At 40.7% G+C, this 70,441-nt stretch overlaps 5 protein-coding genes, 1 long non-coding RNA gene and 2 other non-coding genes across 13 annotated transcripts; 2 read left to right on the forward strand and 6 right to left on the reverse strand.

Moving 5' to 3' along the window:
* Positions 1–8,094: 8,094 nt before the first annotated feature.
* On the reverse strand, positions 8,095–10,954 carry LOC144706818 (uncharacterized). Of its 2 annotated transcripts, none has more exons than XR_013582326.1 (3): positions 8,664–10,954; positions 8,477–8,575; positions 8,095–8,384 (listed from the first exon to the last, which is right to left on the reverse strand). It is a non-coding gene; the product is annotated as an uncharacterized LOC144706818 (long non-coding RNA). The 2 variants fall into 2 exon arrangements; XR_013582325.1 differs by having other exon boundaries at positions 8,477–8,572; positions 8,664–10,952.
* A 1,849-nt stretch (positions 10,955–12,803) lies between these two features.
* Positions 12,804–20,358, reverse strand: LOC144706886 (putative sphingolipid transporter spinster homolog 2). Its single transcript, XM_078579964.1, has 17 exons — positions 19,822–20,358; positions 19,278–19,409; positions 18,979–19,080; positions 18,119–18,223; positions 17,970–18,045; positions 17,504–17,578; positions 17,309–17,411; positions 17,124–17,192; positions 16,686–16,761; positions 16,427–16,527; positions 15,839–15,915; positions 15,287–15,400; positions 15,060–15,179; positions 14,227–14,355; positions 13,957–14,035; positions 13,761–13,863; positions 12,804–13,411 (listed from the first exon to the last, which is right to left on the reverse strand). Coding segments are annotated over exons 1-17 (1,515 nt in total). The 5' UTR covers positions 19,875–20,358; the 3' UTR covers positions 12,804–13,410.
* An 8,527-nt stretch (positions 20,359–28,885) lies between these two features.
* On the reverse strand, positions 28,886–32,141 carry LOC144706493 (POLLEN-EXPRESSED TRANSCRIPTION FACTOR 2). 4 transcript variants are annotated; one of them, XR_013582264.1, is made up of 3 exons: positions 30,650–32,141; positions 29,977–30,021; positions 28,886–29,405 (listed from the first exon to the last, which is right to left on the reverse strand). XR_013582264.1 is itself a non-coding variant. In XM_078579473.1 (2 exons), exon 1 carries the CDS (start codon positions 32,101–32,103, stop codon positions 30,655–30,657), a length of 1,449 nt encoding a protein of 482 aa, XP_078435599.1. In that variant the 5' UTR covers positions 32,104–32,141; the 3' UTR covers positions 28,887–29,416; positions 30,650–30,654. The 4 variants fall into 4 exon arrangements, 2 of the variants coding, with proteins under 2 accessions (XP_078435599.1, XP_078435598.1); XR_013582263.1 differs by having other exon boundaries at positions 28,886–29,416; XM_078579473.1 differs by lacking the exon at positions 29,977–30,021 and having other exon boundaries at positions 28,887–29,416.
* A 9,765-nt stretch (positions 32,142–41,906) lies between these two features.
* LOC144706750 (protein LONGIFOLIA 1-like) lies at positions 41,907–44,778 on the forward strand. Of its 2 annotated transcripts, none has more exons than XM_078579764.1 (4): positions 41,907–42,531; positions 42,603–43,132; positions 43,690–43,780; positions 43,844–44,778. In XM_078579764.1, the coding sequence occupies exons 1-4, from the start codon at positions 42,378–42,380 to the stop codon at positions 44,521–44,523; spliced, it is 1,455 nt and encodes a 484-aa protein (XP_078435890.1). In that variant the 5' UTR covers positions 41,907–42,377; the 3' UTR covers positions 44,524–44,778. The 2 variants fall into 2 exon arrangements, with proteins under 2 accessions (XP_078435890.1, XP_078435889.1); XM_078579763.1 differs by having other exon boundaries at positions 41,910–42,531; positions 43,687–43,780.
* Positions 44,779–48,541: 3,763 nt separating this feature from the next.
* Positions 48,542–51,057, forward strand: LOC144707039 (putative methylesterase 11, chloroplastic). The gene is made up of 5 exons (XM_078580157.1): positions 48,542–48,987; positions 49,386–49,622; positions 49,695–49,838; positions 49,914–50,045; positions 50,673–51,057. Exons 1-5 carry the CDS (start codon positions 48,673–48,675, stop codon positions 50,979–50,981), a joined length of 1,137 nt encoding a protein of 378 aa, XP_078436283.1. The 5' UTR covers positions 48,542–48,672; the 3' UTR covers positions 50,982–51,057.
* Positions 51,058–53,122: 2,065 nt separating this feature from the next.
* On the reverse strand, positions 53,123–55,176 carry LOC144706954 (ATPase E1). Its single transcript, XM_078580049.1, has 3 exons — positions 55,039–55,176; positions 54,688–54,951; positions 53,123–53,456 (listed from the first exon to the last, which is right to left on the reverse strand). The coding sequence occupies exons 1-3, from the start codon at positions 55,073–55,075 to the stop codon at positions 53,236–53,238; spliced, it is 522 nt and encodes a 173-aa protein (XP_078436175.1). The 5' UTR covers positions 55,076–55,176; the 3' UTR covers positions 53,123–53,235.
* A 21-nt stretch (positions 55,177–55,197) lies between these two features.
* Positions 55,198–55,269, reverse strand: TRNAD-GUC (transfer RNA aspartic acid (anticodon GUC)). Its single transcript has one exon. It is a non-coding gene; the product is annotated as a tRNA-Asp (tRNA).
* An 85-nt stretch (positions 55,270–55,354) lies between these two features.
* TRNAD-GUC (transfer RNA aspartic acid (anticodon GUC)) lies at positions 55,355–55,426 on the reverse strand. Its single transcript has one exon. It is a non-coding gene; the product is annotated as a tRNA-Asp (tRNA).
* Between the last annotated feature and the right edge of the window lie 15,015 nt (positions 55,427–70,441).

Below are 70,441 nucleotides of genomic sequence, written 5' to 3' on the forward strand. Positions count from 1 at the left end.
ACTACACAGTTGACTCCCAGCAGATAAACCCAAGCGAGCTACCTCCTCCAACCACAATAGTCCACCAGCACTCTTAATATGTATAGTCTTTGTCCCCTCCACCTTGTCACAAATGAAAAAACCATCAGGATTTAGAATGAGAGAGCAGCTAGTGTTGGACACTAACTTCTGGGGCGAAATAAGGTGTGTTTTGAGGGCAGGCACATATAGGATGTCTTTAAGAATACCCAAAGCATATATTCAAATATTTCCCAATGCCTGAGACATGTCGTGTGCAACCGCGAGCTGTGATGACTTTCCTGTTATCCACACTTTTTGTGATTGCAAGGTTTCATGAGACCTATCGCCCCCATATCATGGATTCATCTAGATGAAGGGAAGACAAAAGATGCAAAAGTGCTAAGAATGGTACCATACTCACCGAAGCAGACTAGTGAAGTAGAGGTGGAGCCAATCATGCTCTTGAATTGACCCAGTAATGTATTATGTTTTGTAACATTCTTGGTGTTTTCTTCGCGTACAGAAGAGCTATTTTCATTCATGTAGACCAATAACCAAGTTTCTTGTAGAGAATATAGAGTAGAATTGGCCTCAATGGTGGACAGACGCACTATGTGACAATGGCGGGCAAGTCTTGATGGAGCGTTACAGACAGGCATGCTTCCTTCTCTAGAGAAAGGAACCCTAGAGTAGTGCACCAAGCTATGATACTTTGTTGGACCTAGGAGAAGATCCCTCCCTAAAGGGGGGCTCTAGGGTTTGAGAAAAGAAGAAAACTTACATTTCTTTTTTATTACTAGCTTTTAAAAGCTTGTTAGAGTTTACGAGAGTCTATATTGGGCCAATTAGCATATGGCCCAATATACTTACGAAATAGGGTACAAAGGAAAACATAACATCAAGGATTTGTAATGTTTAACACAACACATTTAGGATTTTCCTCATCTCGTTGATGTCTCCCAATTTTTGCCACAATGGATTTTAGGTACATGCATATAGTTCGTGAACACCACTGCCAACCTCCTAGGGCCCAATCACTACAGGCATTCAATGATCTTATATGCTATACATCAATGGTTGAGCATCCTACTATTGGCAAGATTTTGATATGGTGTAATCAGCATAAAGTTGGCGCTTGAATGTACAAGTGTCTAGATTATTTTTTTGCGGATAACATTTCCATTCTGAGTGCTTTATTATACTTACTCTAATCACTCACCAATCCACATTCCAAATATGAGCTTTATAATCCCTGGGCCTTATTTCTAATTTCAAACCATATTTCTTAACAAAGAAGCTTTCCATAACTTCATGCATTAATCATTGGCACAAAGATATCTCTGCTTTGCCTATGGAGAGCTTCAGTTATCACATGAAGAATCTCAAACTCTGCTTGAAATGGTGTAAGAATCTTATATTCAGAACGACCAGACATAGGTACATGCTTTGAAGACTACCCTTGCTATAGTTGAGCACTAACGTAAAGACACATTGGACTCGCACATTTTGGGAGCAAAAAACTTATATCATTGAGCCTCTCAATAAGGCCATCCAAGGATAAGAGATATATGATATTTGAGATCATGGCTAGTGGCTTAAAAATGTGATAGAAATACTCAATTCTTAAATTCATATAAATTAATTTAGATCTAATTTGAATAGTCATAAATGCAATATATCAGAAGTATTTATGGCATGAATCGTGAGCTTCTAGAAGCTAATGCATGACCCAACTCCCTAAGAATATTTTTTCAAGATAGTGAAAATATAAGGAATTTCACAAATTGTAGGAAAATGTGCAAGTGGATGAATCAACATGCTAGAGAAGACAAGAATCTCCAAATCAAATGAACCCAAAATTAAATTTTCAAATTTTACAGGTTCAAAAGTCGTAAGCATCTGACTTTAGGCTATCAAGTTTTATTCCTAAAATCATGTATTATATCATCATATAAATAACAAGGGATTGACAAGATGTGAAATCCCAAGAGCTACTAGCAGAGAGAAAAAAAATAAGAATATGTTCATGAAAGTCCGTCAAGACATCAAATGGATTGACGAAGGGGAAGACTTCGCCAACCAACTTGAGTTCTAGTGTTGAGCCTGACATCATCCATTGTGAATTAGAACCATACTACATATAAATGGATAATAAGGGGGCAGTATCATAATGTTTTCTCTGCTTAATTTGATATTTTTTATTGAGATGTATCATATATGGTAATGAATATCTCAAGTCTCCAAGTTTTATGCAAGAACACGTTTCAAAAGAAACAGACTTAAAAAAAGAAATGATAAATTTATTAAAACATGAGTATTACATTGAAAATCTTAACTAATAATGATTACTTAGCATAGAACACCAACACGTTAGTAATATAAATAGAATAAAATGCATGCAAGAAACCTCACATTTGGGGAACCATCATGCCAAATATATAAAGCTACTACAACAAGAGAAATTTCAAATCCCTTGGGAAAGAGGGTCAGCTCCAAGAAAGCCATAACAAGGAAAATGAAGACATGAAAAGTTTCAATTCAGCATTCCTTGTGAAGTGATATCCCCAAAAAACAGATGACATTATTGTTGGGTTCTAGAGTCATTCATTTAGATGAACATAATGATTCATTGCAATGAAAGACTTATAACAGAATCGTAATGGCACCAAAAAAATCCTGAAAAAATCCTCGAGTGAGTCTAGCGGAGCTACTCATGTGTATAGCTTGTAGATGTATTCATTCGATCCTTAGTACATCGAATATCGTCCTTCGCCTTGATTAGTTTCTTTCAACTTTCATTGTCGTCCTTACATCATCTCAATTGCATCGGGTACGAATTAGAGCTCTGGGAAGAAGGAAAAAGAAGGGGAATGCCCTAAACAATTTTGGCATAGATTAATTTCTTTCAGAACATCCCCCCACTTAAACTAAGTAGATATTTTTCATTAAAATTCAAAAACTTTAAGTATATTTTAGATAAATTAACTATATTATCATATAGATTAAATGATGTCGCATCGATTTAATCTAATTGACAGGTTAAATCTCCAACTCATGAGGTGCTAAGCTACACCTCATGTTCTATAAGATACAAAGGAGTGTGTATCGATTCACTCATCGAACCTGAATGTTACTAGTTACCAGCTAAGTATAGTCCCCCATTGATACTCTTAAAATGACTTTAGGTATGGTCAACATGCAAACCCTAATTGGTCATCCGAGTTATTACTAATGCATTCAAAAATCATCGGAGAAGTCTTCTCTGATATTTTACTGCCTTAGCTAGTAACTTCATCGCATCATCTACCTTAAGTTGTCACCTCTTATACCGAGGATGTACACTCCCATCTGGACCACTCGATTATCTTTCTGAACTTCTTGATGCATCTCAACTAAGACTATTTAGAATTTCATGATTACATACTCGTAAGTCATAGTCAAAATACAACAGTTTGCCTATAAGACATTTTTGGCGTCTCAGGTCTAAGGACCACTTACACAAGCGTGGCATGAGTCAACCTGATTGACAGTTTGGTATAACACTTTTCTAGGATTCACAAACTCTTTTCACTAAAGACCACCCACTATCTATCATTATTGCATCCACACTAATAGATACGAGACCGACCATACTCATCATATGAGTGAGGATAGATAATGTTATTTTATCTGGATACTCCAATGTCATTCTCGAGTATCCTTTAAGTAGAAATATTTAGAACACATACTTAAAGACTATTGGTCTATGTATTTCAATATCATCATAATTCACTATGTTTGATCATTTCACTATGTTTGATCATGCATTCATAGACTTCATTACAAGCATCACACGTGCACTATAATGAATATGATTTAAAAATGAACATGGAACGAGATATGAAATGTGTGATTGAATTGATGACTACATATATTTTATCAAGTACAAGACAAACATATAAGTGAAGGAGGACTAGAGACAACCCCATCAAAGGAGGCACACCGATAAAGATAAGGGAAGATGAAGAGCAATCAAATTCACACAAATATAATTGAAATATTTCCCATCAAAAATACAACCAACCCCTTTCATCAATTACTTTAAGCATTATTATGAATGCTCATGTATTATATAAATATATTATGTCACAAAGGTGGAGAAAATCATCAGTGTATATAGTCATGCCTCAAACACTAACATTTGGCCAATCATACTTCATAGTGAAACTATCAAGAAACCAAGAATTGTATTTTTGTGGATAGGTAGCAGAAGATGGAGTTTCCAATGAGGATAGTGGTCATAAAGTCATTGCGAACTTCAAATATAGTAGAGTGAATGCTAAAAGCAGATTTCCTATTACCTCTACGTGTTGGGGATGGATAAGTGTCAACCTCTTTGACCAACTAATTCTCTTCCTCTATAGTAAGACAATATAAGTCTAGGGGTATTTTTCATACTGGAAATAAATATAATTACCTCAGAAATTTCAGTATTATGTCTGTGAGGTGAATGGGAGGCATTTCCCGGAATTGGATATTAGGAACCCAAATAAATTTACAGCAACTAAAAAAGTATAAATTTCTATACATCAAGTTGGTAGAAGGAAGGTTGACTGCACTTCGTGCTCCAAAACAGGTTTACCTCTCAAGAACTTGTTGCTTAGAGAGGATTTTTTATCATTGGGCACCACACATTCCAAAGGGCTTGGTAGCAAATCTCAACCATCTGATCAATTAAGAGGAATTCCCAGACTCTAGTTCAAAGTTAATCTCCATAAAATAAGTTTCGGATAACTAGGTAGAGGCTTTCACTTAAAATGGTGCTTGAATAAATCTTTTTGTAACTAGGACTCATTTATCTTGCAAAAAGATGAAGAGTCATCAACATAGTTTGATCATGTAGGTCTCTCCTTAGTAGAGAAAAATGTATTACAAGTGTTGGAAGTTATATGATTTAGATGACAAGACATTTAGTATGGGGCTTTGAATGCTTGTATGCTTGTATCACATTTTGAGATCGTGTACACCGTGAAGAAGAATTATATATAGAAAAATGGTGAAACTATTTCATAGGCAAAGACAGTAGGAAAATTTGCTGATGGTATTCAAAGAGTTGGTGATGCACATTGGAGATCTTTAGACTTATATAGAAGTGACATCATCATCCTCACAACTCATGGCAAGGCAGAGGTGTCACCTTGTGGATAGTAATTTCTCGAAGAGGTTAAAATGATTCATGATTAGGGATGGGTTCACATGGCATGTGAATTGTAGCATTAGCTGGTGGTGAAGGCATGAATGGCCTAGAAGGTGCGGGTTTGTTGTAAATGGATGACACGGCTTTTCTTCTCATTTTTTGTCAAACGCAGAATGGGCTTGAAGGTTTGGCCCAGATGGTGAATCTAGGTAGTCCATACAAATTTTAATGGGTAACTGGTCACAACAAAGATGGTTTGAACAATTAGTTCACACCAGGGTTTAGCTTGTGATCTTAGTGTTTGGGTTGTATTGAGGTTCATCTTACAAGGCTCATGGACACCAATTGGGCTATTTGTGCAACTTTATGAGCATACCGTTGCACATCTAAAATACCATCGGAATACAAATATATGGATTCTTCTTATGGACCATCCAACTCAACAATCATCAATGTCATCATTGAATTTCTTGGACAAAAACATGTTGACCACTTGTCCAGGGTAACCCAGGGATAAGGCATCCCAACAACATTCATATCATGCTTCACAAGAAACTTTATGACAAAAAAGGCTTCGAGCATGCCCTTCAATGATATTAAAGGACCCAATAAATCACGCACTCAACAGAGACACGAGCTTGATATGCCCGTGGCTATTTTCAAGAGGGACAAAGTACTATCAATATTTGGTATGACCCTTGACTTGGATATGACATAAGCCATCAACGCCCAATGGTAGAACAACCTTACCTGGATTCACACTCGATGGAAACTTCTCTTGTAGTCTCTCTAAGAATAATTTAAGAGAACATTTTCCTAAATAGTCTGGGCCAATCTAATTTGGTACCCAATGTTCCTCATCAAAGTATCATCCTTCTTGCAACTCTTCTTGAAAAATAAATGTTTGCATACAACTACATAATCAAGATAAGAGCCACCTTCTGTTATCATTGTCATTGTAGCCCCACCCAATGGGTGAAATTATGAAACATTTATTTTTCCATATTGAAATAGCCACAACATGCTAATTCTAACTCTTCTCGAATTGGTCACTTAGATTTTGGCCTACCATATCTATGCCACCACGAAAGTTCCAAGTGAGTCTGTGACTTGCTGTTGAGCACAAGTGGACACCCTTATATATGTATTTGTATATCATACTTACTATGAGAGATATGAAAGGGGTGAAATTCATTTAATTATGCATGACAATCCATGGACGCGCTCGAGATTATGCGCAGCCTTGCGGAGTGGCTGAGGAGAACCCATCATCTAGTTCCCCTGTAGCAGGATCCCACGCGATATGAATGAGGCCCTTAGATGAATTTCATATTAGGTCTTGGGACATCCCAGCCATTTTTCCTGAGACCATGACCATTGTGCAGCTTGTCTGATAGCGACCAGTTATGGTAATCACATCATGACATTTCCTAGGAGGCTCACATGAATTTGTTACCAGCTGCGTGAACAAGATGACTAACATGCTCGCCAATAATCAAACAGCTTCCCACATTCATACCCTTTTCTCCACAAAGAAAGACTTGTCTCCAGATGAGTGTAATCGGCATCGAATTAAGCACCTTGACATGCCAACCATCGGTGTATGCATCACACCCACATTCGACGGCCCACAACAGTGGTATATTGTTTGGGCACAACCGAGAATGTTGCCTCTCCAATCAATTATCCATCATGAATCAAAATGTAATCCAGTTGCATCCTGAATTGGGGCATTATACCAATTTTGTCCAGTACCATCATTTGATTGGTAGCCACTCTTGGATCGTCTATGATAAACCGCTCTGCCTGACACACGATTGGAAGGTGGTGACATCCAAAACTAGGACATTAACTGGTTTAACCATGGCCCTAGTTTTTTCTTTTGCATATTTCTTGGCTAAACTCTTCTTTCTACTCTTCACTTTTCCATATCACCTCGATGGCTCCCACTACCTCACTCTTCTAAGTCATATGCTTCTATGCACTAGCAACCCCTCACACCATAAGCACTGTTCACTTTCTTCATGTGTACAACCCTAGGGGCAGTGACCAGGCATGGGATCCCAAGGTTTCATTTTTAGTCAAATAAAAGAATGGAAAAAGAGAGCATGGGGGTAAATGGTTGCATAAAATTCAGGGCATGAAAGGAGAGGGATAGATCAAATCAAGAAACGCAAAAATATGAGAGGAAAATGACCCTTCACTTATGCACCAAGAAATACAGTAGGACAGAGTCTATTCACTGAGACGATTTCCAAGAATTTTGAGGAGCACAGTTCATAGGGCGGTAGAGGAACAATAGAAGGATAACCCACATGTTGTCGGATCCACCGCGTCCTTGTCGAAGAGCTCGCCGGATAGACTGTCCTTCCGCTGGATCTTGATGCTTATTTGCCATCTTATATATAATCTCATGAGGCCCCGCCCTATGAGGGCCTTGATAGAGCTTCTTTTCTGACATGTGGCACCCTCAAGCACTATTAAAAGAGGTTCGTATCAGAGAGAAAGGCAAGAAGAAAGAGAGGAGGCAAGCTCATCTATGGCTTGTGCTTATAGTGCAGGGACGCGGACGGGACGATATTTTGTCCCAGGACGAAAAAATCATCCCCTCCAAGGGAATGTAAAAAAATTGGGACGAAAATTCGTTCCTTGGACGTCTGGGCGGGATGGTTTTAATCCCGTGGAGCGAAAAAACCATCCCATCCGGAAGTCTCGGACGATGGATGGTCAGAGAAGGACGAAAAACCGTTGGATTCACATCCAGCGGTTGAGATCTAGCCACGTGACCTCGTTGTGACAGTTTGCATTAAAGTCCCTGTATCTTTAAGCGCACTCAAACTGACGCTGCTCAAAAGTAATTGTACATATGTCCCTCTGCATTCTCTCTCCACCGTGTTTCCCTAAAAAACTTAGAAAAATCCATATTAACCGGTTTTTAACACACCTTTAATACATTAAAAATATAAAATGGGTTTTTTTTCGTCCGAGACAACGGACGGGACGGAAATTCATTCCGGGACAAATGGACGGGACAATTTTCGTATCGTCGGACGAAAAAATCGTCCCGTTCGCGTCTCTGCACTGAAGCCGGATGTCAGACGAGACGAAAATCATCCCTTCCCGTCCGCCGTCCACGTCCAGGACGACCCAGAACTATACTTGTGCAAGGAGAGAAAATTCAATGCGACACTATTGAAGGAAATGCAACCTAACCAAAAGCAAAGACAATAAAATATGTTAGTTTAGTCTAGTACTTTTAGTTTGAGCATCAATTCCCATAGTGAAGCTCTAGTTGAGTACCTGATTTATGGCAGTCAAAGACTTGCTCTATTCTTGGGATTAAAATCTTTGAGGCAAAGCACACCATCTTTCAGGCCTTTCGTCCAAGAAATTCCCCTGCTTTTTCTCCAGCCAAACCATCTCAGATGAGGAAAAAAATTACAAAGAAAAATGTAACTTGGTCTTGAGAAATTCATATTCCACTCACCAGCTTTATTCATGCATGGTGCAAGAAGATCAAATTGAATAGCCCAAGCTGCCAGAGAACACAAAGCCCAAGAACCCAAGCTCAAGTAAGAGAGCCAGAGATGCCAGAGGACATGATAGGGAGGATGTAGCCTCTAATGAGAAATGCAGAAAGGGAAGAGGAGAGAGAGTAGAGAGTTTATTGAAGACAGGAAGAGAGATAAACGAGATATAGTTCTTCATTACAAAAATTCAGTCTCCATCGGACCAATAGCTACCCTAATTCAAGGCCATGATCAGGATCATGCTTTGTAGTTTTACATCAACTTATAGTTTTAATATACTGTATTAGAACAATCAGGAGGTTCATGCCGCCCAATGATCGACTATCATGATCGATCCAATGGGTCCGATCTAGATTGTCAATTGATCCCTTGGCCCCGACAGCCGCTCGATCACCAATTCCATTCCATCGAAGCCCCAATCCAATCAATCGGAGATCAGATCGAAACGCCGATCATGGCAACCCAACGTACGATATAACAAAGGCAACCCAGATCCCAGATCAATTCAGATACTCATGTCCATATTTACACTGCCACTTTGAAGCATCACAAGTAAGATGATGATGACAATGATGATGATGATGGTGATAACACAATCTACCCCATGACAAAGGAAACCCAGATCCCAAATCAACTCAGATATTCGTGTATATATACCCCTAGTTATAAGCATCAGAAGTATGATGATGATGATGGCAACCCAACATACCCTATAACAAAGGAAACCCACATCCCAAATAACCTAAGACACTCATTTACATATTTACACTGCTACTTTGGATCATCATAATAAGATGATGATGATGCCGATAACACAGCCAACCCAATCTACCCTATAACTAAGGAAACCCAGATCTCTGATCAACTCAGATATTCACATATTTACACTGCTAGTTTGAATCATTATAAGAAAGATGATGATGATGCTGATGATGGTGCCAACCTATCCTGCCCTATCACAAAGGAAACCCAGATCCCAAATCAACTCAGATACTCATGTATATATTAACACCGCTAGTTTGAAGCATCATAAGTAAGATGATGATGATAATGATAATGATGCTGGTGGTAACTCAATCTACTCTATGACAAAGGAAACCCAGATCCCAGATCAATTCAGAAACTCATGTACATTTATACACCCCTGATTAGAAGCATCAGAAGTATAACGATAATGTCAAGCCAACCTACCCTAAAGCAAAGGAAACCCAGATCCCAAATCAACTCAGATACTCGTGTACATTTTAACACCCGTAGTTTGAATCATCATAAGTAAGATGATGATGATGATGATATTGGTGGTGGGGGTTCCAACCAAACCTACCCTAGAACAAAGGCAACCCAGATCCCAAATCAACTGGGATACTCATGTACATTTATATTTCCCTAGTTAGAAGCATCAGGAGTATGATGATGATTGCAACCCAACCTACCCAATCACGAAGGAAACCCAGATCCCAAATCAACTCAGACACTCCTGTACATTTATACACCGCTAGTTTGAAGTATCAGAATGATGATAATAACCCAACCTACCCTACAACAAAGGGAACCCAGATCCCGGATCAACTCAGATACTCATTTACATATTTACAAATTACAAAGCTAGTTTGAAGCATCAGAAATGATGATGATGATGATAGTGATGATGATTAAGATGATGTCGGAGGGATCAGGGAGACAAGCAGAGCAAGTCGGGGGATTTCTGGGGCGTCTTCTCTGGGGCTTGAGGGCCATCGAAGGGAGAAAGCTTCACAGCGCTTCGCCAGGCCGAGAGATTGAAGCGTGGGCAAGGCGGAGCAGAGATGCTGCCGTCGTTGTACCAGCAGAAGAGCATAGCGGCGGTGGGCGGCATCGGAGGAGGAGAGCTTCGAAAACTTTGATAAAAAAAGATGAAAATATGTCGAATTTGAGATGTTCGAAAGAGGATGAGAGATGGGTTTTATGAACAGCGACGGATTTCTTGATGGGTTGAGGCGGCGGGCGGGATCGGAGGAGGAGAGCTACGAAAACTTAGAAAAAAAGATGAAAATATGTCGAATTTGAATGTTAGAAAGAGGATGAGAGATGGGTTTTATGAACAGCGAGGGATTTCTTGATGGGTTGAGGCGGCGGCCGGCATCGGAAGAGGAGAGCTACGAAAACTTTCAAAAAAAGATGAAAATATATCGAATTTGGGATGGAGTGGGGAGGACGAGAGATGGGTTTTATGAACGGCGAGGGATCTCTTGATGGGTTCGAGGAAGGGAAAACCAGGGGGGAAGCTGCGGTTTGGGGGGTGTAGTCGGTGGTCGGCACGTGGTTTGCTCGTGTGAAGGGATAGGGATGCCACGTGGTGGGTGACCTGGCAGTCGATGTGGATAAGGTGTCACGTGAATCTATAGGGTCGAGGAGAGGGTGGACACGTGGGCGAGTGGGAACGGGGGATGGATGCATCGTCTTGTGCTGGGCGAGTGCGCGAGAGGCTTTGTTGCGGGTGCACCTCTCTCTCTCTCTCTCTCTCTCTCTCTCTCTCTCTCTCTCTCTCTCTCTCTCTCTCTCTCTCTCTCTCTCTCTCTCTCTCTCTCTCTCTCTCTCTCTCTCTCTCTCTCTCTCTCTCTCTCTCTCTCTCTCTCTCTCTCTCTCTCTCTCTCTCTCTCTCCTCTCTCTCTCTCTCTCTCTCTCTCTCTCTCTCTCTCTCTCTCTCTCTCTCTCTCTCTCTCTCTCTCTCTCTCTCTCTCTCTCTCTCTCCCTCTCTCTCTCTTTTTCTCTCTCTCCCTCTCTCTCTCTCTCTCTCTCTCTCTCTCTCTCTCTCTCTCTCTCTCTCTCTCTCTCTCTCTCTCTCTCTCTCTCTCTCTCTCCTTCTTTCTCTCGCGCTCTCTCTCTCTCTCTCTCTCTCTCTCTCTCTCTCTCTCTCTCTCTCTCTCTCTCTCTCTCTCTCTCTCTCTCTCTCTCTCTCTCTCTCTCTCTCTCTCTCTCTCTCTCTCTAACCCTCTCTCTCTTTATCGCTCTCTTTTCTCTCTTACTTTATCTCTCTCCCTCCTAGTCCCTTTCTCTTAATCTCTCTTATTTTCTCTCTCTGATTTTCTCTCTCTTACTTTATCTCTCTCCTTCCTAGTCCCTTTCTCTTAATCTCTCTTATTTTCTCTCTCTTATTTTCTCTCTCTGATTTTATCTCTCTTACTTTATCTCTCTCCTTCCTAGTCCCTTTCTCTTAATCTCTCTCACTTTCTCTCTCTTAGTCCCTTTCTCTTAATCTCTCTCTCATTTTCTCTCTCTTAGTCCCTTTCTATTGATCTCTCTTACTTTCACTCTCTCTTAGTCCCTTTCTCTTAATCTCTTTCTCTCTCTCTCTTAGTCCCTTTCTCTTGATCTCTCTTACTTTCACTCTCTCTTAGTCCCTTTCTCTTAATCTCTTTTTCTCTCTCTTAGTCCCTTTCTCATAATCTCTTTCTCTCTCTAAGTCCCTTTCTCATAATATCTTTCTCTCTCTAAGTCCCTTTCTCATAATCTCTTACTCTCTCTAAGTCCCTTTCTCATAATCTCTTTCTCTTTCTTTCTTAGTCCCTTTCTCTTAATCTTTCTTACTTTCTCTCTCTCTTAGTCCCTTTCTCTTAATCTCTTTCTCTCTCTCTTAGTCCCTTTCTCTTAATCTCTTTCTCTCTCTTAGTCCCTTTCTCTTAATCTCTTTCTCTTTCTTTCTTAGTCCCTTTCTCTTAATCTTTCTTACTTTCTCTCTCTCTTAGTCCCTTTCTCTTAATCTCTCTCTTACTTTCTCTCTCTTAGTTGCTTTCTCTTAATCAAATATCTTTCTCTCTCTCTTCGTCTTTTCTATGAATCTCTCTCCACTTTCTCTGTGTTGATCCGTTCGCTTTCTCTCTCTTACTTTCTTTCTGTTTTTATCGCTCTCTTACTCTCTCTCTATCTCTATCATACTCTCTCTCTATCTATCTCTCTCAGTTTCTTGCTCTTTCTCATACTCTTTCTCCCACTATTGCTCTCTTTCTCTCTCACACACACTCTCTCTCTCTCTAACCATGGGCGAAACATTGTCCTTGGACGCTAGCGAAACATTTTGGGCGTTTCTTAAGAAAAACATAGACGAATAGAAAAAATGGTAAAAGAAATTGACGATTTACTAACTTGAATTTATAATGCAACAAACTTGACAGCCTCAATAGATCTGACATCGAATAAGGGAGACAAATAACTAAGAGATAGATAAGAGGGAGATGAGAATAGAAATAAATTAAAAGAGGATATATAAGACGATTTATAAATAAATATTAAGTGGTAGATAAATGTACACAAGGCTGAAGCGAACTGATAAGAGAAATGGACAGAAAGATAGTTGGATAGATAGTTTAAACATGGGTACAGAAAAAGAAAATGATAGAATGAGAGAAAGAGAGAAAGATAGTTGGATAGACAGATAGATTAAACATGGGTACAGAAAAAGAAAATGATAGAATGGGAGAAAGAGAGAAAGATAGAGAGAGAGAGATAGGAGGCTGCATAGACAAATATATATATATATATGCACTAACAAATATATATATGCATGAATGAATAATCAGAGGCAGAAGCGATGTAAAAGAGAGAGGGAGTGGAGAGGATAGACAGATAAATAGATGATGAGAGAGAGATAAGATTCTCTAATCTCTGTCACAGCAGCCAAGAAGTGAAATATCTTCCCCAATGCTGCTCCAGAGGCCCGCCTTGAGATCTGAAGGAGAAAAGAACAAAAATGTCAAAGCCCACAACACAAAGTAGATAATAAGACTCGTGGACAGAATCCAATCCGTCATCAGTCATCCGTCCTGACCTCGGAAAAGAAACAGAGCTGTACCCCGTACCGGCTCGCATTTCATTCCGTCATCAAACACCTCTCAATTAGTCTATTCTCTACCCATCCTCTCGTCCGGTTCGCCATCCGGTCCAACACACGGATGGGAACGGAATGAAACAAGCCCATTAACGGATGACTGAACGGAAGCCAAAACCGTTGTCTGTCGTCCGTCCACGACTCTTAGGAGAGAAGAGAGGAGAGAGAGATAAGATGATGTCCCATGTACCATGATGAGATTTCCTGTGAAGGCTGGCTGCTTGAAACCCCAAGGGGAGGGCAATGCCGCTCAGATTCTTCGTCAAATCTGTCTACACTGCATAGAAAGATGCCTACCATAGATACCAGATTAAATTAACACAATGTCCAAGGAAAAATTAAGTTCTTTGGGCAAAAAAGAGAAAAGTCTATGAGATGAGCTCTACCAATAAACCAAAATCCAGATGCTATGAACAAGATAGAAGTCAAGATCAAGGCCGTCTCCCTCCAGTTGTGAACATGATCCTGCAAAAGGAAGAAATCCAGATTTTTTCATAATAGGGAAAAATGAGATCTACACTTTATTAAGCACGAATTAAAATGAATAAATATGGAACGAAAAAGAAAAAAATTGTACCGCATGGGATAAAGAAATTTCTATAGGAATATAACTTACTGAAAATAAAAGGAAAATATTCTTGGAATAAGAAGCTAACCTGTAGAACACCAACTAGGGGTGATGATGGCACATCGCCAAATATGTGGATAGAAACAGTGGATAAAGCCATAGATAGGGGCCTCATACTTGGCTTGACGCAGTGAAGACATACATAATTAACAGGTGCCTAATGAAGAACAGCACAAAGTCAGAAGTCTTGTCAAACAGAGATATCAAAAATAGGGCGGGAAAGATTTACATAAAACAGGTTATCTGTTAAGAGATCGGAGAAGCAAAAGATTGTAAAATTATCTGACTCTTACAAAAAATAAAAAATAACAATTAGAAATCGAAGCCAGAGTTCATAAAATGAAGAAATCCACAGGACGGATGAATTGAATGGCAAAATACTTGATAGAAATTAAATATAGGACCCTATCTCTGACATAATGATTTTCCTCTTTTCCTGTAGTTTCAGTGAACATTCATCTTCAATAAGTCACTACTGTCTTCGCCATTCCTGATGATGATAGTGCGAAGAGGCTGATGAGTCACTACTGTCTTCGTCATTGTCCTTTCAATTTGTCCATAACATGATGAGGATGATGAGGTCGATGAAGATGAAGTGACAATTGTCATCATCATCACTTGCCCGCAACCAGGATGATGATGATGATGATTTCCTCATCATCTGCCAAACCCTATCTTGAGCCCGGTATAGTAAATCATCAACGAATCTTCCTTCATTCATTAGACTTGAATAATGAAAAGAGCATTACACAATATATCCTACCAGTTCTTTTACTATTTAAGAAGCACAAAAGTGGGGAAACAACGTGACAAAGAACAACGCATATGCAATCAAGATGAGATTTGATTGATGAATGGTACCTGGGTAGCAAATATAAGCAGCTCCCCGATCGAAAACAACACAATAAATCCATATAGTTTCTTTGAGCAAAAAGCTCCAAAACAGAAAATTGCCCCCAGAAAGGTTGCTCCAGAGAGAACCTGCAGTATTGAGGCAAATTTATCTCACAAATAGAATAAGGTTTTAAAAAAATACAAATATCTAATATGCCGCAAAAAGTGTAGAAATTGAAAATTTTCCTGCCAACCTTAAAAGCATTGGATATAGTAGAATGGATGAGATCAAGGATGAAACCACCAGCCAAAGTTCCAAGAATTCCACAGATAACTGTTACGCCCCCAAACATCATATCTGCATTTTTCTGTAAACCAATTGAGAAAATACATTATAGGGAGAAAAAATAATGATGAGAATTTCTTTGAAATAGCTCAATTTATCAATAATAAGGAAGTAAAAAAGCAAGAATGTGAAAACATCATTCCCCCAAACATAATTAGCCTTTCCACAGATCATTGTAATATCCATGAAATCGTATCAGCATTTTCTGTATTTTTTAATAATATGTATTATACATAGAATATAGAACGACGAGCAATTCTCTGGAATAAATAAAAACATCATTGTAACAACATGATTTACTGTAATAGGAAATGACTTCATGCTGGGAGAAGGAAAACTACCCGGCAAACGGATCTACCATAATAGGAAATAATTTCATGCTAGAGAATCTTTTTTTAAAGATATAAATATATTCAAATATTAGAATACAATTTATGAAAGCATAATTATAATAGCATACCATATGATAGATGGCGTAACCAGCCTTTGGGCCCCAATATGAGTAGGCTCCTATCACAAAATTATATGCAATATAACCTGAAACGAAAAGGCAGAAAATATATTACAATATGCCCAAATAAGTTTTCTTAAAAATCCTCCAAAGACAATGGTATCGAAAGTTCATTAACAAATCCAGCGAAAAACTCCAAATCGAGGAACATTGATATAAAATGTGTGGCCGTAATAAGTTGTAAGTGGAAGCAATATGACAAGAACCCTAGAGTTCTGATAAAAAAGATAAGGATATAAGAGAATCGGAGGGAAGAAAATCACAGGAAGAGGAGATACGGGAACCAACAACTTTCATTTTCTTCTTGGCTATCCTTCTAAATGAAGGGCTGCCCTATGCAAAGGAAAATACAAGTAGAGTGCAATAACCCAAATACCCCTGGAGGATAAAATGATGAGAATACCCTAGATATGATGTGGATCCTGTCAAAATATACTTTCTTTAAAAAAATCAAAATATACAAATCATGATTGAGATAGGAAGAAATACATTCCATGAACCAAGAACATATAGAAGCTAAATAAGAATAAAACTTACCAAGAACATTAATGACATAAACCTTATCAACCAAGAGATCCATCAGCTCTTGACGAAAACTTCTGAGTTGACCAGATATTTTTCCGAATTTAGATGAAACCCTAGAATAAAAAATACAAGATGTAAAGCCATCTAATGATTCTTAACTTTGACTTGATGAGTAGATGGCGTACAAGGTGAAATTAGATTTATATATGTCAATGAAGATGGAAAAATAAAAAATTCCGATTATAGATGCATTAAACAGCAATGAACGTACCATGATGGCTTCTTCGAGGATAGGTCGCCCAAATTTACCGCTCCGTCAGTTATGTGATCTTGTGCAGTCGTTTCTTCTGAAACCAAAGCTTGTCTGATTATCCAAATAATCCAAAAAAAAGATTAAAATCACGCTCTAAATTTAGGAGTTCTAGAATGAGAAGGTACGTACCATTACCAGTTTATTCTATCGTTAAGTATGAACACGTGGCAAGCAATAGAGAGAAATATCAACATCATATGAACATTTTTTCCTCATATTCTAAGTCGGTCACTATTGCAAAAAAATATCCGATAGGTCACAAGAAAAAAACATGAAGTTCATGAATTATCATTTCTATAAGCCACTAAAAGGATAAATCCTGAGCATCGATTATAAGGTTATAATTAACACAAAAACTTGCGCTGAATTCTAGAAATAATTTTTGATAAAACCCACCAGGCACCTCTTGGATCGCTGAAGCAGGTCCACTCAGTAGGGATTCCTTCCTTTTTGCAACACCAAAACCTATAATGTAACGCATATATACAAGTAAATCGCTTCGAAACGTAAATAAAAAATAGAACAACCTTAAAAAAAGGGGGAAAAGGAATATTACAACATCATGAAGAACATCTTCTCACCTTTCAGCTGCAAAGGCTTTGAAACAAAACCAAAAATAACAAATGGGAACATCAATATTGATTCTCCCCAGAATGCGTAACGCCAAGTGAAGTGACTTCCAACCTGGATTTAACACATCGAAATGAGAGGCCAATTAAAAAAATAAAAATGGTTGACTATTAAAAAAATAAAAGGTTATTAAAAAGGTATCTCACCAGCCCCCCATAAACATAGCCAAGCGCAACTCCAGAGGGTATGCACATATAAAAAACTGCAAGCCATGCCGTTTTCTGTGACATGAAAACAAAATGATTCAAAATTTCCTAACTTGGTGCCTTGAATTTTTTTCATATTGACACTTCTTGATATTTGTTGAGAAATACGTGCTACATAAGTCCAAGCCCAGAGAAAATGGCCCAAATCCAATAGGAGATCTATCGGGCCCACTGGTAGGAAGAACCAGGAGACAGTGGGCCCCACCGCAAAAGCTAACGGCTAGTTAAAAACTAGCCGTTGGGTGACTGCCCAAACAGCTGCTATAAATACTGATGAAAATGCTTTTTTATTTACTCTTTTTGTGTGAAATAAAATTCCTCTTTCTTACTTCTCTCAACTATCTGCACTTCGACGATCTTCAGCAACTTGATAATATTGAATAAAATAAAGCGAACAAGTAAAAACCTGAGCTGGAGGTGCGTTATCATCAATGAATGGAGCGGCTAAACTTATAAATGACGCTTCACCAACACCCACAAACCTGATCACAAGAATATATTTTATTAAAAATATTAATAAGATATTTGGAAACACAGCTCGTGGGTTTGGCTTACATTCGGCAAATGGTGAGGGACCAAAATTCAAAAGAAAACCCACAACCAGCTGTCGCCAGCGTCCACACCAATAATCCAACTCCAATAAGACGAAAAGGATTATGACTGTTGATGAAAAAGTGAGCCTTTCTGAGTAACATTTCACATTATAGAAGTCATAAATCAAAAAATAAACACATAGCACCTAATATCTTCCTGTTTACAGATAAATAACCCCTAAAGGCAGAACCCGAAACCCTTGTCCGTATACCCTGAACCCTAAAACTAGTGCTTGCCATCCCAGGACAAATTCTTCACCGACATCTGAGAATCGTCATCGTCGTCGTCGTCGTCATTGCCACAAGATCATGAGACAAAAATGATTTTTTTCCTCATCATCTTGGTCGTGCCAGTGATGGTAACAATGATGATCTAGTCATCGTAATCCTGGCTCTGATAAAGGGTGAGGATGGGGACAATTCTTCATCATCATCTGGTCATCTTGTGCACGGATGAGAAGCTCATTGCAACAAGCGAAGGGGATTCATCCTCAAAGCATCATCGTCATCGTCCTCATCCATGTCCGTCACGAAGACGATGTTAATGACGGCGGTTCTATCATCTTCATACAAGTTGCAAACCAGTTACAGCATGGATAAATGATGAGAACGATGGTGATTCATCATCATCCTCTCATCCCCGTCATCAAGGATGGTGATCACTATGCAGAACCCTGAACCTTAAACCGTAAAAACTACAGCCAGAATCATTAACCCAAAAAACTAATATGAGAGTTATTCAATGGAACCATCCCAAACTAATGTAGATAGAGATAAGCTGTTTTCACCGGATAGAAAATACTTGTAGTTTGGGAGACAAACCTCTTTGCCAAGGATGCGAAGATTGGAGAAGCAATTAAAAGTCCGACCATAAATGCAGAAGAGAGAACGCCATCTTCAAAATTGTTCAGTTTAAAATCACCCCTGGCAAAAGTTATAAAAGGACACTCTTATGCGCCAGAAAATCAAATGAAGCAATTCCATTAAAATTGAACCTGCACCCTTTCAAGACCAAAGAACTCTATTCTGATATCTTTCCCGAGGTTCTTTAGTTCTCAAAAGGAAACTTCGAATTTCAAGAATTGATTCAAATTTAAATGAATCAGCGTTATGAATCTTACTGTATTCCACTACCAGAATCACAAACGCCATTTTCAGCGCACGCCTTTGGTCTCCCGTTCACCCCATTGCTCGCTATTGCACCTCGGTCAACATAATTCAATAAATTTATCACACAAAATATCACCAACAACCTGCAAAAAGCAAAAAAATGGAATTAATAAAATACAACAGATATTCTTTCCCAAGGCACGGAGAAATTTACGACTTTTTGTGTCACTGTTGTTCGAAAACTCCGTGCCACCATAAGTAAATGACATACGTGATGCAACCCAGAAAAACATTTTTCGAATATTTCGAAGAATTATCGGAAAAGAAAGTTCTTTCGAGTTCCGTCAAATGTTTACACACTCGTGCTTTGCAAAAACTACACATACATTAAAAAAAAACATACCCATGTCAAATTAACTCAAAATAAACGAACAGACGAAGAAGACAACGAGCATTAGTGCATCATCACAAAAGACGCGAGGGAATCCAGCGGAAAGATCAGCTTTTTAAAACAAGTTTTAAGAGAATAAATCCAGGAAAGAACTTTTGAAGAACCTCTTCGGTGTGAACCACGCCGGCTTGGATTCCGCCGCCCCCAACTCTTCCATCTCCACCAATGCGGGCCAGAAAGAACAAACTCTTCGATCAAGAGAAGGGAGAAGGAAGAACAGATGAGCAGACAGAAATGGCTCGACCCAATTTGGGAAAGAACAAGTTAGAGGGTGAACAACGTCGAAAACTGATTTCCACCGGAAGTGCACTCCATGGGAGCTCAAAATCAGGATTTTCGGTTGAGGGGTGCGGTCAAATATCGGGCTCGTTCGAACAGGGTTGCAGAGTCTGACTGTTTATCTTACCCGTGATGGGCACGCGGCAAGAAGGGAGCTTTTTTCGAAGAGTGGGTGGAACTCAGTCTCCTAGCCAGTGGCCGACATGGGCGGTGACGCAGAAGATGCGGTCCGGAAGATGTCTTTCTCTCTATCTCTCGCTATCTATCTCTATCTCTCTCTCGTTACCTCTCTCTATCTCTCTCCCCTCTCTATCTCTCTTTACCTCTCTCTATCTATCTCTATCTCTCTCTCGTTACCTCTCTCTATCTCTCTCCCCTCTCTATCTCTCGTTACCTCTCTCTATCTATCTCTATCTCTCTCTCGTTACCTCTCTCTATCTCTCTCCCTCTCTATCTCTCTTTACCTCTCTCTATCTATCTCTATCTCTCTCTCGTTACCTCTCTCTTTCTCTCTCCCCTCTCTATCTCTCGTTACCTCTCTCTATCTATCTCTATCTCTCTCTCGTTACCTCTCTCTATCTCTCTCCCCTCTCTATCTCTCTTTACCTCTCTCTATCTATCTCTATCTCTCTCTCGTTACCTCTCTCTATCTCTCTCCCCTCTCTATCTCTCTTTACCTCTCTCTATCTATCTCTATCTCTCTCTCGTTACCTCTCTCTATCTCTCTCCCCTCTCTATCTCTCTTTACCTCTCTCTATCTCTCTCCCCTCTCTATCTCTCTCTCGTTACCTCTCTCTATCTCTCTCCCCTCTCTATCTCTCTTTACCTCTCTCTATCTCTCTCCCCTCTCTATCTCTCTTTACCTCTCTCTATCTCTCTCGCCTCTCTATCTCTGTTTACCTCTCTCTATCTCTCTCCCCTCTCTATCTCTCTTTACCTCTCTCTATCTCTCTCGCCTCTCTATCTCTGTTTACCTCTCTCTATCTCTCTCCCCTCTCTATCTCTCTTTACCTCTCTCTATCTCTCTCGCCTCTCTATCTCTCTTCACCTCGCTCTATCTCTCTCTCTTTACATCTTTCTATCTCTCTCTCTCTTCTCTCTATTTACCTCGCTCTATCTCTCTCTTTACATCTTTCTATCTCTCTCTCTCCTCTCTCTATTTACCTCGCTCTATCTCTCTCTCTTTACATCTTTCTATCTCTCTCTCTCCTTTCTCTATTTACCTCGCTCTATCTTTCTCTCATCTCTCTCTCTTTACATCTTTCTATCGCTCTCTCTTTACCTCGCTCTATCTCTCTCTCATCTCTCTCTTTACATCTTTCTATCTCTCTCTCCTCTCTCTATTTACCTCGCTCTATCTCTCTCTCATCTCTCTCTTTACCTCGCTCTATCTCTCTCTTCTCTCTCTCTCTTTACATCTTTCTATCTCTCTCTCCTCTCTCTATTTACCTCGCTCTATCTCTCTCCTCTCTCTTTACATCTTTCTATCTCTCTCTCCTCTTTCTATTTACCTCGCTCTATCTCTCTCCTCTCTCTCTTTACAGCTTACTATCTCTCTCTCCTCTCTCTCTTTACCTCTCTCTATCTCTCTCCTTTCTCTCTATCTCTTTATCTCTCTCTTCACCTCTCTCCTCTCTCTCTATCTCTCTCTTCACCTCTCTCCTCTCTCTTCACCTCTCTCCTCTCTCTTTATCTCTCTCTTCCCCTCTCTCCTCTCTCTTTATCTCTCTCATCTATCTATCTCTCTCTTCACCTCTCTCCTCTCTCTTTATCTCTCTCATCTATTTATCTCTCTCTTCATCTCTCTCCTCTCTCTTTATCTCTCTCATCTATCTATCTCTCTCTTCACCTCTCTCCTCTCTCTTTATCTCTCTCTTCACCTCTCTCCTCTCTCTTTATCTCTCTCATCTATCTATCTATCTCTTCACCTCTCCTCTCTCTTTATCTCTCTCTTCACCTCTCTCCTCTCTCTTTATCTCTCTCATCTATCTATCTCTTCACCTCTCCTCTCTCTTTATCTCTCTCTTCACCTCTCTCCTCTCTCTTTATCTCTCTCGTCTATCTATCTATCTCTTCACCTCTCTCTCCTCTCTTTATCTCTCTCCTTTATCCCAATAACCCTATCTCTCAATCTCTCTCTCATATCTCTTCCTCTCTCTCTTTGTCTCTCTATCTATCTCTATTCACTTCTCTCTATCTATCTCCACTATCTTTATCTCTGTCTCCTCTATCTCTCTCTTCACCTCTCTCCTCTCTCTTTATCTCTATCTCTCAATCTCTCTCTTTGTCTCTATCTCTCTCTCGTCTCTTCCTCTCTCTCTTTTTGGCATTGGGGATCGGATCTGATCAGATCGTTCGAATCTTGATCGAAAGATTCGAACGAACAATGCTTATTCGAACAGCTCTGTTCGAATCTTTCGATCAAACAGACCCGTTGTTCGTGTTCGATCGAAAGTTTCGAACGAGCATTTTGGTTTGTTCGTGTTTGATCGGCCATTTGTTCGAACTGTTCGAACAAAGTCGAACAAGTGGCCGGTGGCTCGCCGGGGACTGCCCGCGGCTGGCGGTGCTGCACTAGCGGAGGTCAGTCGCTGGCGACAGTGGGCTGCGCCAGCGCGCAGCTGCGACACTCGGCCGGAGATTCGAACAGCGCTGCACTAGTGGCCAGCGCTGCGGATCCTCCTCCTTGGCCGCCGCCTCCTCCCGGAGAGCCACCGGCCGGCGGAGCTCCGCCGTCGTCTCCACCGCGACCTCCTTACGGAGTCTATGAGCTTGCTCAAAGCCTGCTCCTCCCTCCCTCTTCTCCGCAGCGGCAGGAGAAGCCTCTGCTCCGTCGTCTTCCTCCTCTCCTCTGCTTGGCCCGCCGGAGGGGCTGAGCTTGGACGCCGGCGCCGCTGGAGCCGGTCCGCGACCACGTGGAATGTGTCTGGTCGGATTCGAACATTCGAACCGATCAGATTCGAAACAACGCGTTCGAATCGGATTGAATTCGAACATTCAATCCGAACAGCCATCTTGTTCGAACAATCCGATCCGAACCGACGCGCAGATCGTGTTCGGATCGGATCTGAACAGGACAGATTGGTGTTCGGATTCGTTCGTTCGAATGCCCGATCTGATTGAACATTCGAACAATCTGTCCGAATCCCCGATCCCTACTCTCTTTGTCTCTCTCTATATCTCTCTCTATCTCTCTCCATTATCTTTATCTGTCTCATCTATCTCTATCTATCTCTCTATGTCTCTCCTCTATCTCTATCTCCTAGGCGTTGGGGATCGGATTGGATCGTAGCGTTCGAATCTTGATCAACAGATTCAAACGAACAAATGCTGATTCGAACAATCTGTTCGAATCTTTTGATCGAACAGACCATTTGTTCGTGTTCGATCTAAAGTTTCGAACGAACAATTTGGTTCGTTCATATTCGATTGCCATTTGTTCGACCTTGTTAGAACAAGATCGAAAAATTTCAAAACAAATGGCCAACGACGCCAGCGACTCTCTCTGGCATCTGCTGGCGGCCGCTGGTGCGGCTAGGGGTCATTGGCGGTCACTGGTGTCCGCTGGCCGGGGCTGGGGGCCGCTAGCGTCTGCTGGCCAGAGCTGGCGGCCGCTGGCTGGAGCTGGCCGCCGCCGGCCGGCGCTGGCGGCCGATGGGCGGACATGGGTGGCCGCTGGCCGGCGCTGGCAGCCGCTGACCTGCGTTGGCGGCCACTGGCCGGCTGCTGGGCGCCGCTGGCTGGCACTGGCCGCTGGCGGTCGCTGGCCGGCGCTGGGCGCAGCTAGGCGGCGCTAGCCGCTGTTGGACACCGCATGCGCAGCTGGATTCGAACATTCGATTCGATCTGATTCGAACAACGTGTTCGAATCGGATCTTATCTGAACATTCAATCCGAACGGGCATCTTGTTCGAACAATCCAATCCGAACAGACGCGCAGATCGTGTTCGGATCAGATCTGAAGTGGACAGATCAGTGTTCGGATTCGTTCGTTCGAATGCCCGATCCGATCGAACATTCGAACGATCTGTCCGAATCCCCGATGCCTACTATCTCCCTCTCTCCTCTCTCTTTACCTCTCTCTCTATTCCTCTCCTCTATCCCTATCTCCCTCTCTCCCCTCTCTATGTCTCTCCTCTGTCTCTATCTACCTCTCTCCTCTCTCTATGTCTCTCGTCTATCTCTATCTCCCTCTCACCTCTCTCTCTACCTCTCTCTCTATGCCTCTCCTCTATCCCTATCTACTCTCCTCTCTCTTTACCTTTCTCTCTCTATGCCTCTCCTCTATCCCTATCTACTTCTCTCCTCTCTCTTTACCTCTCTCTCTATGTCTCTCCTCGATCTCTATCTCTCTCTCCTCTCTTTACCTCTATCTCTATCTCTCTCGCTATGTCTCTCCTCGGTCTCTATCTCCTATCCTCTCTCGTCACCTCTCTCTTCATGTCTCTCCTCTATCTCTATCTCTCCTCTCTCTTTACCTCTATCTCTATCTCCTCTATCTCTATCTCTCTCTATATGTCTCTCCTCTAACTCCATCTCTCTCTCCTCTCTCTTTACCTGTCTCTATCTCTATCTCCCTCCTCTATCTCTCTCTCCTCTCTCTTTATCTCTCGCTATCTCTATCTCTCTCACCTCTCTCTTTGCCTCTCTCGCTATCTCTATCTCTCTCCTCTATAGCTATCTCCCTCTATCGCTCTCCTCTATATCTCTCTATGTCTCTCCTCTATTTCTCTCTCTATGTCTCTCCTCTATCTCCATCTCTCTATCCCCTCTCTTTACCTATCTCTCTAGTCTCTATCTCTATCTCTCTCCTCAATAGCTATCTCTCTCTATGTCTCTCCTCTCTCTTTACCTCTCTCTCCATGTCTCTCCTCTATCTCTCTATATGTCTCTCCTCTCTCTCCATCTCTCTATATTCTCTCTTTACCTCTCTCTCTATCTCTCTCCTCTATAGCTATCTCTCTCTATGTCTCTCCTCTCTCTTTACCTCTCTCTCCCTGTCTCGCCTCTATATCTATCTCTCTGTGCTCTCTCTTTACCTCTTTCTCTCTCTATCTCTATCTCTCTATCCTCTCTCTCCTCTCTCCCTTAATCTCTCTCTATCTCTATCTCTCTATCCTCTCTCTCCTCTCTCTCTTAATCTCTCTCTATCTCTATATCTCTCCTCTCTCTCTCTTAATCTCTCTCTATCTCTATATCTCTCCTCTCTCACTCCTAACCTCTCTCTTAATCTCTCTCCTTTATATCTATCTCTCTCCACTATCTCTATCTCTCTCCTCTCTCTCTTAACCTCTCTCTCTCTATGTCTCTCTTCTTGATGGCGAGGACGCCAACACATCACCATCGGACGTGTCGCCACAGTCAATCGGAGTCAACACGTCTGCTATGGACCCAACGGCGAAGTCAACTGAAATCAGCACGCCACGGTCAACCAAACTCAACACCGAAGTCAACACGCCACAAACATCGTCAAGCACGTCTCCACCCGCGCACGTCCCTACGCGCGTCATGACACGTCGCCAGAGGCAGATCAACAACTGTCCTTTGGCGTGACACGACGCACGTCTTTAATTTCTCGTCTCTAATTTCTCGTCATTTTCTCTTTCCTCCAAGGTCTATATATAGACCATTGTTTTCAAGAAACATTTGGCAGTCATAATTTCAAGAATTGAGTTTTGTTTAACTCTTCTTGGAGGACTGCCCAGCCTTCCCTATCCCTCTTAACCGTCGCCGCCGCAGCCGCCGCCCGCGTGTCGCCGGCCTATCACCTCTCTTCCATCCTCTTCGCTTCTCTCTCTCTCTCCCTCTCTCTCTCTCGCCTTCCCAGGGTAGCAACCCCAGGCTGCCCAAGGCTGCACCCCAGGCTGCCCAGGGCACCCCACCCCAGGCCGCCCAAGGCTGCACCCCACCCCAGGCCGCCCAAGGCAGCACCTCAGGCTGCCCAGGGCACCCCACCCCAGGCCGCCCAAGGCAGCACCCCAAGCCGCCCAGGGCACCCCACCCCAGGCCGCCCAAGGCATCCCGCCCAGCCGCCAGGCACCCCACGAGCCGCCCAGGCCGCCCAGGCATCGCCCAGCCTGAGCTGCACCCCAGGCTGCACCCAGGCAGCCCGAGCCGCCCAAGGCGCCACCCCAGGCCGCCAAGGGCCCCCGTGCACGTCGTATTTCTGTCACCCGCGCTTCCGGACGCCCTCCAAGCCTCTTACGGTGGTGCATACCGTTTAGGTTTCAGGGGGCTGCCCCGAACTCTGCAAGGGGGCGACTCCCCCCTTGACCCCCCACCAACTGACCGCGTAGTTGGATCCGCGACACCCTGTTGTAGCGAACGTCAGTCGTCCGGCCAACGACTCCCACGCCCAAGCACTCTGACCTTTGAGCAACCAGGCCGAGTCTCAACCAGGGTCATTCAACGCCCGGAACCTCCAGATCCCGTCGTCCAGTGGGCCTCTCAACGCCTGGATTCGTCCAGCTTCGTCACGATCGGAATTTCCCGCATCCTCTTCATGCACTACGGTGTCGAGGTACGCCTAAACTCTTTGGTGTCGAAGTGTTCTCCGTTCAGTATTTTATTGAGAAGTTTCCACCGCCGTCAGAATTAGATTTGGTTTGGATTTCCCACTTCCTCTCTCTCTTTCTCGAGTGTATCCTCGCGACGCGAATTTGGATATTGGTTTCGGTGCTTAGGCATCGTCGCGGTGGGGGAAGACAGTACTCCCGCCATCGATAAGGGTCGGAGCTGCACCACCAGATTTTCATCAGTTTTAAATTCCGAAACCGATCGTGTGATTTCTGTGGTTGTTTTATCCCTCGTCGTCCCTCTACCCATAGTTTGCCCCGTCAACCCAATCGTCCATTCATTCATCGTCCACTCCCTAGTCGATCACTCCGTAGTCGTCCTACGTCATTTCTCTATCTCTCTCCTCTATCCCTCTCCTCTATCTCTATTTCTCTCCTCTCTGTCAACCTCTCTCAATATCTATCCTCTCTCTCAACCTCTCTCTATCTCTCTCCTCTCTCTCTCTTTACCTCTCCTCTATCTCTATCTCTCTCTCATCTCTCTCTCTTTACCTCTCCTCTATCTCTATCTCTCTCTCATCTCTCTCTCTTTACCTCTCTCCTCTATCTCTATCTCTATCTCCTCTCTCTCTCTTTGCCTCTCTCCTCTATCTCTATCTCTCTCTCCTCTCTCTCTCTCTTTACCTCTCTCCTCTATCTCTATCTCTCTCTCATCTCTTTCTTTACCTCTCTCCTCTATCTCTATCTCTCTACCCTCTCTTTCTTTACCCCTCTCCTCTATCTCTATGTCTCACTCCTCTCTATTTTTACCTCTCTCTACCTCTCTGTCTCCTGTCTCTCTTTCTCTATACCTCTCTTTTTACTTATTTCTGTCTCTCACTCTCACATTCTATCTCTACCTATATCAGTCTCTCTCATTCGCTCTCTTCCTCTGTATTTCTCTCATTCACTCAATATCTCTTGCTACTTTTATCTCTATCTCTATTATCTCCCTCTCTCATTTTCTCTCTCTCTCTCCCATCCCTAGTTAACTCTATCCATGTCAGTCTCTCTCACTCACTCACACTCGCCCTCTCCATACTGTTTATATATATCTCTCTCATTCACTCTCTCACTCTCTATCTCTGTCTATCTTCAGAAGACATAATACACGTAGAGAAAAGCATATAATGTTAGGGAGTGAAGGACAAGATCTTGGAAGAGTTATCTCATGTTTGGGAGGAGAGGGTCTTTAATGAGATACAGTTCTCTAAAAGCATGATTGGCATCTGCAGATTTGAGATATCTTCAAGAAAAACTCCAATATTTAACCTAGAAATTGAACAAAACCTAGAAACCCATCCTCTAACTTTATTTGTATGATTGTACGCTTCGAATCATTTTGACATGTTTTATCTTCATCTTCCATTTTCACATGTTGAAAATGAAGCAGGCATTTGAATTACCATAGAAGGTCTCTAGTCCTTTCAAAACACTAACAGTAATAGCAGCCTATATGTTATTTCAAAGATTCAGGCTTTATTTAACAAGGTTATGAGAATGAGGTAAAACCAAATGCACTATGTTGTGGGAGAGACTCCACTATTTCAAGCTTCAATATAGTATTGTAAACAAGGACATCAGAACAAAATATGTATCTAGCATATTTCTGAAAGAAATAAGTAATTTATACTAAGAAAGACACCGGAGAAAAGGGGCTATTATCCAAACAATTATTTATAGGGGAGACAAGGCTGATGGTGGAGTGTGTTTATTTATGCAGTTAAGGTATAAACCAATTAGGGTGTGAATCAGGTTCTTTTAAAAATTAAATTATATTGGGTGTTTAACTATGTGGAATAAGGTATAGGATAGTGCATACTGAGTGATTTTATACAACTTCTGATAGTCCCAAGTAAATCTAGCCCTGAGTAAGGAGAAGCTAACAAGGTTTCTGTGAGGGCCCATTATCCAAACCACTCGGAAATAGGGTACTTTGATACATATACCAAGAATACTAAAACACAATGTAGCTTTGACATCCTCAACTCCCAAAGTCATCCATAGAATTTTATCGAATCTCCTTCTTGCGACCCCCAAAGCCTTCTCCTTCTTGTCCACCAAACCTTGGCCCCAAATTAGCCATTGAAGCATGTCCAAATTGGCCCCAATATCATTTATGTAAAATCACTTTAAAGCTCAAGTAAAACTCAAATTATTCAATCCAAGTAATATTCAAGATATTAAATTAGGTAAAATGTTGTAAATATCGTGCATTTTCTTTCCTCTATTAGTTTCTTTAAATAAATATTTTGAATTTTTTGAGTTGAAAATTAAAATTTAACTATTAAATTTTCAATAAATTCTAAAATGAAATCACGGCTAGATAATCGAGTATTTTGTTTATAAATTGCTTCAGATATATGGAGATAACATTCAAAATAAAGAATAGGTAATCCACCCATTCACCCCTTTTTTATTCCTCTTTTTCCTTCAAACTTCTCAAATGTACTAGAAAATGACAAAACATGGCTGATCTTGCAGATTCTCACAATAGTCACTTGTGACTGTAGATTTATTCGATCCCCAAATATTACCATATATGTAGAATATACACCAAAGTTTATTCTCGATTTTATCATGATTTAGTGATTCTTCTAGGGCATGAATTTAGAAATATTGACATTCTTATAAGTCGAAATTGGCCACGTTACATCCATGTGATGACTGGTCCCTCACAATTGTGGGATGAACCTTATTATTTTTGTGGACAATATCTCATTGTCTTCAATATTCTACAATCCTTGAACACAACAATATCTCGCAAGTCTTCTAATGATTTGGTTCTGAGCTCAAATGTGATATTCACTGATGATCTGAGATTCCTATTCTTCTTCAGCAAACTTCAAAGGATACTGATGCAGCCCTAAATAGAAAACTCAGCATCATAAATGTGAAGATGAGGGTGGAAGTCAGCACCATTATTTACTGCGACTAACCAATCCAGGCTCAAATGATGGTGTTTAAATTTTTGAATGGAAACAAGACGAGAGTAAATGATTTCTTGTAGTAGTTTTAGCTTTTAGATGAGTTTTTATGAGAATAATGGCCAGTAGAGGGAGAAAGTCGGGCGTGAGTGCTCAGATGTTTCCTACAGTGTTGCAAATTACCTGCTTGAAGCATGTTTGCATGTCACTGCCTGTTCTTTATGTAGATCAAAGCAAGATAGTAATGTAGGTTTATTAAGGAATAAAAGTATCAAATAAATACCAAATCAAGAATACAAAAAATTCAAGAATCTTCTGCATGTCTAGGCGCCCAAACAAATACAGATCCAAGAAACAAAAGTTTTCCACAGAGTGACGAGCATAAAAATCTAAGCTTATTAGGTCAAAGAGAATTAGTACCCATATGCAAATCAAAGAGAAATACATGTAATATATCAGACGTATAACAAATGAAACAAGTAATGAATGAACATTTTACCTGTTCTAGGAGTCCATGGCAGTAAACCAGCATAGATCCAACGGCCTATTGTATATATACCAAATCAAACAAAGTTTCCCCCACAGTAAGGAGCATGAAAAACTGACCTTTTCAGATCAAAAAGATTTAGTACCCATATGCAAATCAAAAAGAAATACCTGTAACATATCAGAAGTATAGCAAACGAAACAAAAAATGAACGAACATTTTACCTTTTCTCGGAGTCCATGGGAGTAAACACGTATAGATTCAACAACCTATTGTATATACCAAATCAAACAAAAAATTCAAGAATCTTCTGCCTTTTTAAGTTGTGCAAACACAATAAGGGAAAAAAAAACAAAAGCTTCACCCCGAGCAAGGAGTATGAAAACTGACCTTTTTAGATCAAAGAGATTTAGTACCCAAACACATTAAGATAAAAAAAAAAACAAAAAGTTTCACCCCGAACAAGGAGTATGAAAACTGACCTTTTAGATCAAAGAGATTTAGTACCCAAACACATTAAGATAAAAAATAAAAAAAAAAGTTTCACCCCGAGCAAGGAGTATGAAAAACTGACCTTTTTAGATCAAAGAGATTTAGTACCCATATGCAAATCAAAAAAGAAAAAACCTGTAATATATCAGATGTATTTATAACAAATGAAACAAAAAATGGACGAACATTTTACCTGTTCTAGGAATCCATGGGAGTAAACACGTGTAGATCCAACAACCTATTGTAATACCCCTCCTCAATTTCCTCCTCGCTCACCCCATGCAGGAGCAATAATTCCACCACACAATCCTCCGAATCAACCTCCGGAAACTCTAATCTCTGCCTCTTCTTCCCTCGTACCCCTGAATTCTGAGCAGATTCTCTCCTTTTAACAATCCCCTTAATCCTCTCCTTCGCCATGGCTATCTTCTCCTTCCTCCTCCGCCGGGCTTCCAATCCAGCCACAAACGAAGGCGGAAGAGGATCATAACCCAAATTCAAATCCAAATCCAAAATCTCCTCCAAGGAGAGATCCAAGCTCGAATCCAGATCTCCAGAATCGCAAAACAGCGACAGATTCATCTCCCCCTTCATCTTCCTCCTCTTCTCGCTCTTCTCCTTCTCCTTGCAAGGATCCACAGCCCTGAAAGCTTCCAAACCCTGCTGGTAAACCCTCTTCAAACCCTCCCCGGAGATCTCAAATTCACCATCATCATCCGCCATTAACGCGACCTCGGAGCCGCCCTCTTCCGGGGCACGAACAAGCTCGAAAGCTCCGTTCTTTGATCTCTTCTCCATGAATTTGAGAAGGAGAGGCGCGTGGAGGAGCACGTTCTTCAAATTGACGTCCTCCCCCCAAGGGAGAAGCGCCCGGGCGGCGCGAACCAGCGCAGAGAGAAGCTCGGTCCTGCGCTTCCGGCATGTGGCGGGGCAGGAGAAGACGAAGCCGGCGAGCTCCTCGGCGGAGACGGCGACGCCGTTGAGCTCGAGAGCGACGACGGCGACAGCGGCGACGAGCGGCAAGGGGCGGCGCCCGGCGGAGAGGGACCAATTGACGGCGCAGCGGAGGAGGAACCGGCCATGGCGGAGGACTCTGGAGGCGGCATCGTCATCGAGGTCGGCCATGGCGGGGAAGGAATCTAGGGTTCGGCGGAGGTGGAGGAAGGGGTCGAATTGGGGGACGGGGGGGAGGGGGAGGAAGCGGCGGAGGCGGGAGAGCATGGCGCCGAGCTCGTGGGGGTCGCGGGCGATGGCGGAGGCGGCTTCGGCGATGGGGAGGGGGAGGCGGCGGGAGCGGGCGGCGAGGACGGCGCAGGCGGAGACGAGGACGGGGAACCAGAGGCCGGAGGAAGGGGCGCCTGCGGTGACGGCGAAGACCAGGGCTTTGAGGTGGGCGGAGGAGGCGGGGGAGAGGCCGAGTTGGGCGGCGAGTTGGGCGATTTGGGAATCGGCGAGGAAGCGGCGGTGGAGGGCGCGGTCGGGGGGGGCGAAGGCGCCCACGGGGAGGCCGGCGGCGGTGAAGGCCTGCGCGGTGAAGTTGGCGGAGGGCTGCTCGGCGCCGCAGGCGGTGCAGACGAGGAAGCCGCCACCCGCGCCGGCGGAGTCTCGCACCACGCCGCGCTCTCCGCAGCGATTGCAGAGCTCCATGGAAGGAGAGGGAGGGAGGGATGGAGGAGAAGGGTTTTGGAATTGGGGATTGGAGGAAGAGGAGATGGGGGGGTATTTATAGTGTTTAGGGTTTTATGAAGAAATGCAAAATTAGACCCAGTTAGAATTGTTCAGGGTTCAAGTTAGACATGGTTGTTCTGTTCCTTTTGTGCGAACTTGTGCGAATTGTTCGGGGTTCTTTAGACATGGTTGTTCGGTTCCTTTTGTGCGAACTTTGTACGAATTGTTCGGGGTTCTTTAGACATGGTTGTTCGGTTCCTTTTGTGGGAACTTTGTACGAATTGTTCGGGGTTCTTTAGACATGGTTGTTCGGTTCCTTTTGTGCGAACTTGTGCGAATTGTTCGGGGTTCTTTAGACATGGTTGTTCGATTCCTTTTGTGCGAACTTGTGCGAATTGTTCGTTCTGTTGGGTTTTCCGAACAGAACAATATTAAATTCGAACAGATCATCACACAGACATGTGCGCGGTTCTATCGTTCGCTTTGTGCGAATTTTGTTCTAATTTTGTTCGAATGTGCAGATTTTGTTCGTTTTTGTACAAAAAAGAACAGAACAAAGAACAAGGCCCTGTCTTTTGTGCAAATTTTTTGCTCGTTTCAAACAAACATAACTGAACAACCATGTCTAGGGTTCTTTTCCTTATTTTATATTTTCCCGTTAGCTTCCCTCCATTCCCGATGCAATTTCGGAGTCTTCATTTTGGGCGGAGAGTCCTGCAACAGGGTGTGCTTTCCGCGGTGATTGCAGAGCTCCATGGAAGGAGAGCGGTGAAGGGTTTTGGAATTGGGGCTGGGAGGAAGAAGAAATTGAGGGTTTTTATAGTGTTCAGGGTTTTAATCTAGGCAAAATTAGACTCAGTTAGAATTGTTCACGGTTCTTCCCATTCTTTTACATTTTCTCGTTAGCTCCCCTCCATTCCCAATGAAGTTTTGGAGTCGGCAATTTTGGTGGAGTCGCACAACACGACGTATTCTACGCAGAGATTGCAGAGCTCTATGGAAGGAGAGTAGGGATGGAGAAGGATGGTTTTAGAATTGGGGCTTGGAGGAAGAAGAAAAGGGGGTTATTTATAGTGGTCAAGTTTTGTTTGTGTTTCTTAATGGTGTTAGGGTTTAAACCTACACAAAATTCGATCTGCCTAGAATTGTTTAGGGCCCCTCCCTTTCTTTTACATTCCCCCTTTAGCTCACCTCTATTCCTGATGCAATTTTGGAGTCAGCGATTTAGGCAGAGTCTCGCACCACAACGCGCTTGCCACCATGAGGAAGAAGAAGAAGGGGGAATTTATAGTCCTCATGTTTATTTCCTTTCTTAGTGGTGTTAGGGTTTATACATGATTAAGTGATTATTGATTGTTGCAAGTTGATATGATCTGCATGGAAGAAATAAAGAGAGATCAAGAAGAAGGGTCAGAACTTGGAACTGGGAAGAAGAATATGGGTTTATTTATAGCCCTCGGCTGTTATTTTTACATGATTAGGTGATTATGGTTGTTGCAAGTTAATATGATCTCCATGGAAGAAAGAAAGAGAGCTCAAGAATAAGGGTCAGAACTTGGAAGAAGAATATGGGGTTATTTATAGTCTTCATATGTTATTTTTACATGATTAAGTGATTATTTATTCTTGCAAGTTAATGTGATCTCCGTGGGAAGGGTTTGAAATTGGAATTGGGACTTCGAGGACAAAGAAGGGATGGATTTATAGTTCGTAGGTTTTGTTTTTATTTCTTAGTGGTGTTAGGGGTTAAATACTCTTTATACCTGATTAAGTGATTATTGATTGTTGCAAGTTAATGTGATCTAGGTGGGAAGGGTTTGAAATTAGAATTGGGACTTGGAGGACAAAGAAGGGGTATTTATAGTCCTCAGGTTTTGTTTTTATTTTCTTTGTGGTGTTAGGGTTTAAATATTACTTTATAACTGATTAAGAGATTATTGATTGTTGAAAGTTAATGTGATCTCCATGGAAGAAAGAAAGAGATATCAAGAATAATGGTTAAAACTTGGTTAGTGGAAGTAGAATATGGGTTTGTTTATATTCCTCAGCTTTTATTTTCATTTGTTCATGATGTTTTATACCCGATTAAAAGTGGTTATTTCTTGTCACAGTGCTTGATGCAAGTTAGTTTAATCTCGTGATTGTTTGAACCTACACAAAATTCAACCTAGCTAGAACTGTTTAGGGCTCGTTCCCTTCTTCTCCATTCTCCCCTTAGCTCCCCTGCATTCCGGTTGTGATTTGGAGTCGACGATTTGGGTGGAGTCGCACACCACGCTGCACTCTCTATGGCAATTGCAGAGATCCATAAAAGGAGAGAGGGACGAATGGAGGAGACGGGTTTTGAAATTGAGACTTGCAGGAAGAAGAATATGGGGGGTATTTATAGTCCTCGTGTTTTGAAATTGGGCATTGGAGGAAGAAGAATGGGGTATTTATAGTCCTCAGGTTTTGAAATTGGGACTCGGAGGAAGAATAAGAAGGAGGTATATATAGTCCTCGGGTTGGAGGACAAAGAAGGGGGGTATTTATAGTCTTAATTTTTTTTTTTTCATTTCTTAATGGTTAGGAGTGAACAGTATTAAATTTACCTGATTAGGTGATTATTTCTTGTTGCAAGTTAATGTGATCTCGATGAGAAGGTTTTGAAATTGGAATTGGAACTAGGAGGAAGAAGAAGGGGGTACTTATAGTCCTAAGTTTTTTTTTTCATTTCTTAATGGTGTTAGGATTGAATAGTGTTATTTGTACATCATTAAGTGATTATTGATTGTTGCAAGTTATGGGCGGATACTCTTATTTTTACCTGATTAGGTCATTATTGCTTGTTGCGAGTCAATGTGATCTCCAAGGGAAGGGTTTGAACTTGAAATTGGAATTCGAACTTGGAGGAAAAAGAAGGAGTATTTATAGTCATAAGTTTTTGTTTTTCATTTCTTAATGGTGTTAGGAGTGAACATTATTATATTTACCTGACTAAGTGATTATTGCTTGTTCCAAGTTTATCTGATCTCCATGGGAAGGGTTTGAATTTGGAATTGGGACTAGGAGGAAGAAGGGGGTATTTATAATCCTCAGGTTTTGTATTGATTTACTGATGGTGTTTGGGATTAAATACTCTTTTGTTTAACGCCTGGTTAAGTGATTATTTATTGTCGTGAAAGTTAATTGATCTCCATGGAAGAAAGAAAGAGAGATCAATAAGAGGGTTATAACTTGGAAATTGGAGGAAGAAGAAGGATCTGTTTAGAGTCGTTGGGTTTTGTTTTCATTTCTTAATGGTATTAGGGGTGAAATACACTTTTTTATCTTAGTAAGTACATGTTTATTATTTCAAGTTAATGTAATATTTGTGGACAAAATAAAATGAGATCAAGAATATGGGTTAGAAGTTGGAGCTTGGAAGAAGAAAGGTTTATTTTTTAACCTGCTTTTATTTTCATTTCTTAATGATGCAAGTCGTAAGTTTTATTTTGTACCTGATTCAAATTGATTATTCTTGTCACAATGTTTGATGCAATTTAGTTTAATCTCCATACATTCAAACCTATTCTCAGTTAAAGTCAGTGCATTACGACAATAATGAAGAGAGATAGATGAATAATAAGGATTGGAACTGATGGAAATATTTGTGGTCATCAAGCCGATCATGCATTCTGTATGTTGTTCCATGTTCATCAATCGAATGTATTCGTTATAGTGCATGTGCGATGCTTTTAATGAAATCCATAAATACTTACTTGGACTTAATGAATTATGATGATATCGTAATACAATGATGACTAATATTTCAGCATATGTTCAAAATATTATTATTTAAATGATACTCAAGAAGGAAATCAAAATCTTTAGATACACTAGCACTATATGACATCCCAAGTATGATAAGTATGGTCGGACCCATGGCCATTAGTGTGGGGACAAAAAGCATAGATAGTGGGTGCTCTTTAGCGGAAAGAGTTCACTGTATTTATTCATACAAGTCCCTTAATGGTATTGTAACCAACTATCAACCAGGTTGATTCAAATACCAGTTATGTAAGTGGACCTCAGACATGAGACACCAAATACGTCTTATGAGCTATGAATTCATAATCTTCAAAATCTAAATAGTGTTAGTTTAGGTGCATCGAGAAGTCCACAAAGATGATTTAGTGGTGAAGATGGAATCGTCCAACCTTGGTTTAAGAGAAGACAACATGATATAGTTCATTGGCCAAGGTTGTGAAATATTAGAGAAGAGTCCTTTATGATTTACAGCATAGCAGCACGAACTCGGATGACCAATTAGGGCTTGATGCTTGACCATACCCAAAGTTATCCAAGGAGAGTTAAGTGGATGAGAGACTCAACGTACACGACAGTTGATGATAGACGTGTTCCATGAGTGAGTCGATACACGCTCCGTTGTATCTTCTAGAGCACAAGGTGTAGCTTGGCACACATCAACAAGAAACCCAACCTGTTTATTGGGTCAAATTATTCTAACATTAATTAATTCATATGATGATATAGTTAATTAATTTGGAAGGCCAATAAAATGTAATTGGGCCATCGGAGTGGATTCATTAATTAGACTAATACATAGGTTTAGAGGATCACATGAAAACTGTCTTTTTGAAGTCTAGATATTTTTTGCTATAAATAGGGGAAGCCCTTAAAAAAATGCAGCCAAGATAGAATTAGACGTGCTATGGAATGCATGGAGATGTCTACATGTTGCATACATGAGCAGCTCGACACATCTGACTTAAGGATCTAAAGAATTATGGATATGGTCTGGGCCGATGTGATTTGATTCATGATTTCATTGATGACATTTAAATTATGTTCAAACTCTTCTGTTGAAAATTTTTCTAAGTTTTCATCTAGATCAAGGATCTAGAACCCAATAAAAACTTGGAAGGAGGGTCCATTTATAGTCCCCTAATTTTTTTCAATTTTTGTTTCACATGCTGTTAGGAGTAAATATTTACTTGGATTATTTATTGTACATGGTTCATGTTAATCATATTTGTATTGTTTCCATTTTATTAGATGCTCTTATTATGCTAATCGATGTGTGTTAATCCGTATATTTTCCACCAAATGTCAATTAAAATTGGTGATTTTTCATGATAGTTAAAAGAGATTTATTGTGCGTGGAACTGTGTAAAAAGATTTGAAGAGTAAAATTTAAAATTAGCTGAAGGGATTTTTGGTCTGGATATTTCCCAAGATAATAATTTATTTGTCGCACAAAATAATAAGGTATGATTTAATATTGTATCTCCTCGTTAGTTCAATTTGAATGTCTTAATACTTTCATTTCCAACTCGTTAGTTCAATTTGAATGTCTTAATAATTTAATTTCCAATATACATTTTGAATTAGAGATATACTCCACATAACTAATATTAAATAGTTTTACACATAGTGTTTTTCATTTCAAGTATTTAAAAGATAATGTCTATGTCACTTATAAGACTAGCCCAATTTTAAAATCTCTATCTCATAGTAGAATAACCGATCATAGAAAACCAGCTGACTAAATATCTAATTACTAATTTTTTCAATGCTGAATTGTAGATGTCATAAAGTGATATTCTTTTTGACTGTCCTAAATTCCTTCACATCTATTGGGTAACCAGCTAGTTATATTTTTCTACTTTCAATGTGACTATTTTTGGCAATTGATGCGTCTTATTGGAAAGTTCCATACAAACCAAGGAGGAAAAACCCAGTTTGAAGAAAAGGGAGACCCATGGTGGAAGATGATTGAGTCCAAAACAAGGCAGTATGACACTCCTCGGGCTAGAACATACAGTTTAAAGATGTCAAGCTTATCATGCAAGATATTGCAAGTGATTCAATTGAGCCTCTTAGTAAACATATTAGGTAGTTGATCAGAGGGGCTCACGTGTGGAATATAGATGAATCGTTGCTAGACGCATCACCAATGTAGTGACAATCAATTTTGATATGGACCATGTTTTCATGAAAAGGTAATGTTGTCTACCGTAGAGATATGCTGTTTGATTGTTCCAGTGCATATGTATCAAAAATAAAAATAATAAAATATATGTGTGCTATGTTCCACCATCACTTTTTTCTGAAACCTAAACCAGAAATTAAGATCGGCCTTGTTTACCAGCTAGTCCCAACTTGAAAACCTCAACCTGGGTCCTTCGGTCCTCTTGGCATGCAGTTTTCTTGAAATGAACACTTTTAAATGAATTTAGTACGAACAAATAATTCACAAGGGTGACTGGGAAAATAATCTACCTTGATGATTCCAACAAAGTTTTACTTTTTTCAGTTCAGTGTAAAATCTTTAGATTATTTTTTCATATAAATAATCCAACGTGTTAATTAGGATCAGCCCAAGAAATGTCCACTCTATAAGATAATTTGACAATTATTTATACTTGAGCTTCATTGAGTTCTCTTTATGGTAATGCAGACCAAACTACGTTGAGATATGAGTATCCTCATCTAGATAGAAATAAATGGCAGGTAAGAGAATTGGGGGGATGCGATCGAACCTTTGCATGATGTAATTTACGTGGGAGTAGTTTTAAGTTCAAAATTTGGTATTATTATTCCTTCCCTTGAAATTAAGACAACACTTAATCAAGAGAAATAGCTTGCATGTAGCACTATGACTGAAAACTATGAGTATCATGCAAAGCAATATCTAGCCCAGAATCAGCTAGAACTGTCACGTGAGCTGGTCCGATCATTATAGATCTTACAGATTTATTAGAAAATTAAGGCACATGCGGTTACAAGAGCCTTTATGTTGCGACATAATAAGAAGCCATGCATTTAAAATATTTTAGTCTAGGTTCTAAGTTTGGAAGGATTATCCCATACCCACCTTTCAATGTGTGATGGTAAAGGAAAAGAGTCTCTTGTAGATACTGTCAGTCAAATAGACTGGTCAAACAATTGTTAAAATCCTATTTTCAATCAATGTGACCCTAATATTCTGGATCTTAGAATCTGATGGTTGAAATTTAGCAGTCAGCAGTCAAATTAGTCCTCTTCCACATATTTGTAGCATTATATTGGATGAAAAATTATCCACTATGACCAATTACAAGTACAATAATATTAAATATTATGATCACAATAACAGTTGATGGTGTCGTGATGAGCAGCCATGCATGTAAAATACTCCTATTTCTTACCTAAAACACGTGTCAGACGAGTTGGTGGAACCATATTTCCATCACATTGTTTTTCAGCGGTGTGACAGCATTATTTAAAGATGTTTACAGGCTTGGGTAAAAAAAATTATCCACAAGCCATCAAATCAGCCGTCTTTGTCACATTGATTACATTATTTAAGAAAATAGAAAATTGGGTTGAAAATTTAGCCGCACTGCTAGTTACACGTAAATAAATACTAAAACCAATGATTACAGAAGAACATTGAAGTTTGTCTTAATGGGAAGTCATTTATATAGAATTTTCTAGTCTTGGAACTACTTTTGGTTTGTAGAGCACACCGTGGTGAGGAACAAAGCTCCGTTCTTGGAAGACTAAAAGAGGATAGCTCACATGGGGGCCTGGGTGAGGAAGGCTCTGCTCACTTGTCTTCTTCCTCCACCGTCAACAAAGTCCTTGAGAGAAGACAAATCCATCCTCTCTCTCTCCTTCATTGTGCTTTACTCAGTCACTTTTGTCTTCTCCTCAGTCTCTCTCTCAATCTCTCTCTCTCTCTCTCTCTCTCTCTTTGTCTATCTCTGTCTCACTCAATCGATCTCTCTCTCTCGCTCTCTATCTCTCTATGTACCTCTATCCCTCTCAATCGGTCTCTCTCTCTATCTATCTCTCTATATATCTCTGTCTCTCTATCTATCTCTCTCAATCGGTCTCTCTCTCTCTATCTATCTCTATCTCTCTCAATCGGTCTCTCTCTCTCTCTATCTATCTCTATCTCTCTCAATCGGTCTCTCTCTCTCTCTCTATCTATCTCTATCTCTCTCAATCGGTCTCTCTCTCTCTCTCTATCTATATCTATCTCTCTCAATCGGTCTCTCTCTCTCTCTATCTATCTCTATCTCTCTCAATCGGTCTCTCTCTCTCTCTATCTATCTCTATCTCTCTCAATCGGTCTCTCTCTCTCTCTCTATCTATATCTATCTCTCTCAATCGGTCTGTCTCTCTCTCTATCTATCTCTATCTCTCTCAATCGGTCTGTCTCTGTCTCTATCTATCTCTATCTCTCTCAATCGGTCTCTCTCTCTATCTATCTCTATCCCTCTCAATCGGTCTCTCCCTCTATCTATCTCTCTATCTATCTGTCTCTCTCAATCGGTCTCTCTCCCTCTCTACCTATCTCTGTATCAATCTCTGTATCAATCTCTCTCTCTCTCTCTATCTATCTCTGTCTCTCTCAATCAATCTCCCTCTCTCTATTTCAGTCTCAATTGTTCTCTCTATCTATTTCTCTTAATCGATCTCTCTCTCAATCGATCTCTCTCCCCATCTCTCTCACTATCTCTGTCTCTCTCAGTCGATCTCTCTCTTGTTATCTCTCTCTCAGTCTTCTCTATCTCTGTCTCTCTCAATCGATATCTCTCAGTGTCTCTCGGTGTATCTCTCTCAATGGATCTCTCTCTCTCAGTCTTCTCTATCTCTGTCTCTCTCAATCGATCTCTCTCAGTCTCTCTCTGTATCTCCCTCAATCGATCTCTCACTCTATCTCTCTCTCAATCGATCTCTCTCTATATCTCCGTCTCTCTCAATCTCTCTCTCTATCTCTGTCTCTCTCAATCTATTGCACACAATCTCTCTCTCTGTCTCTCTCGATCGATCTCTCTCTCTATCTCTGTCTCTCTCAATCTATCTCTCTCTCTCTCTGTCTCTCTCGATCGATCTCTCTCTCTATCTCTGTCTCTCTCAATCGATCTCACTTACTATATATATATATCTCTTTCTCTCTCCTCTGTCTCGCTCAACCTCTCTCTCTTTGTGTCTCCCTCTCTTATTATCTATATCTCTCTCTATCTCTACCTCGTTATCTCTCTCGTTCTCTCTATACCTCTTTTGGTCTCTCTCTCATTCTCTCCATATCTGTCTCTCTCGTAGTGTCTCTTTCTCTCTTTCTCTGTCTTTCACATTCTCTCTCTCTCTCTATCTCTGTCGCCGTATCTCTCTCTCATTCTCTCCAATCTCTTCTCTCCTCTCTATATCTCTGTGGCACTCTCATTCTCTCCTATCTCTCTTTCCTCTCTATATCTCTGCCACACTCTCTCATTCTCTCTCTCTCTCCCTATCTCTCCATATCTCTCTCTATCTTCCTACCTCATTTTCTCGCTATCAATCTATCTTTCTCTCTTTCATTCTCTCTTTATCTCTCTCCATATCTCTCTCTATCTTCCTACCTCATTTTCTCGCTATCAATCTATCTTTCTCTCTTTCATTCTCTCTATATCTCTCTCTCCATATCTCTCTCTATCTTCCTACCTCATTTTCTCGCTATCAATCTATCTTTCTCTCTTTCATTCTCTCTCTATCTCTCTCTGTCATTCTCTCTCTTTCTCATTCTCCCCCTATCTCTCTATCTCACTCTTTCCCTACATCTTTCTCCATCTCTCGCGTTCTCTCCCTATCTCTATATCTCTCTCTATCTCCGCCTCCCTCTCATTTTCTCTCTCCCCCATCAATCCCTGTGTGTGTGTCTCTCTCCCTTTCTCTCTCTAGCTCTTCGCGCAGTAAATATTACTATTCCCCACCGGGAGATTGGACCTGAAGCCAGAAATGTCCAACTCCCCAACAGCACCCCGATACCGCGCATAACATATAGAGAGAGATCCCGAGAGATCGAGATCGAGATCAAGAGAGAGAAAGAGAGAGCGGAGAGAGAGAGAGAGAGAGCTTGCCTGCAACAGCAATGGCGAGTCAGAGATTAAAATAGGAAGAGAAGGAGGTTTCTTTGGGTTCCCCGATGGCGGGGTCGTCCTCGTCAACAGTCACATGAGCGTGCAAGACAGCTAGAGAGAGAGAGAGAGAGAGAGACCCACGAGACCCAATAATCCCCTTCACATGCCAGATTCATCCCTCCAACAAAAAACCCGCCGCTGACCCTTTCCCTCTCTTCCCCTCCTCTCTTTCTCTCTCTAGTTTCTACCCCCTCCATCGCCATAGCCAAAATCCACCAAGATCTCACCTTTCCCAGCGAAACCCACCTCCCCCCTTCACGGGTATTTCTAGAGAGAGAAAGAAAGCCGCATGCTTTAGGGTTTGCAGCGAGGAAGACGACGATGCCGCCGAGCTTCATCCCCGCCATCGCCGACGACACCCCCGGCCGCCCCCGCCATCTCGGCTGCGTCGCCGGCATCTTCCACGCCTTCTCCCGCCACCGCCTCCACCCCGGCCGCCGCCTCACCGCCGCTCCCCACTTACCCACCTCCCCAGGTCCCCTCTCTCTAGTTTCTCTCTCCAGTTTCTCTCTCTAGATTCTCTCTCTAAATGTGGGGGGTTTTCAGGGCTTTCTGGAGCTCCGGGGCGTGACGGGTCGGGGCCGTCGTCGTCGTCTTCGTCGTCGTCGTCGTCTTCCTCCTCGGAGACGTCTCCTGCAGAGGTGGTGAAGGAGCCTCGCTGGAGCTTCTCGCCGGAATCCATGGCGGTTGCCGCCGCTGCCGAGAGCCGGCGGCCGGCCGGGCTGGTGGCTAAGTTAATGGGTCTCGACGTTATGCCCGCCATAGCCCAAGAGAAGGGCCTCCGCCGCGCGTCTCCGGCGAGGCTGCCCGTGGAGATCGCCCCGTGGAAGCGCCGCCCTGGCCCGCCCGTGGCGAAGCCGACGTCGTCGCCGACGCCGACGCCGATGCCGATGACGATGGCGACGTCTCCGGCGGGGGAGGCGAAAGCCCAGATCAGAATTCCCAGGACTGACAGATCGGTTGTGGAGAGGAAGAAGGAGAAGAGGAAGCCCCGGCCGCCTCCGCCGCCGCCGAAGGCAAAAGCGAAGACGAAGCCGAAGAACAATGCCGTTGGGGTTGCTGCTGCTCGGAAGAAGGTCCGTGTAGATCTGGGTACTATCAAAATTTTAGTTCTTCAGTCTGAATTCTTATGGGAATTATCAAATTTTCAGTTCTTTAATCTGATTGCTTCCGGGGATTATCAAAATTTTAGTTCTTTAATCTGAATTCTTCTGGAAATTGTCAAAATTTCAGTTCTTTAATCTGAATTATTCTGGGAATCATCAAATTTTCAGTTCTTAATCAGAATTATTCTGGGAATTATCTATTTTTCAGTTCTTTAATTTTGAATTCTTCTGGGAATTATCAAAATTCCAGTTCTTTAATCTGAATTCTTCTGGGAATTATCAAAATTTCAATTCTTTAATCTGAATTTTTCTGGGAATTATCAAAATTTCAGTTCTTTAATCTGAATTCTTCTGGGAATTATCAAAATTTCTGTTCTTTAATCTGAGTTCTTCTCGGAATTATCAAAATTTCAGTTCTTTAATCTGAATTCTTCTGGGCATTATCAAAATTTCTGTTCTTTAATCTGAATTCTTATGGGAATTATCAAAATTTCAGTTATTTAATCTGAATTCTTCTGTTTCAGAAGCCCGAGGATCTCTCTCTAGACCAGCCCAGTCCTGTCTCTGTTCTTCATGCCCCTTTCCAAACTGACGATCTGCCCTCGTCTCCCTGCAAAGGTTCCCCCTCCCTCTCTCTCTTTCTCTCTCTAGAATGAATCACTAATCTGCTTAATTGAGCAGGCAGCAATCTTGATCTCCAGAAGAAATTCGAGAGCATCGACAATCTTCTGCGGAAGTTGAGTAAAATTGGATACAGCGGAGATGTCGATCACATTGCTTTGATCTGCGAAAAGCACACGCCGGAACACCGTTATGTGGCTGAGGTGCTGCTTGCATCTGGCCTGTTAATGGACCTCGCCGGCGCAGGCGGTACTCCGGTGGCAGTCCAGCTATACCGCTCGTGCCCGGTCAACTCCGATCTCTTCCTGGTTCTTGAGCAGACTCGACACGGAGGCTGCCGCGATCTGAACCCGGAGAAACTCCGGCGGCGGCTCCTTTTCGACGCCATCAACGAGGTTCTCCGCCGGCAATTGGATTCTCCGCCGCCGTGGATGATGCAGGCAATTGACTGCGGGGACGAGCCGCAGGGGAGGAAGCTGACAAGGGAGATCTGTTCCGAGATCGACAGATTTTGGGCTTGCACAGTTGATGGCGGCGATGATAGCGATGGAGTGGAGAGAATTTTACAGGAGGAGGCAGAAGAACGGTGGCGATGGTGGCTGGGCGCCGGAGAGGAAATCGATGGGATGATTCTTGATCTTGAGCGGTTCATCTTCAAGAATCTGATCGACGAGGTTCTTGCCGGCGAGTCCTGTCCTTCTCGCCGACCAGGTTTCCGACGACGTCTCTTCACTCAATGACTTGCAAAGTACTGATTCGTCGTGTGGCTAACATTGCAAGGGCCGGATTTGCAGTTTAGCAGCGCGTCGGCCTTTACAAATTTTCAGTGATAAGCATAAGCAGCCTACACTAATGCAGCCTACACAAATTTTGACTGCTGTATTCTAAACCTCAATTTTGCCCATACTTTTGCCTCATATGTATGTATTTGCTGTATTTTTTGCCTGTTGGTCCGCCAGGAAATGTGCATAACCCTCCACTCTTTTTTTTTTGTCTGCTGTGAGTGAGGTAAGACTACTATCTCATCTGTCTGATTTTCTACATGTTGTACACCAAAAACTACATTATTTGTAGTATTTTTTTTTAGATGAAGTTCAGTTCTGCTTTCTTCCCAACTTGTTGCATCACTCCTGTTTGTGGGCAAGTGATGGAAGACCACAAATCCCACTTTCTGCAGTATTTTTGCCTTCTGTATTGTAAACACTACGTGTGTGAATTTTCTTTCTACACATCTACATTTAAATGATCTCACAGTTGTGAAGAACACAAATAAATTCTTTATAGCCATGGTAGGCTAGTTCAATGCACTCTTAGCGAAGTGATCAAAATGTTCTGAGTTGATATGAATTTACAGTTACCCTTGAAATAATGACTTAACATTCTCAGATGTCTTGAACACAATTAAACTTGAAATAATGCAATAAGTCATTCTCAGATGAAGAATTCATCGACTTATTAATAGCGTCATTCAGTTAAAATGACAGTCAGTAGCTATTAAAATGACTTAATATTCATTCCTGTCCCAGCGATGATATATTCACATAATTTTTTAAAATGTTTTACATAGAATTTGGAACTTGGGTCAACAAGTGACTTTCGTAAAATAAACCAGAAGAAAGGAAGTATCTAAATTAAATGCATCAAAAGAAATAATATAATAATGGAAAGCAAATGATAAACACATAATTTTGGTTTTTAAAAACTTTTAGAGATTGATCTGAAATTAGTGGTTCGGTCATTAGTTCCAACGTATAAAACTGACTCTAAATTTATATATGACCTGTGAGGCAGAATTATATTTAATGCTGGAGATAGAGGGATTTGTTTTATTTATAAATATTTTATTTATCATAGAGTATATTAAACTTATTGCAAGCTTGACAAATGCAGCATTTAAACTATCAATTATGTATTAAATAACAAAAAATCATAAACTATTTACTAAAGTATGAACTAATCCAACACGTCACCGAAAAAGAAGGATTTGTTGCATTATTTGATGTTCAACACTGCCAGTAAATTGAGAAACTGATGTCAACTTTGTTGATTAAATCAAACAAGAAATACATTCATCTAGTTGACAAATTTTAAAACTAGACTTTATTAGTATACATGTGAAACTTAACAATTATTCGTCAATCGAAAAATTCAGAATTAAGAATTAAGAATTTCACAGAAAATAATGTGGATACTATTTAAACCAGTTCCTTAAAAATGCTTCAGGATAAATAGAGGGGAAGCTTTCTAAAAAGTTCCAAGTCCACTCATTTAAATAGTTTTTAAAACACTGCTTTAGGGAAGACTTAATTACACAAACGGTGATTCTAAAGATGGGAAGATAAAAAGTACAAAATTAATCATTAACAAATTTTATAATTTTTTTCGGGACTTGTCGATGACATATTATAAAACAATAGCTGTCTACGATCCAAGAATGTTGATTCATTTAGAAAAAATAGCATGTATCACGAGTCTAAATAAATATATTAAAAATAAATTTAATAGATTTATATGCTTCACTTTATTAACGACTTTGCACAATAATCTCATGCGTTATATCTAGAATCACATGAGAAGAATAAAAGCGTCAGCATATACAAAAAAAGAGGGAAATAATTAAAATACATCAACGAGAGGTGGCCTTTAATGCATTCGTGACACCCTACTTCACAGTCAAGTAAATGAATAATATTTAACTCTCATTTTGTTTTTTAGAAACGCATGACAACCCTTTAAATTCTTTTAGATCAACATTTAATCAACTTTTAACATCCAATTTGACAGAAAAAGAAATAAAGAAGATATTCAATCGGTTGAAATTTATTTAAAAGTAAATTCAGTCACTTCCCATACAAAACAACTAAATAGTATTGTAATTATTCTTTTTCCTTTATCGAGAAACTCATGATTTACTTTAAATTAACATTTAAGCAACTTCCAACATCCACTCTGGCTGAATAAGAAAAATAATAAATACAATCAGTTGAAATATCACTAAAAGTAAATTGACTCATTTCCCAGTCACACAACCGAATAATATTGTACATGCTCTTTTTTCTTTTTTGAGAAACTCATTAATTAGTTTAAACCAGCATTTAAACAACTTGTAACATCCACATTGTCTGAACAAGAAGAATAAGAAATCCAATCAGCTGAAATTTCACTAAATCTAAATTGTCTCACTTTGCGTATACAACTGAATAATATTGCACTTATGAGTTTGTCAAAAAACATTAACTTCACTTCTGAGTTCTAACACCCACTTTGATGAATAAGAAAAATTAGAAATTCAGTCAGCTGAAATTTCTATGAAAGTAAATTTACTCTGTTCCTCGTCATATACTTCCTCTTTTTATTCTTCTGATAATCTCATAAATGATTCTAAACCAACATTCAATTAACTTTTACCTCGTAAACATCCACTTCGGCTGAATAAGAAATTCAGTCCGCTGAAATTTCACTAAAATTAAATTTACTCACTAAGTCATACTTTTTTTCTGAGAAACTCATGAATTATTCCAAATCGACTTTAAATTAATTTTTAACTTGTAAACCAACATTAGATTAACCTCTAACTTATAAAAATCCACTTTTGACAAAATAATAAAAATAAGAAACCAAATGAGCAGAAATTTCGCTGGTAGTAAATTTACTCACTTCCTAATCATAGTCTCACCTTTTTCTGAGAAACTCATGTATTATACTAAACCAACATTCAATTAACCTCTAACTTATAAAAATCCACTTTTGACAAAATAATAAAAATAAGAAATTCAATCAGCTTAAATTTCACTAAAATTAAATTTACTCACTTCCTAGTCATACTTATTTTCTGAGAAACTCATGAATTATTCTAAAACCAACATTCAATTAACTCTTAACTTGGAAACATCCACGTTTGACAAGATAATAAAATAAGAAACCCAAATAGCAGAAATTTCACTAATAGTAAATTTACTCGCTTCCTAGTCATACTCAGTCTCACCTTTTACTGAGAAACCCATGAATTATTCTAAACCAACGTTCAATTAACTTCTAACTAAAAAAGCATCCACCTTGACCAAATAATAAAAACAAGAAATCCAAACATCTGAAATCTCACTAGTATAGTGCTGGGACGCTGACAGGACGGTTTTTTTGTCCCCGGACGAAAAAATCGTCCAGTCCGGGGGCAAGGACGAATTCTGGGACGAAAATTCGTCCTGGGGACCGCCAGACGGGACGGTTTTCGTCCTCTGGGACGAAAAATCGTCCGTCCAGAGGTCCCCGGACGATGGACGGACGAATCTGGATGGGGAACCGTCGGATTCACATCCGACGGTTGAGATGTTGACACGTCGCCTCACGAGGGCAATTTATAATATATTATAAATATATAATGTATTTTTTTGTCAGGACGAATTTTGGGACGAAAATTCATTCCGGGAGGACTGGACGGGACAAATTTTCGTCTCGGGATTATTGGACGGGACGGTTTTTTTGAAACGCAGACGAAAAACCATCCCGTCCTTCGTCCATACTCTACCATGGAACGTAGGACGGGACGAATTTCGTCCTGGGCCGTCCACGTCCCGTCCCGTCCGCGTCCCTGCACTATACTCACTAGAAGCAAATCTTCAACAACTCTGATTACCAATATATATATATATATATATATATATATATATATTTTAGTTGAAGAGATGGCTATTAATGCCATCAATAAATTCCTTTACAATTAATTCAATAAAGTGCCGTTAACTTTAAACTTTATGGAGTTATGAAAAGGGCGGCAAGAATGGCGAAGTACGCGTTGCACCGTCCACCGGCAATGGCGGAGGGGGCGAGAAAAGCTCGAGAGATCCGATTGAAAGAAGGGGAAAGATGAAGAAATCTTGCTATTGCAGGCCATGGGATCGATGCTTTCCTGCGTATCGGACAAGGAAGGGAAGAGGAAAATTTCTCGGGCTTCAAAGGGCGTCGATTGGGGATCGATCGGCAGTTGGGGAAATCCGAGGAAGGAGGTGTCAGAAGGGTCGATTGGGCACGAGCAGGTGATGACCGCGGCGCTGTTGTTGCGGCAGAACGGCGTCGGATCGCCGTTCGCTCGATCTGTTTCTACAAAGCATTGCCCGACGCCGCAGGAGGGTTTGGTTCGGAGCTCCAGCACTAGGGCTAGGTCGGTTTTTGATCCTCTCCTCCAGCCCCATCAGCTCGTTGGTCAGGTCCGTTTCAATTAATCCTCAAGTTAGGGGTTAAAAATTTCTTTACAGTTTGAAAAATCTTATTTTTCTGAGTGCATTATGCTCACATCTCCTGCAGATTCATTCCTATTTGGATTATGTTTTCGATAATGCTTGAATCGGTCATTGAGAATTACATCAAGTTAGAATGGTATTTGTAACGTTAAGAATTCCTGCAGATTCTTTCCCATCTTGGTGATGAATTTTTTTCAGTTGACTTCGTAAAAGTTTGACGTTCAATTCATAGGTTTAGTCAATGAATGGCCTAGATAGAAGACTCTTAAATTAAATGCATCTGAAGGAAAATTAAAGCTGAGAATTGTAATTGTAATTCAAGTACACTGATCTGAAGAAGCTTGAAAATGCCATGTTTTTGGCAGGGTTTGAAGATTGAAGAACTGGAGAGTGATGTTATTGTACTCGTCCATGGCGGGGGATTTGGGGCCTGGTGCTGGTATAAAACCATGGCTTACCTCAAAGAATGCGGTTTCCGAGTGGTTGCGGTGGATCTTAATGGGTCCGGATCTCATTATTTTGACCCAAATTGCATCAAAAGTCTATCCCAATACACAAAGCCGCTCATTAATTATCTTGAAAAAGTCAAATACGAGGAAAAAGTCTGTAAACTTCCTGCCCAAATTCATTCTCCAAATTCTACAAAGTTTTCATTGGATTTTAATATGGGTCAGGTGATCTTGGTGGGGCACGATCTGGGAGGCACCTGCATATCATTTGCGATGGAGCTCTTCCCAGCTAAAATCGCGAAGGCGGTGTTCATCGCCGCCCCAATGCTGCAGAGTGGACAGAGCACTCTGGATATGTTCTCTCTCGAGGTCTCTCTCTCCCCCACTTTGTAGAATTTGGTATGTCATGAACTCATCTTCAATATGAATTAAATTACCTTACAGGAAGGCGCAGATGATCTCATGAGGCAGGGACAAGAGTTCATTTATGGCAATGGGCATAACAAACCACCCACGGCCATTGACTTCAAAAGATCTTCCCTGAAGGATCTGATGTTTAACCAGAGTCCAAACAAGGTCAGGCCTAAAAAAGATCATCGATTTCAAAAGCATCATCATCGTCATAATCTTGGATTTAGCAATCTAATTGGATTGGCTGGATCAAGATCAGTTTGACAGAATCGACGATGACCATATCTATGTCACATATTTTTCTTTAACTATGGATTGTTGATGGTGACAATGTTGTTGATACCCGTTGATGCAACATCATCAGCAAAACCACCATCAATGCTGTCGGGTTATTGCTAACCCTCGATGTCGCAGATGGAGGGAAGGAAGGAAGGATATCTCATCACCATCATCACCATCATCATCATAGTCTTCTTCTTCTTCATGGTCATCGCCGTCATCTTAATTATCATCAGTAGAGCACATATTCTTCTTCTTCTTTGCATGCATCACCATCATCCTCATTATCATCATCGCATCAACTTCATAATTATCTTCATCACTGTATTTATCTGCATCATCATCACTATAATCTTGGTGACCACAGCATGGGCATGTGATCACAGTTCAAAATTTCAAAAAAATCATCTCTATAATCTTCTTTGACATCATCATATAAACCATTGCCACCATCATCGTCATCTTATTCGTATGCATATTCTTAGCCTACTCTGTCTGTCTCTCTTTCTCCAGGATGTTGTCCTGGCCTCCGTGTCGATGAAGGCGATGCCGTTTATGCCGCTGCTTGAGAAGCTCTCTCTCTCTAGTCGCGGATATGGCTCAGTGAGGAGATTCTACATTGAAACAACGGAGGATAATGTGATACCTCTCTCTCTTCAGCGGGCTATGTGTAGGGTGGATCCTCCCGAGAAGGTTTTCAGATTAAAAGGCGCAGATCACTCACCCTTCTTCTCCAAACCTCAGGCCCTCCATAAGCTCTTGCTGGAGATCTCCAAGATACCCAAGAAAAATACCTGTCTTAGATCAATCTCCCAGAGGTGACTTTATCATTTTTTTATATACTGTAATGTTTTACCCTGTTTCATAGCTATAACTCAGTTCTTTTTATTGAAATTCTCATGTTATTGTCCCCAAAAACTTTATCTTGCTTGGATTATCATAGGGGCTTCTCAAAAATGAGGTACTTCAATAAAGAGTGAGAGATAGAATGAGATTGGGTGGGAGAAAAAGAGAGCGATTGGAAGAGAAAATCAAATAGAGAGAGAGAGAGGGAGGGAGAAAGAGAGGGAGAATGACCATGGAAATGACTGGCAGATGACGGATAATGGTAAAAGGATGAAAAAATGGGGGAAAAAAGTTAATGTGGATAAATAATATTCTAATATATATACTTAATATATTAACTATAAAACTAATATCCTCTACAGTTAATACTTAAACAACTGCAACTGTCCTTAATGAGGGCAAAAACCATCAGTAACAAGGACGAGTGTCGTTGATGAGGATAACGACTATAGACGCAGAAGACGATCACTATCACCAACAGTTGTCGCGGATGAAGGCTAGACTCTCATTGACAAGGACAAACATTTGTGTGGAAATAAATTTTTATTGATGATGACAGTGATGATTATTGGTATAACAACAACTTCAATGGACTACATTGTTTTATGACAATGAGAACAGTAGTTATGATGACAGTGACAACATTGCCAGTACCTTTGTCAACAAATGAGAACATCAACTGTGCTTAATAAGAATTAAGATCGTTGTTGTCGACAGTGACAACTGTCATTGGCCCTGATTATGACTGTCATTAACGAAGACAACTATCACCGATGAGGATGACAACTGCCATTGACGGAGGATGGCTACAGTTGTTAACAAAGGCAAGAATTGGCGTGGAATTTTTTTTGTTGACAGTAACAAATGTTGGTGCAACAATGATGTCGACGAAAGTGTTGTTGATGGGGACAATGATTGTCATTGACAAGGACAATAACTTTTCATTGATGACGACAATTGTCAGGGACAAGGAGTTTTTGACAATGATAATAAATATTTAACACCGTTAATAATTTTTTGACGTCAATGACAATCAACTATGTTACCTGATGATAGGCTCCTAAGGGTAGTTTAGTCATGTCAGCCCATAGGGGCATTTCAGTCATTTGGCAATTATGTATTTCCTTTAAATAGGGATGCCCTCCCTTTATGAGGGCAGCCAAGAAGAAAGAAGAAGAAGTATTCTTGTACCCCCCCTCTCCTCGTCTAGGTCTGGTTTCTCTCTCTCTTTCTACGATCCCCGTCCTTCGTGATCATCTCTACTTCACCGCGTCTTCAGGCGGTTCGTCCCCGGCCGATCCCTACCCCCTCAGCTCGGCCTTCCCCGAGCATTCTCATTCTCCTCTCTACCCCGGGAACTTATACCTCGCCTCGCCCGTCTACTCCCCCTTCGATACAAGACCAGAGTCGGGATCATATCACCTGAACTGTTGTGAGTCGGGTCGAGGACTTCTGTTGGCAAGGACTACAACTGCCATCGAAGAAGCCAAGGAAGTTGATTGTCATTGATGGCAATTAATGATTTTCGCTGACACGGACGATGACTATTGTTCATGAGGATGTCTAAGACTAATGTTGAGGATGAATTTCTGCTGATGATAATGAAGATGCTTGTCGGACTTTGACAACTTTCCTTGATAATAACATTTACTAGAAAATGACAATGATATCTATAGTGGACAAAGAAGATGACTGTCATTCATGAGGACTGCTGTTGCTTGCCATCAGTGCTCTCTGCTTCTCACTCTTGTGCTCTCTCTCTCACACACACTTTCTCTCTCTTTCTCTCCTTCTTTCCCAGTCTCTTCGTCTATTTCATCTATTTTGTAATCTATAATCCATTATCTGTTCTGTTCTTCATCATGGACTTATGTCGGAATAACCAATCATAAATGCTCAGCAAGATGTGCGCAAGTACAAATCTATAAGATCCTGCTTAAGGATGAAAGTATCCTGCTATCAAATTTTATTACCTGCTTGAATCCAGCAGGTAATAAAATTTGATCCACACCACGCAACGACTGCACAACTGCCCAACGACCCTGATTGGACTATCCCTACATGGAGATCTGGCAATCTTGATTCAAACTTCAATCTAGCTTGGATTCACACCCATCTTGATTCAAATTTCTTCAGGCGCCATCCGATTACTCACCCAAATTCCACACAAACTATATCTCTTTCAGACAAAAAAACAAAAAAAAGAAAGAGGTTGACCAAAACCTGAAGATCATTGAGAAGTCTTGAGGGCCTCTGCCTCTGCCTCTGCCACAGCCATGGGATCTTGCAGGCCTGCTTCTTCTTCCTCCTTCTCGCCTTCGCGTTCTTCGGCCATCTTCTTCCTGTGAAGCTCCTCTGCTGCTTTCATGGCGGCTTGGTTCTCTGCCTGTAGTTTCTTCATTTCCTCTTCTTGTTGCTGCCGCTCAAACCATGTGTCCGCATCCGCCCATACTACACAGAATCAAGCAACATGCGATTTCTTTCATCAGAAATGAGAGATAATTGTGATCTCAGACAACATATTTGGAGAGAGAGAGAGAGAAAGATAGAGAGAGATTGAGAGAGAGGAAGGAGAGAATGATGAGGCAGAAGTTGGGAGAGAAATTGAGCGAGGTTTTGGGTGAGGGAGAGAGAGAGAAAGATAAAAAAAGGAGATAAGAGAGAACGATGAGAGAGAGATTGATGAGTGAAAGAGAACGAGAAGGGAAAGAGAATGATGAGGCAGAGGTTGGGAGAGAAATTGATTGAGATTGAGGTAAGGGAGAGAGAGAGAGAGGGAGAGAGAGAAACACTGAAAGAGGGAGGAGAGAGAGATAGACAGAGAGAGAGAGAGAGGGGGGAGGGAGAGAGAGAAACACTGAAAGAGGGAGGAGAGAGAGATAGACAGAGAGAGAGAGAGAGAGGGGGGAGGGAGGGAGAGAGACAGAGAGAGAGAGGGAGAGAGAGAATGAGGGAGGAGAGAGAGAGGGAGGAGAGAGAGAGGGAGGAGAGAGAGAGGGAGGAGATAGAGAGGGAGAGGGAGGAGATAGAGAGGGAGAGGGAGGGAGGGAGAGAGAGAGGGAGAGAGAGAGGGAGAGAGAGAGAGAGGGAGAGGGAGACAGAGAGAGAGAAAGCGGGAGAGAGAGAGAGAGAGGGAGAGAGAAAGAGAGAAAGGGGGAGAAAGAGAGAGAAGGGGAGAGAGAGAGAGAGAGAAGGGGAGAGGGACAGAGAGAGAGAGAGAAAAGGGGAGAGGGACAGAGAGAGAGAGAGAGAGAGAGAGAGAGAGAAAAGGGGAGAGGGACAGAGAGAGAGGGGGAGGGGGACAGAGGGAGAGAGGGAGGGAGACAGAGAGAGAGGGAGAGGGAGACAGAGAGAGAGAGAGAGAAAGAGGGAGAGATAGAGAGAGAAAGAGGGAGAGAGAGGGAGAGAGGGAGAGAGGGAGAGAGGGAGAGAGGGAGAGAGGGAGAGAGGGAGGGAGGGGGAGAGGGGGAGAGGGGGAGAGGGAGAGGGAGGGGGGAGAGGAGAGGGAGGGGGAGGGAGGGAGGGAGAGAGGGAGGGAGAGAGAGAGAGAGGTAGATCGAGATAGGGAGGGAGAGAGAGAGAGAGAGAGAGAGAGAGAGAGACTGGGTTGGGCGGAGAGAGGGAGACAGAGAGAGAGGCAGGAGAGAGAGCGAGAGAGGGAGAGGGAGAGGGAGAGAGAGACTGGGTTGGGCGGCCCAGCCCTGCTCGCCGCCCTTGATGCGCTCGGGGAGGGCGTAGTTGACGGTGAGAACGCGGCCGTAGAGCTCCGTGCCGTCCATGTTGTCCATGGCCGCCGCCGCGTCCTCCTTCTCCAGAAACGTCACGAACCCAAACGACCGGTGCTTCTGCGTCGCCTGGTCCAGCGGCGTCTTCACGTCCTTGATCTCCCCAAACGGCACGAACGCCGCGTGCAGAATCCCCTCGTTCACCTCCTCCGCCAGCCCCCCTTCATCAGTCATTACAAAATCTTCACCACCCATCACCCAGAATGCCGAAAGAAGAAGAACAAATCTAGAGAGAGAAAGAGACGTACCGACGTAGAGGGTGTCCTTCTGCACTTGCTGGTTCATGGCGGAGCGGGGAAGATGCGAGAACTCTGTGTCGGAGGAGCAAGAAGAAGCCTAGGAGTTCAATTTTCAAGGGAGATTGATTGGGGGAAAAAAAAATTAAGTGAAGGTGTAAAAAAATAATACGCCGTTGCCGGGGATCGAACCCGGGTCACCCGCGTGACAGGCGGGAATACTCACCACTATACTACAACGACTTATTGGAAGCGGAGAGATATTAATATAATAAAAATATTAATATCATAAAAACGCGAAAAAAGTCGGACAAAATGATAAGGTCGACGCCGTTGCCGGGGATCGAACCCGGGTCACCCGCGTGACAGGCGGGAATACTCACCACTATACTACAACGACTTGTTGGAAGTGGGGAGATATTAATATTATAAAAATAATAGTTAATTGCATTCTCACTGATGAGATCATATTCAGTAATCAGTAATGGTTAAAGTATACTAGATAGTATATAGCCTTTGGTGGAAACAAATATTTATGGATCTCCCTGGATCAATTCACATTTGTGTACAATTGTCACACATTTGGAGTTCATCATTGAGGGAAAAGAAGGGTGCAAGACCGTTTCAGATGGGCATCAGACAACATGTTTACATGTCACTCAGAACATTATGTGATTAGGGTTTTATCCATGCACACCACACACACCACATACCCATGATTAGGAAATATATGGCTTATTCTGATGTTCTTCACCCATTGGCAAGCTTTTTGTCAATCCCAACAATGTGAAGAACATGCCCCCATGATGACATCATTAATTTACCATAAGTTTTATCTGTTTCATATAATTTCATTCCTGATAAATATGGTAATATAATGCTATTATCATCAATGCTTCAATATATATGCACCTTAAAGTAATTTCATTTTTATGGAATATGCATGATTATTATGAAATTAATGAATAACCAGGTCATTCCGCTTCCACTTCCAATACTATTGTAAAGATCCTTGTCACTGGATCATTTTACAAGGTATTTCATGACTGATCCTGTTTGGCTTCGTAGAATTCAAAATTATTTTACTACCAACGTAGACTTTATAGTACTTTTTCTGAACATATTTTAGGAATTTATTCGTACAATCAATCACAGGGATTGAGACACCTGCTAGAACTTAGATATGTACCATTTTAGCTTAGTGTCGCAAGGATGGATAAATGCACACTTGGGTAACCCAAAACTCAGCCCAATGAGCCGGATGAATAAACCAGTCACATTCTTGACCACTAAGACCTCCACCTCAGAAGAGGTAAATTCAAAATCCAAGAGACGAGCTCTCAACCAATGGAAATATTATTAAAGGGAGATGAGGGGTATTTTTAGGGTGATGGAACACATGATAGTGAAAAACACCAATAAATGGGGTTATGTTTGTGTTTAAAATATTATCTTTGATCCTTTGCTACATTGAATTTTTATATTCCTGGGTTCGCATTCACCATTATTATTTCTTTGAGACAAATTTTACTCTGTTTCAGGGACCAACCTACTTGGTTCTGTAATCCAAGCCAAAAGAGTTACTTGGACTCGGCAAAGTGTTTAGCCTGAAACAAATAGACTGCCTAAATTACAGATTCAGTCTATGCCCTTTCCACTCTTGTCTCACAACATTATCTAAAGATATCTAGAATAGACATGTCTTCAACTCTTCCCTTGATTTGTCTCCATAAGAACCTTTAATTGATCCTTTCTTCCTTAGGATGTTAACAGGTCTCTGAAGATTTTACGTTTTCAATGTTCGTCCCACTCTCCTTGATAGGTCTTCTAGACCTTGGTGCTTCGACATGAAATGTTATTATTGTACTCCTTTGATACAACTATCATAGTTTTCTCCTACGACATTTCAGAAAACTCTCTTCAAATATGATAGTTCAATTCAATGGAAAATAACCATTAACTATATCTTAATGAATAGGTGATTCTATCTTCAAAAATGTTTTTCTAAAAAATCTTATAGTGCGGAAAGTTCAATGGCAGGGATTTTGAAAAATGATTCAGAGTTCAAATTCAAATACAGCTTTGAATCAATACCGTTGAAAAATTTCAAAAAATATATTAACTCAAAATTTTAGTGCATTAAAATTTTAAGGTAAATTTCTTATTTGGTACCATATACATTATTCAAGAGAGTCAAATTTAATTTTTTAATGAAATAAAAAATCAGATAAACTTTCTATTACATACTGTAAGAAATATTTCAGATGCTAATTCCAGATTAAAATGGGGGCTTAAGTTTTATACCACTTCAAATTCTTTATAAGGATAATATAAATAATAGATAAATTGAGAAATAAATTAAGTAGAAGCAAAGTAGTTGCAGTTTCTAATCAAGACAACATCAATAAAAAAATCGTCAAGATCACATTCTTTCGGTTTTCTGTAATAAAGACAAGATCAATATGTAATAGATTTTAGAGAGAAATATTCCATTTATAAATCATTCAAGTTTCTTGTTCAACCAGATTGCAAATAAAATAACTATCTTGCGTTCAATGAAATTGCAAAGAGTAAATACATATTAGAGTAAAATTCTTCTACACAATAAAAATAATAGAAAATCAGAAAAAAGTTTTTCCTTCTTGTGTATTATCTACGGAGAATTAGATGTAGAGAGTCAGATCTTGATTAAAAGCAAATCTTGATCAATGATAGATCGTGAGATGCAGCAGATCATGAGATAAAGAAGAGTATTAGTTGTGAGAGAAAGAAAAGTTGCAGATCTTGAGAGAAAGACGGGCTTCAGGTCATGAGAGAGAGAGAAAGCCAAAGCAAGAATTCTAGAGAAAGAATGTCTGAACGAGAATGCTTGAGCAAGCAAGCATGGGTTGATGAACCCCAACAAATTGTGAACCCCGAGATTCACTAATCAACTCTGAGAGAATAACCGAGAGAGAATACCAGAGAGGGAGAGAGGGAGAGGGAGAGAGATAGTGAGAGAGAGGGAGGGAGAGTTAGTGAGAGAGGGAGAGAGGGAGAGGGATAGCGGGAGAGAGAGAGAGATTGAGTGACTGGGAGAGAGGGAGAAAGACAGTGAGAGAGGGAGGGAGGGAGGGAGAGTTAGTGAGAGAGCGAGAGAGGGAGAGGGATAGCAGGAGAGAGAGAGATTGAGTAAGGGAGTGAGAGAGAGAGTGAGTGGGAGAGAGGGAGAGAGAGTGCATGAGAGGGGGAGAGGGAGAGAGAGTGTGTGAGAAGGGGAGAGGGAGAGAGAGCGTGAGAGAGAGAGAAAGAGGGAGAGAGGGAAAGAGAAAAAGGGAGAGAGGGAGAGAGAAAAAGGGAGAGAGGGAGAGAGAAAAAGGGAGAGAGGGAGAGAAAAAGAGGAAGAGACGGAGAGAGAGAAAGGGAGAGATAGAGAGAGAGAGAGTGTGAGAGAGAGAGAGAGCGTGAGAGAGAGGAAAAGAGAGTAGAGAGAGTGAGTGAGAGAGAGAGCGTGAGAGAGAGGAAAAGAGAGATAGAGAGAGAGTGAGTGAGAGAGAGAGCGTGAGAGAGAGAAAGAGGGAGAGAGAGATAGAGAGAGAGTGAGAGGGATATAGGTAGATAGATAAGGTAATAGAATGAGAGTGAGTGAGAGAGAGAGTCCAAAAGAGGAGTATGCCACAAAAATATATAAAATAATTTATTTTTCTCGAAATAGTCACTCATTTAACAAAATAACAGCTTATATTATTACTTATTTAATGACCATTTTGATTATAAATTCAAATGGTTTAACAGCCCTATAAAAGTGTTATTAACTTTCTCAAAATATATAACATTTTTAATGTTGTCTTGTCAAATTTCCTAAAATCAACTTCAATATCTTTATCAAAATTTTAGAATAATATAATAAATTAAGTTAGAATACTAGAAATAATGTATATAATCAACAAAATAACATTCTTAACATAGGGAATACAAACCCTATGCATTAGTCCTTTCTCATCTCTATGTCTTCATTCTTGATGTGCTCCAGCACACTCTGGCCAGAAGGACAAGCTTTCCTGGATCCATGTTGCTAAAGCAGCATACATAATTTTTAAAAAGTTTTTATTTATGATCGATCTTCTCTTTGCCTTTAAAAACACCTGGTGTGGGTGAATATTCAGTCCTAGGGAGGAGAAAAACGAGGAGACCCCAAAAGGTAAATATTAATACCTATGTCTATTTACAAATCCCCTTCTATATCTTCTATCTTGTTATATCACCCCAATTAATCTTCTCTCCCTTCTCTTGCTCAAATTGAAGTCCATTGGCACATGATCTGAATTAATGAATTATGATGATAAGAGAAAATTGGAGATCACTGGCCTTAGTTCAAAATCCCATTTTCACTAGATGATATGATAAGACTGGATGGTTGCTTCATCAGCTTGTGGTCTCAAATCTGGTCTCTATGGTGAGTTGGAAGCATATTTTTTCACAAAAAATGTCTAAACTCTGTAGCCCAAAGGGCTTCCTCTCAGATTTATTTACTTATGTAATCTATCAATGTGCTGAAAGAAAGTCCACATGCTTGGTTTTTAACTATCAATAGTCTTCCTTTTACATTTAGCTTCACTCTATGTATTATTTGATGGAAATATATGTGGCCGTCAAGCCAATCACACATTCCACATCTCGTTCCATGTTCATTAATAGAACATATTCATTATAGTACACGTGTGATGCGTATAATGAAGTCCACGAATGCATGATCGGACTTAGTGAATTATGATGAGATCGTAATATGGAGATCACTAGTCTTTAAGCATGTGTTCTAAACATTCCTATTCAAAGGATACGCGAGAAGGACATCGAAGTATCCGGATAGAATAGCACTATCTAGCCTCACTCATATGATGAGTATGGCTGGTCCCGTAGCCATTAGGTGGCGACACTAAGGATAGATAGTGGGTGCTCTTTAGTGGAAAGAGTTCACTGAATTGATCCGTACAAATCCCTGAATGGTATTATACCGAATTGTCAATCAGGTTGATTCACGTCACGGTTGTGTAAGTGGTCCTTAGACCTGAGACACAAAAGACGTCTTGTGGACGGACGGTTGTACTTTGGCTATGGCCGACGAGTCTCTAATCATGGGATTCTAAATGGTCTTAGTTCGGGTGCATCAAGAAGTACACGAAGGCGATTGAGTGGTCAAGGTGGGTTCGTCCACCCTCGGTATAAGAGGTGACAGCTCAGGGAAGACGATGTGATGAAGTCCTTGGCAAAGGCAGTGAAATATCGGAGAAGAGTTCTTCGATGATTTCTGAATGCATCAGTACTAACTTGGATGACCGATTAGGGTTTGACAGTTGACCATACCCTAAGTCGTCCAAGGAGCGTCAAGTGGATGAGGGATTATACATACACAGTAACCGATGATGAACAGGTTCCATGAGTGAGTCGATACACACTCCTTTGTATCTTCTAGGACACGAGGTGTAGCTTGGCACCCACGTGTCGGAGTCTCGACCTATCGATTGGGTTAAATCGATCTGACATTAATTAATCTATATGATGACATAGTTAATTAATTTGGATGGCCAATAAAGGTAATTGTGCCATTGGAGTCGTTAACTAGACTGATACATGGGCCTAGAGGGTCACACACAAATGGTCTTTTGGACGTTGGAAGATATACTTAAGTTTTGGGGGTTTTTATGAAAAATACCCACTTAGTATAAATAGGAAGGCGTGAACGAAATTCACCCAGGCCAGAATTGTTCAGGGGCCTTTCCCCTTCTTCTCCACTCTCCCCACACCCCCTCTCCATACCTGATGTGATTAGGACGATGTGACGACACCGACGGAGAAAGAACGGGACTCGTCAACGAGGAGGAGATCCGACGTGCCGAGGACCGCGTGGATACGTGTAGAGGCTGCACACTTGAGCAGCTTGACTCGTCTCGCTCCGGGATCGAAGAAATCACGAATGAGATTCGTGCAAGGTACATCGTTTTAATGGTTTTTGTCGATGCTGTTCGATTAGCAAAAGACTTCCGCTGCGCATCATTTTTGTTCTGTTCATCCATCTCAAGGCCTAAAGAACCCAAGATTATTGATCCCACCGTCACTAGAAAGACCACATCTGTGGAAATTCTTACTATTTATTTTGATGACTTCTGTGTGATAGGGAGTGATGAGGTGGGTATCTCTACCACTAGAGGCTACCTTCAACACCACTTTATCACAAGAGATTTTGGGATACCGTATTACTTCCTTGGGATAGAGTTTGCTTCTCTCCCAACAAAAAAGTGCTCTTTATTTTCATCAAGACAACATAATTCTTGGATGCAATCCAGAATCTACACCAACAGATTCTCGACCAAGGTTTTGGGGTACAAATTTTCCAATATTGGAGGATGCTAACCACTATTGGCACATAGTGGGAAAACTCATCTATCTTATAGTTAATTCTCCTAGAATTTTTTCAACTATTAGTGTTCCCAGAAGATTTACACACAAGATTTGGAAGTCCATTGGGAAGGTTCCCTTTGAGTCCTTGCTTATATTGAACAAGATCATGGAAAGGATCTGGTCTATAGGAGTTACATCAATTGCATATTGAAGCCTCCTTAGATGATGGGTACTATGGGATAAAGGTGATTATAAGTCATTGACCGGTCACTACACTGATTTTGGGGGCAATCTTGTCACGTGGCAATCTCAAAAGTAGAATTTGCTATCTTGGTCTACAGAAGGATCTGAATATCAAATTACTGCTGGGACAACACTATTGGGTTCTAGAGGCCTAGATCTGGATGAATAAATCAAAATGATTCGCAGCGGAAGAATTAAACGAATCAAACGCCATCAACAAAACCATTAAACTATGTACCTTTCCACAGATCGCATCTGTGATTTCTTGGATTTCAGACTGAGACGAGTCAAGCTGCTCACGTGCGCAGCCTCTAGACGTATCCACGCGATGCTCGACATGTTGAATCTCCTCCTTCTCATTGATGAGCCCCATTCTTTCTCTGTCGTCATCGTTACGTCGTCCCGATCGCATCGGGGAAGGAGGGGGGTTGTTGGAAGATGGGAGAAGAAGTGGAAAGGCCACTGAACAATTCTGGCCTGTGTGAATTTCGTTCAGGGCCTTCCTCTATTTATACTAAGTGGGTACTTTTCATAAAAACCCCCAAAACTAAAGTATATATTCCGACGTCTAAAAGAGCATTTGCTTGTGACCCTCTAGGTCCATGTATCAGCCTAGTTAACGACTCCAGCGGTGCAATAACCTTTATTGGCCTTGTAAATTAATTAACTATATCAGCATATAGCTTAGTTAATGTCTGATCGATTTAACCCAATCGATTGGTCGAGTCTCCAATACATGGGGTGCCAAGCTACACCTCGTGCTCTAGAAGATACAAAGGAGTGTATATCGACTCACTCATAGAACCTTTTCATCATCGGTTACCGTGTACATATAATCCATCATCCACTTGATGATCCTTGGATGACTTAAGGTATGGTCAACTGTCAAACCCTAATCGGTCATCCAAGTTAGTACAGATGCATTCAGAAATCATTGTAGAACTCTTCTCTGATATTTCACTGCCTTGGTCAAGGACTTCATCGCATTGTCTTCCTTGAGCTGTCACCTCTTATACCGAGGGTGGACAATCCCATCTTGACCGCTCAGTCGTCTTCGTGAACTTCTTGATGTACCCGAACTAGGACCGTTTAGAATCCTATGATTAGAGACTCATGGCCATATCCAAAGTACAACTAGGTCCATCCACAAGATGTCTTTGGTGTCTCAGGTCTAAGAACTACTTACACAACAATGACATGAATCAACCTGATTGACAGTTTGGTATAATACCATTCAGGGACTTGTACGGATCAATTCAGTGAATTCTTTCCACTAAAGAGCACCCACTATCTATCCTTAGTGTTCCCACACTAATGGCTAGGGGACCGACCATATCATATGAGTGAGGCTAGATAGTGCTATTATATCCGGATACTTAGTTGTCCTTCTTACGTATTCTTTGAATTGGAATGTTTAGAACACATGCTTAAAGACTAGTGATCTCCATATTACGATCTCATCATAATTCACTAAGTCCGATCATGTATTCATGGACTTCATTATAAGCATAACACGTGCACTATAATGAATATGTTCTATTAATGAACATGGAACGAGATGTGGATTGTGTGATTGGCTTATCGGCCACATATATTTCCATCAAACACATGAGCTGATATGGCACCATCCATTTTTAGGGAACTTGGCTGTTCCCTATCAGAAATATATGTCCATGTATTGCGATAATCAGGCAGCACATTTCATTGTCTATAATCCTTCTTTTCATGAACGACCGATAATATTGAAATTTGTTGTCACTAGATACATGATAATGCTCTACAAGGTGTCATCTCCACGGCACATGTGTACCCATCCAATCAATTGGCAGACATCTTCAATAAGAGCCTCACTGGAGTACCATATGATGCTTTATGCACCAATGTGGGCTTGTTGGATTAATATGCTCCATCTCATGATAGAGTGTTATAAGATATTTATTAGTCTGGCCCATTAGGACCCACATAGTCTCACTCCCCTCTCCTTCTCTGCATAAAATCATGTACGCCTTTATTCCTTAGTATTGAACATCAGGGTTTTCCTTTGTATGAAGGAGATCATGATCGACTTAGAAAAAAATAAAGAGACCATGAGAATTCAGAGAAAAGAGGATATTTTGATATTATTGGTAAAAGACTTAAGAGAACAAGAAATAATATTTTGAGGATGGAGATCCATCAAAAGAAAAGAAAACAATAAATAAAAGAATGGGAAAATGTGACATTATTGAAGAACTTCCTGTTTAATTCCATATTTTGATTTCTCACATATGGAGTGCGTTATTTTTATATCTTTATATGTGGGACTGGATGGACATACTACTAACAAAGTTATCTCTCATTTTTAATTGAAAAGAAACAGGTTGATAATTTCAGTAATTGTGGTACATTGAATTTATTGAATATAACCTTTACTTTATTTTTTATATCAATGTTATTTGATAATTAAAGTGCTTTAGTGCATATAAAGCTGTTATATCCTGGGAGGCTTTGGCTGAAAACTAGTTAGGCTTCGGGAGTCTATCTTGAAGCCTTTGAGCATTATGCTGAAGAAGAATGAGATCAGCCTCTCTGTAAAAAAATTGGGGCTCAAGGATGTTAGAGATTATCCATCAGTTTTTATTTTCTTGTTATTTGTGTAAATCACGCTATTATGGCTTTGCTTGGGGGGCATCTCACACAATGGTTAGGTTTTTCAAAACACTGGGCTGGATATCCCCATGACAGGATAAATGATTGACATAGCCTGTATAGAAATTATTTTGTCTAATTTATCTTGTTTATCATTGTAGACGTAGGAGTATCATATATACTTAACCACTAACTTTAGAGTTATTAATTTTTTAAAGAACCTAAGTCTCCCCTCTAAGGTCACAAAAATATTTTATTGATATGAAAAATGTGTAAATTTAATTGTGTATGAAAAATATTTTATTAAAAAATGTTGGAATTAATTTGTGTGTGAAACAAATTAATACCAAATATTTTTTATTTGGATTGATATGGATGGTTTTTGATATGACTTTGTGAATGGATATGGATGATTTTACATGTTTATAATTTAAAATATTAAAGTTTATGATTAAAACTATTTTAACACGAAACGAATACATGTAATGTTTATTCATTTATGCATAGGATTATCTATTAGTGTATCTTAATTAAATTTAAAATAAAATTTACATCATTTGTACAGTCAATAAATATTTTATGTGCTGTACATTGATTAGACGATGAAGATTGGATCTGACTTTTGATGATACAACTTGTGATCACCAGTTAATATTATGCATTTTTACATGTCTACATGTACACAGGAATAAGGAAACAATAAAAACAATAGTATTTAGATGAAAGCAACTTTTAAGACATTCATTAACTTTTAAGATATCCATCACAATATAAATAAAAAATTAAACGTAGTAAAAATATCTGATAAGAAAAATATGAAATAGTCCTAGGATCCAAAATTATACCTCTTTTGACGGCGTTTAAAAAATTACTGGAGTCATAGAAGCCACTAAAACAGGTTTTCAATGAAGTACACTTATACCACTGATTTTGATTGAGATCTCTACAACATTATCCATCATGTTTGTATTTTATGATCATAATTGACAAAATATAACAGCTTATAATAATCTGATGTTCTGATTATATCAATATTATTACAAGAGAAAAATAAACGGAGATATGACATAATTTATTATTTATTTATACTTTGAGGGGATGTTTTAAAAAATAAAATGCTTTTGGCAGTCTTAATTATAACCTAGGTGTAGATGGAATTGATATTTATTCTTCCACTTCTCTTTCAATCAGGCTTTGATTTGTGGTTCTGTTACAATGAGTTTATAAATTCATATACACATGGGTCATTCCTTCAAGCTTTATCTCTGATTTAAGGACATATATAAATGTAGTTCAATGATCATAATTATGTTTATTATAAGGTTCTTAGATTTATATCATAATGTTTACAATATATATGTAATTAATATGTATTTTTCAACCTATTGAATATTTTAATAATATATCTGAAATAGATCATTCATTGATTTATATTGATGGAGCAGGAGATTCCCTTCCATCAAGGACGATGCCGAAGCCATGCCATCATTGGCGACAGCCGCTGGCTCAAGCCCCACCAGACCGGTACACCAAGGTGAAGGCAACGATACTTTCGTGATTTCAATTTTGGGGTCATATCCACGTGCACGACCCCTTCTTTTCTTTTTGAACCTCTGTTTTCATCTTGTTTTATTTTTTTGTTTTAAGGGGCCCCCTATGTCTAGACATGGGTGTTCTGTTCTGTTTGTTTAAAACGAACAAAAAATTTGCACAAAAGAACCGCACATGGCCTTGTTCGTTGTTCTGTTCTCTTTTTGTGCAAAAATTAGAACAGAAGTTCATACAATTCCACACAAAATTTGCACAATTCACACAAAATTTGCACATGTCATAAAAAATTGCACAAATTCGCACAATCTGAACAAAATTCACACAATTAGAACAATTCATACTATTAGAACAATTTGCACTATTAGAACAATTCGCATAATCCGAACACAATTCGCACAAAGAGAACAAAATTAGCTCAATGCACCAAGAAAACACATATAACCATCTTATGGTACTCCTCAACATGTTCCCTCAGAGCTTGGCATCTACTCCAACTTCCTATGGTGAAATTCTGCAAAACCCCTTCACTGCTTCTTATCCCTGTTGGAATGATATTCAACTAAGATGCTGATCCATCCTCATCAATCCCATGCCTCCTCAATTATGCTTCTAGAGTACGTTATAAAGACCTCTTTTAAGTTATAAATCCCTTGACAAAATATTCCAGAAATGGAATTTCAAACGAGAATCAAGAAATGTGTACTCGAAAATTCCAATGCTCATGAGAATCTAGTTAAATCAAAACTGATAAATAACCATGGAGAGATTGAACCTATGGAAGAAGAAAAGAGATACAGTTTGAGAAGAATCAGATTCATTCTTCTCCTTTCTGGTTGCAAGCCTTCAGCTGCAGCTACTCAAGTCACGAACACCTTTTCTTGAAATCGATCTCTATCCTTGTTTCTCATGTTCCCCTTGCATTTATAACTTTCAGTCTCACGTGCCCCCTTTCTCAAATATGTCAACTGGCTCCCCCATTCTTTCTTAATCTGCCTTATGTAGGTTCTTCAAAAAAATGAATCATACTTACATTTCATGGATCTGTAACCACTAAACATGGACTGCAAAAATAAATATTAATCACACATCAATAATGAATAGATTAAGACTAATTTTTTTAACGAGACTCTTTCTCTCAATGGAGGTAGGCAACATCACAGGATGAAGCTCGGTTGTGTCTGAAAGTATTCAAATATCGCTGTAGAGCTAATTTTTTGAGGGAGTAGTGTGTTTCCTTCATCAAGTGTTCCACATTGTGCTATGTTGGCCACATGTTGATCTGAAAAGGTCCATACTGAAGCCAAAAAAAACTTTCTTAGTGATATTCAGCTGACCCATTTTGAAGCATGGCGCGATTTTGAACTCACACTCAACTGATATCACTGCCCTTCATCACCAGGTATCACCTACAAGAAGGCCAAACCGCTGAAAAAACAAGAAACTTGAAAAGGTTTTTGCAAGAAATCATGCGCTCAACCCATTTCTGAAAGCAACCTCAATAGGGCTCCATCACGGAATCTTCTTCAATCCCACCACCTTCATCTTTTTCCATGTTTCTACCAACTCATCCCACCTCCCAGCAGCAGCAAATCCATGGAACATCTGAACATAGCTAGCAGCATTGGCTGGCTCTAGGGCCATAATCTCCAAGTGCTTTATCCCCGTGAATTCTACATGAATCAAGGAGAATTCCAAAAACTTCTGGTGATCGAGGAGGGAGAGAAGAGATATACTTATAGATACATGTGGGGCAGTGTAGAGGAGAAACATGCACTGCTCAAGTGAATTTTGACTAGTCTAAGATTTGGTGAACATGTGACATGGACTGGTCTTATACAGAAGTTGATAGAATGGAGTAAGTCAATACCAAATCACACAATTAATGGATAGTCTATAGAAGAATCAAGTAAGATGTTTGCATACTGTATTTTAACATAAAGAAATACATGCAGTCACAAGGAACAAACTATATTTTCCAAGGTCGCATGTCATCCTTGGTAGAGTGCAAGGTCGCATGTCATCCTTGGAAGAGTGCAAGGTCACATGTCATCCTTGGTAGAATTCGTACGCGACCATCTGAAAATAATAAAATATATTTTTCAAAAAAAAAGAGACATAATAGCTGAAAAGTGGAGAGTTTATCATCACCACGTCTAGGCCCACCATGCATTAGCTCGCGGTTTTCTTCCTCTTCGTCGCCAGTAGTGGGTGTTGGACAAGTAAACTACGACATGAGAAATGAAAGATTTTACCATCTCCATCATCATGATTTTTTTTCACCAAGGATGTTAATAAGATCATAAACCTTGGGTGGCCGAATGTAATTAATTGTCCATCAGAAATAATACTTTAAAATCAATGTGTAAATAAACGAATAGTTCAATACACCAGTTAAGGAACGATAACAGAGTATATGTCATTAGCTGAAGGCACAAAATCGAGAGTCTAACCGGTGGGTGCATCCACTAGAATAGCAAATGGCTCGTCATCATCATCACCGTCATCATCCTCTTTCGCTCTCAAAATCATCATTTCTGTACCATGACTTCAACATCATCAAGACTTTGATGCTCTCTGCTTTCAACCTCAATTGCCTGTAGTTGATTACATGACGCCCTTTTGAGAATAGACGTTCACACGCGGAACTTGTCGCTTGAGCTGTAAGAATTTCCTTCACCACCAATGCTAATGCGGGGTAAGAAACCTGATCTGTTAAAGAGATAAAAGAAATCAGTAATTCAATAAGGCGAGTAAGAGATTCTGAATCTAATAATGCACATTATATGATATCCGTTGTCTTCCACCAATGCAACACCTCCATACCGAATGCTGGGGGGGCCGTCGTGTATACGTCAAGCTCTTCAATCGGATGAACTCTTTGTGGTAGCTCGGACGGATGTAGTAGTTCTTGGAGCTCCATTTGTAGGAAATCATTCCTCGTTTGTAGAGAAGATAGCTCGATGGACTGATTCCCCATGTTTCTAGATACTGAATATGATGCCATGACAGTGCGGACGATAGATAGAACCTTGTTTTTAGCTTGTGGATCAATCGAACGAAGCTTCATAGATGGATCAAGTAGAGAGCCAATAGTGAAAGCCTCATTTCGTGTTAGCACGCACACATATTTCTCTAGCTTGCCCGCATAGAGGAACATACATTAGCTAAGCCATTTCTTTGCCTAGCGGAGATAGCCTGTCCAACTAGAAGCATGGATGAGTTTGAGATTCCCATACTAATTCGCTCAAGAGGCCTCATCAATCCCTTAATCTGAATAGCAATAGAGGTACCACGCTTGAGTGGTTTGAGTAAGTCAACAAATTTCTCTGCTAGGTCCCATTCTACGTCAAGTAAAGTACGTTTTCTAAGAGCGGATGACATCATCATATCAATAACTATTTTCTTCTCAAGGCATCTGTGTAGCATTCTGTAAGTAGAACTCCACCTAGTAGGGCAATCTAGCGATATTTTTAACTGTCTATAGTATGAAAAATACTTCACCTCTTGCCTCGACAATCCTCGTATTGTGGTGACCACTTCTCTTAGGCGCCGAACAACATCCCCGAAGGAGATAACGGAAGAAGGATCAGACTCGTCTGCACCCAACACATCTTCAAGGTTTGTGAGGTCTACCTCATCAACGAAAGTTGACTCAGGCCCATCTTCGACGACATGTAGCGCCATCAATCTGGCTTGCGTAACTAAGTTGATCACATGCGCAATACACAAGCATGTCTCTTTGGAGTGAAACCAGCGTTCACCGGCAAAAACTCCCGTTCTAATATTGCCATCATTGTTGCATTGTTCGAAGATTATCCATGGTAATAGTGCATATCTTCGCGTTCAATTTAAATTCTGCAAGAACCTCCAATACAACCTCTCTCAAGCACTCCCCATTGTGCGATCCCTCCAACTAGCGTATAGCGAGGATATATTCACACATTTTCCATTCCGTGTCGACCCAATGAACGATGAGACCTATAAATGAGATTCGATTCGTAGAAGTCCAACAATTTAGAGTGATGGCCACTCTATCAACACTCTCCAATCGGTCATGAATGCCGTTCTTCAACTCAATATAGATCTTGAAAGCTTTTTCCTTCACAGCCCTTGTCGATGTAATGGATATCTCCTCCTGTGCGATGTATCAAAGCAGTCATATGAAGTATTTTTTACATACAATGTTCCACGGTGAGGCCGACTAATAAATGAAATGTACAAACTCTTCTTATGTCGTCTCCGACATGCGATCAGGGAAGTAAAATTTTTCATTCACTTTTTGGTCAAAGATGCCAGTCACCGATGGATGGTTAGAAGAGCTGCCTTCTTGTGACCTTAACTCATTATACTCTTTGCGGTGCACATTTAGCAAATGTCACCATAGGATAGTACTGAAACTATACTTATTTTTCTCTACTATCACAGAACGAACCCGATTACGTGTCACACAAAGATTGCATGCGGAAACCTTCGATGCAACCTCTGTGAAGTGTATCCATGCAGCACATTCATTCATCCTTTTTTTCTTCTTTTTGCTTTGGTCAACACTCCCCTCGGACGATGCAAAGCTCTCATAGGAACCAGAAGCATGAGAGAGAGGTGTTCTAGGCATCCT

The sequence above is a fragment of the Wolffia australiana genome, chromosome 8, assembly GCF_029677425.1.
Source record: "Wolffia australiana isolate 7733 chromosome 8, ASM2967742v1".
Lineage (NCBI taxonomy): Eukaryota > Viridiplantae > Streptophyta > Magnoliopsida > Alismatales > Araceae > Wolffia > Wolffia australiana.

Excerpts from the sequence above, each read along its gene's own strand:
- LOC144706750 (XM_078579763.1), top strand. The coding sequence starts at position 42,378 with ATGCCGCCGAGCTTCATCCCCGCCATCGCCGACGACACCCCCGGCCGC. Across the intron at positions 43,133-43,686 it reads TTGCTGCTGCTCGGAAGAAG|AAGCCCGAGGATCTCTCTCT; the intron begins GTCCGTGTAGAT and ends CTTCTGTTTCAG. Across the intron at positions 43,781-43,843 it reads GCCCTCGTCTCCCTGCAAAG|GCAGCAATCTTGATCTCCAG; the intron begins GTTCCCCCTCCC and ends TTAATTGAGCAG.
- LOC144706954 (XM_078580049.1), bottom strand. The coding sequence starts at position 55,075 with ATGAACCAGCAAGTGCAGAAGGACACCCTCTACGTCG. Across the intron at positions 54,952-55,038 it reads GAAGGACACCCTCTACGTCG|GGGGGCTGGCGGAGGAGGTG; the intron begins GTACGTCTCTTT and ends TGACTGATGAAG. Across the intron at positions 53,457-54,687 it reads GGGCTGGGCCGCCCAACCCA|TATGGGCGGATGCGGACACA; the intron begins GTCTCTCTCTCC and ends GATTCTGTGTAG.
- LOC144706886 (XM_078579964.1), bottom strand. The coding sequence starts at position 19,874 with ATGGAAGAGTTGGGGGCGGCGGAATCCAAGCCGGCGTGGTTCACACCG. Across the intron at positions 15,916-16,426 it reads TTATGTCATTAATGTTCTTG|GTTATATTGCATATAATTTT; the intron begins GTAAGTTTTATT and ends TTTTCGTTTCAG. Across the intron at positions 15,401-15,838 it reads GTTACGCCATCTATCATATG|AAAAATGCAGATATGATGTT; the intron begins GTATGCTATTAT and ends ATTGGTTTACAG.
- LOC144706493 (XM_078579473.1), bottom strand. The coding sequence starts at position 32,103 with ATGGAGCTCTGCAATCGCTGCGGAGAGCGCGGCGTGGTGCGAGACTCC.
- LOC144707039 (XM_078580157.1), top strand. The coding sequence starts at position 48,673 with ATGGGATCGATGCTTTCCTGCGTATCGGACAAGGAAGGGAAGAGGAAA. Across the intron at positions 48,988-49,385 it reads CCCATCAGCTCGTTGGTCAG|GGTTTGAAGATTGAAGAACT; the intron begins GTCCGTTTCAAT and ends TGTTTTTGGCAG. Across the intron at positions 49,839-49,913 it reads TGGATATGTTCTCTCTCGAG|GAAGGCGCAGATGATCTCAT; the intron begins GTCTCTCTCTCC and ends ATTACCTTACAG.